This window comes from Cataglyphis hispanica, chromosome 23 (genome assembly GCF_021464435.1).
Source record: "Cataglyphis hispanica isolate Lineage 1 chromosome 23, ULB_Chis1_1.0, whole genome shotgun sequence".
NCBI classification, from domain to species: Eukaryota; Metazoa; Arthropoda; class Insecta; order Hymenoptera; family Formicidae; genus Cataglyphis; species Cataglyphis hispanica.
The window spans coordinates 4,511,313-4,583,401 of NC_065976.1; the positions used below are offsets into that span (position 1 = coordinate 4,511,313).

The 72,089-nt window shown below is 32.3% G+C and overlaps 2 protein-coding genes and 1 pseudogene across 24 annotated transcripts in view; 2 read left to right on the plus strand and 1 right to left on the minus strand.

Annotated features, from left to right (window-relative positions):
* Positions 1-1,068: 1,068 nt before the first annotated feature.
* Positions 1,069-5,771, minus strand: LOC126858042 (uncharacterized; annotated as a pseudogene).
* Positions 5,698-44,696, plus strand: LOC126857894 (phosphatidylinositol 4-phosphate 5-kinase type-1 alpha-like). 7 transcript variants are annotated; one of them, XM_050607749.1, is made up of 18 exons: positions 5,698-6,256; positions 11,654-11,691; positions 13,353-13,484; positions 13,927-14,175; positions 14,268-14,420; positions 14,532-14,696; positions 14,795-15,010; positions 15,099-15,322; positions 15,403-15,535; positions 15,696-15,783; positions 18,978-19,040; positions 21,054-21,131; positions 23,651-23,704; positions 24,499-24,879; positions 29,040-29,244; positions 29,781-29,992; positions 32,352-32,452; positions 41,858-44,696. In XM_050607749.1, the coding sequence occupies exons 1-18, from the start codon at positions 6,136-6,138 to the stop codon at positions 41,867-41,869; spliced, it is 2,625 nt and encodes an 874-aa protein (XP_050463706.1). In that variant the 5' UTR covers positions 5,698-6,135; the 3' UTR covers positions 41,870-44,696. The 7 variants fall into 7 exon arrangements, with proteins under 7 accessions (XP_050463706.1, XP_050463702.1, XP_050463705.1 ...); XM_050607745.1 differs by lacking the exon at positions 41,858-44,696 and adding an exon at positions 39,570-41,747; XM_050607748.1 differs by lacking the exon at positions 41,858-44,696 and adding an exon at positions 33,863-39,121.
* Positions 44,697-48,656: 3,960 nt separating this feature from the next.
* LOC126857895 (tropomyosin Per a 7.0102) overlaps positions 48,657-72,089 on the plus strand; it is a 42,750-nt gene continuing 19,317 nt past the window's right edge. For 5 of the 17 annotated variants that reach the window (XM_050607762.1, XM_050607767.1, XM_050607766.1 and 2 more), the window contains exons 1-3: positions 48,657-48,824; positions 53,170-53,324; positions 53,467-53,592. In XM_050607762.1, the coding sequence (XP_050463719.1) occupies positions 53,211-53,324; positions 53,467-53,592 (240 nt within the window). In that variant the 5' untranslated portion in view covers positions 48,657-48,824; positions 53,170-53,210. Of the gene's footprint in view, positions 48,825-53,169; positions 53,325-53,466; positions 53,593-54,178; positions 55,755-63,679; positions 64,868-72,089 lie in introns of those variants that run through there. The other 12 variants (XM_050607768.1, XM_050607758.1, XM_050607759.1 and 9 more) reach the window with 12 other exon arrangements.

A 72,089-nucleotide genomic window follows, 5' to 3' on the forward strand; every position in this document is an offset into this window, starting at 1 on the left:
TATTTTGCAAATAAACTATAACAAGTAGTCAAGCAAATGTGTAATTCATTTGATAAGAAACTGTAAAAGAAATTATATGTCCTCCCAAAAAATTCTCTCAATCTTTAACCAAGCAATGTTTCTTAGTATATATTTATAGTTCTTATACATATATTATATATTCTAATAGTTCTTATATATTATATATTTTTTTTAATTTTTCTATTTACTCATTATTTCTTATTTACTCATTATTTTTGTAATAATCAATCTGTATAAATATTATCGTATTAAATTTTTTTTTCTAAAGCAACTAATCATTTATGTATATTTAAAATAAATACATATTTAAAATATTATTCAGTAATATTTTATTCTGGTTAAGATATATTAAACATATATAACACAAAAAGAAAGATAATGAGAAATATATTATAATCAATATACCTTAGCAAAATTCGCGAAGATTTGATGAAATGTTTTAATTATAATAATTTATAAATCATATTTGATAAATTCGCATGCTGTTTGTGAATGATTCATTGTTTGTCCAAAAAATTCTTTTCAGTGTTTTGACGATGGATTTAGGAGAATTGATGTGGGCTGTAATTTTCCTCGAGAATCATACACACATAAATCGCATATTAAATGCTGTTTGTCGATAGCTTTGTTCCTTTGTTGCATTCGATACAGGAAATATTATATCCTCTTTACGCTTAAGATATCTGCGTTTATCAAGAAAACTTGGATGTATGTTACACACAATTTCCAAGCATGCATATTAATCACGCGCCAAAATGGTCATGTGACATAGTTACATGTAGATATTCCGCGTGATTAATACTGCGATACATAGATAACGTCAGGAAAATTGTTTTTAGGATTGCATTGCAAATATAATGTTCAGCTATATTTAGTATATGTACATAATTGCATCACTTAATGCAATCTATTTGATCTTCTTGATCTGTTTTCAATATTTGACATATTTGATAATTGCATATTTGTAGAAAATAATGTAACATTAAAATTTTGCTGCTGCACAAAATCGTGAAGATACACAATATATATTTTCTTAAAATACATTTAACATATTAAATATTTTTTAAATATAAAAATACATATATATAATAAAAAGTAATTTAAAATTTTTGTTTAAAATAAGTTTCTTGCCGATTTATATTAATAATTTATTAATTTAAGCGCGTTTCATTGCAGAATCGTGAAAAAAATCTATTCATCCGCGGTGCTCTTCTGTGTCACAGTTGCATCTTGATTCCTTGGAGATGACTCAGCTTCATCGTAAGAGTGACGCTGATTACTCTTCATCTTGCTAGATTCTCGAGCTTTGGCTTGATTCTCGAGTCGGTATGGCATTGACTGCATGTATTCGATCACCTTTGAAGAAAGAAAGAAAGAGAAAAGGAACACAAGGTTAGCGTATCGCAAAGTTCGTTTCACCGGAGTAATTAAAGTTTCCTGCATTTCAGCCGCGAAATCCACGTTGCGTAGCAGGCGGCCTGCTTTTGGATCAATGATACTTTTATCGAACAAAGAGAAATAAAAATCGGCGTTTTTTTATTAAATGAATTAAGGTCAGCGTCGAACAGAGCATATCCTAATGCTTACTATATTTTTAAGATTTTATTAAAGATGCTTAGAGCAGATAAAAATCTTTAATAATGGAGGCGCGTATTATCTAAATAGATAAAAGGTCGATTATGATATTATAAATAAAATAGTTGGTCCAAATATATAGCATGGTTTTCAAATACTTCAAAATATTTCTAGTGACAATCTACATTGACCAACCAGATATCTTAAATAAACAAAATAAATTTATAGTTGTTTGACTAAGGATAATTTTAATAAAAAATAATTATATTTTTCAAATGTAATTATTTTTTATTAAAAACAAATAGTAATCTAATAGAATTATTAATTTCTAATAAAAAAAACTAAGTTTAACAACTTAACAAAAATTTAAAAACAAAAGATATAAATTGTAACATAATTTTGGACGATAGTTGCTGTCAAATATGAACCGTGCATAGACGAAATAAGATCAATATAAAAAATTTATTAAAGCAATCAATTGTGCGTCGAAATGTGAGAGATGAGGAACAAGCTCCATGATAGAGCCGCGAAGGTTTTATGAAACAGTTTGATAATTAATTACACGCTCGACGGCATAAATCTCTTCTGTCTAGATATGCATTAATCGTTTTATATCGAGTGTTTTGCACGATCAATGTACTCCGTAATGAATGTGGTCGACATAATGAATTAATGATGCACAACACTCGTGACTGATCATTGAACGTGCATCGTTTTCTGGTAAATGCAATAGGCACTGATTTAATTCGATGTACATATTGCTGCAATTCAAATAATTAAATACAGAAAGATTATTTCGACTTTTTAAAAAAATCTTTATATTGATTTTTTATATGAATGTCTACTTTGGAAGAAGATTTATACCAGAAGCGGTCTATTTCTGATAAAAAGATTCATATTTATAATAATGTTATATTATAATGTTCATTATTATATACGTTAAACTAATAACATAATATTTTAAACATTTACTTAATTAAATTTTGAAAGATTTTAAAAATGTATAACCTGTTTATTGTAATCGAAGTAGCCTTTTAAAATCTCATACGCAATCATGCCACTAATGCTTAGAAGAAATATTCGTTGTAGTAATATCTTGTTCAGAAACCATTTAAATTTAACCATGATGTAACTGAAATTTAATTATATAATTATACAAAATATTATGTTGATCGAGAGCAAGAGGGACAGAAAGTTTAATAGATATCTTACTTCAATTTTTTACTAAATGGTCTGTATATCCGTCTAAATATTATTTGTTAAACGAATACATTTTGTAAAAAGATAAGCATTAAATATTTTTCGTTATTGTAAGCGAATGTAAAGATTGAAATTTCTCGAAATTGCATTCTGCTATGAAGTTTGATTCATAGTATATACAGGGTGTCCCAAAAATTTTGACACACCCGAAGTATGAAGGTAGATTGGGCCAAACTGAGTCGAAAAGTCCTGTACCATTTTCCTCTATAACGCTTCAGAAAGAAGTTATTATTGAGTAAAGTCTGGCCAATCATCGCCGATCTTTAGTCAAGCGCACGTTGGTGAGCCACGCGCCTGATAGTGTGCGTGAGCGTTCAGCTGTTACAATGACGCACCACTACCAGGCGCGCGGCTCACTGATGTGTATCCGGCTAAAGATTGGCGCTGATTAGCCAGACTTTACTCAATAATAACTTCTTTCTGAAGCGTTATTAAGAAAAATGATACAGGACTTTCCGACTCAATTTGGCCCAATCTACCTTCACACTTCGGGTGTGTCAAAATTTTTGGGACACCCTGTATATGTTATGTAAAATAACGTAATGATTTGATTAGTCAGAATCAGATGACAAATTTCATATTCAACAAAAAGAAAAGAGAGAGTTAATTATTTGATAAATAAATAACAAATATAAGAAAATTCAGGAATATTAAAATTATTAATTTCTGATTTAATTTGTTTGTAAAATACAAAGTTTATATTTATTGTATTATAAATATCAATATATACATATATGAATTTTTATTAATAATTATAATAATAGTGACCTATATGTATCTCTTAAAATAATAATGCTATTTTAAATTGATAAAAAAGAAACTTGTTTCTTCCTCTTTAATTAATATTATGAAAAAAAGAGAGAGATTATTTTATGTTTTATATGTATATCAAGTTGTTTCAAAAATAAATAATATACACATACAAAACACATATACAGCATATATGTATGTATATATGTATAAGTATATGTATAAATTTTACATCTATTTCTCGAATGCATTATTTTTAATAAAACTTTGTATATAATTTCTATGTAATTCTATACATATCATTCTTAATTTTTATATAATTGCAGAAAAGTTGCAAAAAGTTTAAAGTACATCATAATATATACAAGTGTAATGAAATAATGTTTATAAAACATTACTTTTTCAATTCTTAACAAGCTTCGATGCATACATCTCATCATACATATTTGTATTTATTTGATAAATAGATAAAGAAGATAAGAAAGTAATATATATAAGATGAAATAATCTTCTCCATAATATTAATTAAGGATGCTTTGGTTATACAATAGCAGCAAAAAGTTTTCGAAACTTGAATAAAAAAACATATTTTTTATGTATTTATTACTCTTTGGAAAATAAAATAAATCTGAATCATAAAAAAAATTAAAGTATCAAAAAATAATATGCTTTTTAAGATTTCATAAAAAAAAGTTATTAATATTTTATTTCTTATAAAAAAAAATAATTAATATTTTTTTAATTTATGACAAAAACTTTTGATTGTGAATATCTCCTGAAATCAACTGCAAGATAAAATTTAAAAAACGAGTAATTTACGGGAAAATTTTGGATTATTATAAACATATACAGGGTGTCCTAAAAATTTTGACACACCCGAAGTGTGAAGGTAGATTGGGCCAAACTGAGTCGAAAAGTCCTATATCATTTTTCTTTGCAAAATTTGCAATAGTTTTTGCGTTATTAATTAAAATATGTGAGCTAATGAGCGTTGGAAAACGATAGGCCGGTAGCGGCAGGCATGTAGGATTACTTGTATACATTTCTTAGCAACAAAGCTATCATCTAAGCAAGAGGTGACAGCGTGATTCCACCTCTTCCACCAACGCGCTCATTAGCTCACATATTTTAATTAATAACGCAAACTATTGCGAATTTTGCAAAATGGTATAGGACTTTTCAACTCAGTTTGGCCCAATCTACCTTCACACTTCGGGTGTGTCAAAATTTTTAGGACACCTTGTATATTGCTATAATTTTTATATAATTTTTATAATTTTTATTTAATTTTTATATAATTTTTATAATAACTTTTAAACCAATAAGTGGATTGAAATCAAGTTTCGCACAAATGTTTAGTAGAGTTTTATAACAGAGTTAATACACGCTAAAATTTTTATTTTGCTGGCAATGTTTTTTCCTTGTCAAATTTGTCAATATATAAATGCTCTAATACGCGATTTTCCACACAAATCAATACAATTTAAACTTAAATAATTTTCAAACCATAAAAAGAAATATTCTCAGATTTTGCATGGATACTTAGAAGAAATAGTAGAGAGCAATCTAGGAAATTTTCATTTTCGTTGTTGTCAATGTTTCGATATATGTCCTCATACATCATTAAAGAAAAAAGAAATGGATTTCTTTTTCAGGAATATTAAAATTATTGATTATTGATTTCTGATTTAATTTATTCATAAAATAAAAAATTTATATTGCGTTATGATTTAATAATATCTCACGCCATCATATAGATAAAGGAAAGTATCCTCGCGACCGGAATCGAGTCATATTCAAGACTTACATACCGCAATACCTACAACCAATGAATGAATATATTCTCAATCGATAATTCCTTTTAAAAGGCAAATTCTCCATATGACCACAATTTCTTCTGTCATTGTGTGAGAGCGGACTTTTGCCCGTCGCAGTTGTCACTTCCGTAATCGCGGTATCGAAGCGCGCACGCGAAAATACAAGAGTGATACCGCGACGGCGGCGATTCAGGATTCAGATTTTCCTCGCGATCGCCAGGTGTCGCCGATGGTAATGGCGTCCGGTCGATAATACGACAGACGGTAGGGGGAGCCACTCTCGACTCTCGCGAAGGTCGGAGTGTCGGGGCAGTGGAAGTATACGATACCGGGGGGGCCACGACTCATCGAGGAACGAGCTGGCAGTTTTTCCTTCACGCAGCGTGACGGGAAAAATCGAATCCGGTGATCGGGGAACGTCAGCGCTGCCGAGAGAGACGCGAGCGAGCGATAATAATGTCGCGCTGCATCGCGCGACGACGACGACGACGGGCCGCGTAATCAATCGCGGTGAGATTTTCCCGCGACAGCAGCGTCGTCCGAACATGCAACGTGCGGTGCGGGACGGCGGGCACCGAGCGACAACCGAGGAGGCTCCTTCGAGGAACTGTCAGGGGGATCGTCGCCACCACCATCGCCGCCGACGCCGCCACCACCGCCGTTACGCCGCGTGAGTCAGTGCGAGATCGGACGGAGGCGACGCGCACGCAAAATGGCTTCGGGCGACAATGTGGATGTGATCGAAGTGGTCGAGACGACGAACTTGCCCGGGTCGGCGACGCGGCCCGCGGTCGATCATCTCAGGCCGGACCAGTCCACCGCCGAGGAGGATTGTGAGTGTGCTCTCATGCCCCGACTTCTCATGCTCCCCTTCCCCCCTTTTTCCTTCCCTCTTTCTGTGCGTGTCTCTCGTTCCAGCGCGCCGTGACCCTAACCTATAACGCGACCACGAATGCCCCGCGTCGGATATATCATTGTCGTTGCCTTGCCCGGGAACGATTTTGTTCGCGATAATCGGAAGGAATACTCTCGTGTCGTGTCTTATCGATCCGCGGAATATCGGATTTTTCGCGCACGAGCGTGACCGATCGCGGAAGATCGCGGAAAAATCCATTGTCTCGCGATCTGACAGTTCCCTAATGGGTGTCACCCGACCTAGAAAGCGCAAACACGTTGGAATTCGTGTGGCGAGGAACGCCGTCGCCGCCGGTTAAAATGCAGATCGCGGATTTTGATTGCGAGTCGAAATAAATTCTCCCTGCGCTCTGATATGCGGAGCGATCGATCGACTTTTGACAGTTTTTCCTATTATCTCGATATGATCTGTAAAATTTTCAGCAGAGGATGCTTTCGTTGCATTTTAGTTTGCGAGGTGGAAAATGCATCGTAGATAAATAGACAGGTTGCAATTTTTTTGTAGATTGATTGGTTCGCGATTTTGACAGCTGATAATAGTTATCGATAATGTCGACTCTCGCTCCGTGGCTTCCGAGAGATTTTAAACGCTACCTAATTCAACATATATATTGCGTTAAAGTTATCGCGTCACCGTTAAAAAAGCCTGATGACACAAAAACGGATAATGTAGCCGAGAAACTCGTGTCATAACGATGATTCGTCACGAAGATAAAAATTTGTTTTTAACATGTGTGTGTGTGTGTGTAAAATTAAAAAAAATTTAGCACTCTATATATCTTTGTATGTATGTGTAATATGTGTACACACACACACAACACACACACACACACACACACATACACATACATATATATATATATATATATATATATATATATATATATATATATATATACAGAGTGCTAAATTTCAAACGTAACAGGCCGAATATCTCGATAATTAAATGAAATATTGAGAGCCGGTTTTTTTTTATCTGGTGTCCATCCAAAGTCAAATTCTTTTTAACCTAAATTTGTTCGAAATAATACAACCTAAATTAAAAAAAAGGATCTCGATATTTCATTTAGTTTATTTTAATAGAGAAAGAGAATTTTAATTTAAGACTTATGTTAGTTACAAAGATATATGATGGAAAGAAAATTGGAAACTTGCAAGAAATAATGACCTCTCCCGACATTTTTGCCGAGGAAAAATCATCTTAAAATGATCTCAAGAATCTGCTATTAGCAGATGGTGTATATATACAGGATATATATATATATATATATATATATATATATATATATATATATATACATGGTGTCCTGCAAAGATTGTGCCAACGCTCGTGAGCGGGTAGAGCACAGTAAACTGAACAGAAAAATCCTTTACCATTTTGTCCTGTAACGCTCGCGAGCGTTCGCACAATCTTTGCAGGACACCCTGTATACACACACACGCACAATTATTATTACTATTCAGCATATATATATATATATATATATATATATATATATATATATTTTTTTTTACTATTCTGCATACATACAATGTGTAATTAAAAAAGTCTATATATCATCATATTTCACATTGAAAAAGAGTTATAGAATTTCCTGAAAATAAAACCCAATTCTCTTTTATAGAAATATGTAAGCATATATAAAGAAATCCCTTCCTCTAGAGATTCTGCTTTATCAGAATTGTATTTAAATATTAAATGCTTAGTTATTGAAGTAGAAAATATTTAAGACTGTTTCTCGAAAAAATTTTTCCCCGAAACAAAATCTCAACTTCCCGATTATTTAGAGAACGCGCTATCAAAGTTTTATGCAAAACCCACAGAATTCTCACATGTTCATGAAATTTTAATATGAGTCAGAAGAGAGCAAGAGGACAAGGACAAGTTTGATGACAAGGTTGAATTTCGCAGTCATTGGCTGAACAGTGGCGCGTGTTCATTTCGTCTCGCGTTTCATCTCCCATCGTAAATTTCGTACGAACGTTTGATTTTATTGCGTTTAATCCACACATGACAACGCAACAAACGTAATGATGGTGTTTGCGTTTGTGTGAGACTCGACGCATTGCGATTTGTTTGCCGCGAGTCCAACTTGACAACTCGCGCCATTTGACAGCTGGTGTCAGGTGATGGGAGGAGGGAAGGGGGAAGGAGGGAGCAGAACAGCACGTGGAAACGGTTTTTGAAATTCACGTGGGCTTCGCCGTGATCGTGATATCGAGATAACGTCGTCGTTATCAGATCCGTGTCGCGAGTTGACGTGTTTCTTTCTCGTAGCAATTGACTTTTTTCTATTATAGAAAATAATGATATAGAGGAAAGTAGAACGCGTGTTGGAACGCGACTCTATGCATCTGAACTGTTTCTTTTGTTCGAAAGATAGCGGCTTCCGTCTCTTGTCGAGCGAAAGTCTCTTTTACCGTTTAGAGAATCTTTTCGCGCTATTATTCCGCATTTATTATTATTGCATTTGTGTACGTCATATTTATGTGAATAGGGAATTATAATATAATACAATATATAGTTTAGATTACATTTATTTACTACGTTCTTTCTACTTGGATGAAGGAAATTATCAGTCAGTCTTGTATTTTAATCTCGAACTTGTTTAAATTATAAAACATCGTATTACATATTCAGTAAATGCAGTAGTTTTTTTTTAGTAAGTTTTTTTCTCCACACTTCCGTCTAGATATTTTAATTCGAATAAATATAATTGTAAAAAGCATAAATATGTTCAAATTTCTTTGTTTTTCATATTCTTGAATGTTGTATAATACTTGCATGACGTATAATATTATTCGAAACATCTTATTTTTCTTTTTAATTAAATTAAAGCGATGCTAAACTGTGAGAGATTATGAAAAAAGAATATTTATTACTTTACTTCAAAGAATGTTTTAATTGACTGAAGGATACAAGTCTGAGTAAATGGTATTTACGTAACGCAGTTTATTTTGCTTAGCTGGAGGAAAAATAGTTTCACACGTTTCTTTTTTTTTCAGTTATATGCACAAAACAAATTTATAATATAGATTCTTTTATATTGATGTATACAATTTACATATTACTTTTATTATGCATAACTTTTTAATAATTCATTAACGATGTTTCATTAATGATGCTTTCATTGGCATCGTGTTTTCGGTTTTTTAATGTTGAAAAAACATTCTTCAACCGAACAGAGAGCGCCGCATGCGTTAGAGTCAAGTAATGGATGATGAGAGTTAAAAATAGAAGGCTAAGTAAGGACATCTTGACTAGCCTTGCTCCCTCATTCTACAGGTCATCCTAGGGACCCTTTTTCACTCGATATTGCGAATCGCGCTCCTTACACGTGTCATTTTTTTTCTGCAATATCGGACTAGATTACTCACGAAAATCCGACTCGTAGTTCTCTATTCGAAAATTCATTCAAATAATAAGTTTATTTGCGATAACTCTTTCGTGACGCATAGACTCGAAACCGCAGTTTGGATTTTTGGTTTTAAATTTAACTAACATGGTACGTGTCATGCATAACTTGTTGTGTTATGATGAAATATTAGTATTAAATACTCTTTCTCTCTATGCATATATTTCTTGTTTACAAATTGTATAATAAAAATCAATAATGCCTTCCACTTTCACACCGAAAAATTTTGACAGATATCACATGTTCACACAAATTTTTGTGTTAATTTAACATGGATATGTTAAATGGTGATATCAATATTATGTTAATATTTTAACACAAAATAAATGCCTCAAAGTAATTTGAAATAAATTTTGTGTGAAATCAACATATTTTTAATGATAAAATTAAAAATATTGGAAAAATGTTATTGGCGGTGTGTAATCATTCTTATTCTAGAATAAAATCAACATTTTTTTCTGTAAATTTTAACTGACCAATCTTGTCACTAATACGGAACATATTTACTGTGTAAAATTAAAAATATGTGCACATTGTGTTATTTTTATACTTTTTTTTCAGTTGTTTTAATAATTTAACATTTTAGTTCAATTAATACAACAGCAATATGTTAAATTAATATATGAATGTGTTAAATATTTAACATAATTACCGGCATATTTTTTAATAAGTAAATACAAATTTTCCAACAGTGAGAATATTTTTAAATCAAACGCATCGTGTATCTATAGATATTTCCGCATTATATTTATCGGCTTTGAGAAGAATTTTTGTAACGAACGATTGTCTAAGCCATTAAGATTAAACACAAGGTTAACGGAAATATGTATATATAATTTTTCCATTTTTGTTCCGCGATAACATTTTTCTCAGAAGCAACAGTTACGATGCGTTCGAGTCAATTCAAAACTGAAAAGCATTATTGACATTTTCTATAGATTAAATTATGTAACATAGAGATAATGCGTAATCACGTAATGCAGACAGATAATAATGCTACTTTCAATAGAATTGCAATAAAACTGTAGAATTGCAATGAATTAAAAAAAAATTAATTATAGTTAGTTATATTATCAAATGTGTAATACACTAAAGAATTGATCGTTGAAATTTTCTGCTGTCGAAAGTTTAGTCATTATCGAAATTTACATATATTCTACTATGAAAAGAGCAATCTCAATCTGATAAATCGATCGTAGAAAAAAAAAACCGTTGAATCTCGTGCAGAGGTAACATACATATAATCTTTAGTATCTAACATTCGTATTCCAGAAGCACGTCTTAAAAACTGCTGATTTGATCAATCGTATGGCCCTTCAAATTTATTATATATATAAAAAAATCTATGTATGATATATGTATACACGTTATATTTTTATTTAAAAAATAATTTTTATTCTGTTGAAAAATTATCATACGACAACGAATTTGTTTGTTATATTATACTGAGATATTTATATAGCTTATTATTCAATGGATTTTATACAATATAATTAATTTATATTATTTATTTTATATTTATTATATAAAATTTATTATATAAAATTTCAATATTTGTAAGTATCCGAACTATCTAATTTTATCAATGCGCGAAATTGACATTTGATAATGCTTATATATTTATGTAAATTATTTTTTATGTATTTAATTATTAATTATTATATATTATATATATATATATATATATATATATATTATTATATATAATAACATATTTTATTATTTATAGTTCTGTTGAGATAAATAGTACTTGATTATTCTATAAAGAACTTAGCATTTCATGTCACTTTATTTTCCTGGTAGTGCGCACCACATTATCTAGTACATACATTGTTAGTTATCAAAATATTATACTTACATTATACACTATATGACATAATTAAAATATCTCTTTTACAGATAACAAATCGATTGGAGAAAAAACAACAGCGTTTGATGTAAGTATTAATCTTTCTATACTACATATAAACAATCACTATTATCACAATACTTTTCAAAAAGATATATGAATTAAAGAGCATTTTATTAAAGGGCAAAATTCTTTTGAATTGAATATTTAATTAAAAAATAAAATAAAAAATAAAAATAAAATTAAAAAAATAAAAAAAATAAAATAAAACACTTGTTTAAATAATTATTAGCTTATTACTTAATGCAGTTATATAAAGAATAAAGAATGCTGATATTAATAATTCAAAAAGTAGAGCGTAATTTGCCTGAATTTTTTTACATAAATATTCTTTTATGCTATTATATCGATTTTAATTTTATACCACATATGCTTGCATATTCATTATGTTCTTTATAAGTAATCTATATATACCGGTCTATATGTTACTGCATAATATTTGTATATATCCTCTTGTCTAGTTTTCACTATACATAATTCCAGAAAGAAAGCACTAATAAAAGAAGTTGGTGATTTATAATGTGCTGCATCTCATTATCTTTTACTTCTGTCTTATTAATTTGTTCTACTTTTGCACAAACCTAGGTTCATACAGTACTTATCGTAAATCGCGATCGCTTATATCCATCGCTGCAATCCATTTGATTATTGTTCTATAAGTACATTTTGTACAAGCGCGAGCATTATATTGCAATATATTAGATTAAATCAGATTTTTTTAAATAAAACTCATAATTTAAGCATTCAAATCTAAATTAGGATAGGCATTTATAAAGGATAAAGAGAAATACGAACAATAATCTAGAGAAAGTAAAGATTTAGAAATCTATGTAAATTACTTAAAGAGAGAGAGAGAGAGAATATTATCTCTTAAATTATTGAGGAATAAATCAATACGGATTATCGTCTGTTTTTTATTCTTCTCTTTAGAACCAGTCGTACCAAATATAGCTCACGTTTATCCACGAAATTGTTTCTATTTTTGAGCAGATCTTCTCGTCATCGACAATTTATACACAAGCGTCCAGGATTGATTCTTGCACACTTGCAAAGTTCATAAAGATTCAAATTGCGCAAAAGATAGGTTCTCGAATTTGCCACTTGTTCTTGTTATTGTGGTGAACGAAACAGGCTTATAGAATCAATAAAAACGAGAAGTCATTACATATTACTGTTACGTGAGAATAATAATCACGGATGTTATGATGATTGTATGTTTTTACGAAATATATGGTCGAACACCATAGTACCTATCACAATGAAAAGCAGCGTCTAAAGAATCTTTTTTCATTTTTAGTTGCGTAATCATTCATTTCTTTCAATTCCTTTTCCTTCTTATTGTTAGTTTTATAATCATTTATTTCGAATAAAGCATAACCAGAGAGCTTTGCATATGTTCTTTTTATATACGTACTGACACTAAATGTAAAAAAAAAAATAATAATTTTGTAATATGTATTGCAATATTCCACGTAACGTGATTAAGCTAACTAGTGTGGCTAATTAAATCTTTTCTCTAATTACGTTTAATATAACTATGTAATTGTAACACAAAGTAACTTTTCTTGAATATACATTCAGTGTTAGCAGGAATGTTACTGATAACAATGTAACCGATAATCACAGTTTTCCTTGAATACGTTCAGTGTTAACAAGAATGTGCTAATATACTGTCACTGATTTTTGCAGAGTTTACAAGTGGTACAACATGGTATCACTAGCGGCAAGAACCCCGCGGGGGTGTCGAGAATCAAATCGGAACGAGAGAGAAAGATTGGGCATCGAAGAGTTGGAGTGGGTGGTGAAATCACATATAAAAAGGTAAGTAAAAAATGTACCAGTGTAGCGTACTCTTAATAGATGGTTTCTTTAGATTAGATTTTCCGCTTTGTAATCAAAATTAAAAGATATTATTAAGCGAAACAAGCTTATACTACTTCCTTTTATTATCCCGAATAGTACGAGTTTTTTGACATTGATAAACATCATGCTTACAAAAAAGAGAAATATGCTACTTTATCTAGCTATCGATGAGAAAGTGCTTATTATCCGTATGCATATTTAATAATTTAATCAGAGAAGATAGTTTATTACGTGAGAGATCATACTTTCTTCATTAAATAGTTTGAGATATCACTGTGTTATAGTCACTACTATATTGCAAATATGATAGTTTTATGGACTTATTTTTAAGGATAATAATAGCTATAATGTATATATCGTTAAATACTTTTTTTAAATACGTTTTATTTATATTATATAGATTCAAACCACACAAATTATGGGATCTATTCAGTTGGGTATACAGCATGCTGTCGGTGGTCTTGCAAGTAAACCGGAACGCGATCTATTAATGCAGGACTTTATGACGGTGGAGACAACGAATTTTCCCAGCGAAGGATCAAATCATACTCCGGCCCATCATTTCTCGGAGTTTAAATTTAAAAATTATGCACCCATTGCATTTCGTTATTTTAGAGATCTCTTTGGCATACAACCGGACGACTTTTTGGTGAGATAAATCAATTTCTGCGATATAATAAAATATAATGAAGTGCTCGCAAATATATACTAACAAAAAAAAATATATATATATTTATTTAGATGTCAATGTGTAGTGCTCCATTGCGCGAATTATCAAATCCTGGCGCTAGTGGGAGTATCTTTTATCTAACGGATGATGATGAATTTATCATAAAGACTGTGCAGCATAAGGAAGGAGAATTTTTACAAACTCTTCTTCCAGGATATTATATGGTACGTTGCAAAAGGGAACGAATTTTTTTTAAATTAGAATACAATTAGAATATATTTTTAATAAAATTTTTAATAAAATTTTTTTGATAACTACAATGCTGTTTCTTGTAGAATCTAAATCAGAATCCGAGAACACTATTGCCAAAGTTTTTTGGGTTGTATTGCTATCGGTGTAATAGTAAAAATGTTAGATTAGTGGCTATGAATAATCTTTTACCTTCGTTTGTAAAATTGCATCAGAAATATGATTTGAAAGGATCTACATACAAGAGAAAGGTTTGTAATATTACATTAATATATTTATAGGAATATTGTATTATTAATATATTTATAACTTTATATGTGTGATATTATATACATATATTGTATTGTAGGCATCGAAATTAGAACGCTCAAAGTCTTCACCGACATATAAAGATCTAGATTTTATGGAGCATCATCCAGAAGGCATCTTTTTAGAGGCTGATACATATGGTGCGTTAGTAAAAACTATTCAACGGGATTGTCGTGTATTAGAAAGTTTCAAAATTATGGATTATTCTTTACTTGTTGGTATCCATAATCTTGACCAGGCTGCAAAAGAAAAAGCTGTAAGTATTATATGACTTTTTATATATATATCACATAAACATATTATACAATATATATTTATCAATACACGTTACATTTATATTATAGCAAGAGCAAAGATTATCGGCAAGCGCCGATGAAGAAGCTGGGGAAGTAGGTGAAACTGATGGATTCATTCAATCTGAGAAGGAAAAAGATAGAGAAGATAGAATAGGCGCTGCCGCTTTGAACCGATCACGCAGTATAAATCGTCAAAGATTGGTTGCTCATAGTACGGCAATGGAAAGTATCCAAGCTGAGAGCGAACCGATAGATGAAGAAGATGACGTACCGTAAATATCATATTTGTACCATTTCATGAATGTATCGAGATATGTTAGTTGATAATAAATTTTATGTTTATTCCCAATAGCTCAGGCGGCATTCCTGCCAGGAACGCGCGTGGTGAACGTCTTTTGTTATTCCTTGGTATTATCGATATTTTGCAAAGCTACAGATTGAAAAAGAAATTAGAACATACGTGGAAATCGATGATACATGATGGGGTAAGTCACATGTATATAATATACGTGCGTGCGTGCATATATATGTATTAACATATAAATTTCTCACTTATAATCTAATTTTCTCACAATTCAGCTTTCTTATATTTGTCTCAACATCTTACTGATATTAATATAGAAAGAATATTTCTCGCTTTCTCAGGATACAGTATCGGTTCATCGACCAGGGTTTTATGCGCAACGCTTTCAGGATTTCATGGCCAAGACAGTATTTAAGAAAATACCATCACGTAAGTACCATCCGAATCAGCCTGTCCTAACAAGTCTGACTACAAGATTACACTCAGCAAAACTCACTAATATGTGAGCAAATTCACGCTTACTTACCTATTTACCGATAGCCATTGTCTTCTGATTATGTTAACTTGTCGCGTATTATACCTTATATACAAGTTGTATAATTGATAATCAATTTTTCTTATTGAAAGTATAAGGTAAAAAAGAATAATATTAATAGTATCAGTATTGTGATTCAATCATATCACAATGCTATCAAATTGTACCTTTTATTGATGCTTTTGGGACATATTTTAAATATTTACTGCAAGAGAAATGGGAGGGGATAGAACAAAGATAGTTTATTATAAGTGAAGCTCAAAACTGGCACTTAGAATATATACACATAGTATGTTATCATTATATAAATAGTAAGATACTTATATTGTTACTTAAGAAGAGCATAATCCAATTTTCATAGAGCAGTAAGCCGTAAGCTAGAGACATATATTTTTCTTCTCATTATAATTCACTAAAAAAATCGTCCATTTAATTCATTTATATAATTTTACAATTTTTTGGCTGGCACGTAATAAACTCGCGTTTCTGCCGGAAGAGCAGAGGAGAATCTAACAAAATATTAGGCTTCCACGAATATCTTAATTATTATCAGGATTAATATAAGCGATTCTGGTTTTAATAACTCTTTATCTGATTATTTATATTTTAAGAATGTTAAAAGCGGATATCAGCGACTCAATTTCGGTTGTATAGATTTTATCACAGACAGATTTAGCCGTCCAGAGAAATATTTTAACGATTATAACAGCGTTATAAAATATTTGAGTGACTGCAGAGAATGCGACAAATACTAGCGGATATCCGAAAATTATCTAGACATGTTTCGCATCAATATCATGGTTATATTTAAATTTTATTGATCTGCCCAGTGCCTTGCGTAGATTAACGAACTATCGTGCAAATCAGAACTATTATAAAATAAGAGATGACGTGCTTTATCTATTTAATGATATTTATCAATGGCATACAATCCGATCCAGAAGAGAATTTTTCGGATATCTGCGTTCGTTTAAAATCAATGCTGTGAATAAGATATATTTTGGGTTTAACGAGTGTCAATTGATCATTTTTGGGTTTTGTTTCGGTGTAACTAATTGCTAACACAATACACACGTATGTATATTTTATAATTTTTTTCCTTTTTTTTTGATAACTTTGTTTTTTTTACAAGTTTTACTTCATTGTGCATATATTATCATATTTTCCTTCGATGCACAATTTTATTTTGATATATTTATTAAAAAGAAACCAAAAAAATTTACCGATCACTGGTGTCCACAAGTATAGCTGAGTATTTTTCACATATATATATCGATATTGTTAATCTATCTTGTGACTTCCATCGGCATATTTTTTTACTTATATATTAGACTGCGAACCATGTTAGAAAAGATCGATCGTTTTAACAAGATTTTTAGTAAGTAAGCAAAAAAAGGAAGCTGATTTAGCTATTTAAAAATCCTTTTTATTGCCAATAACTTCTTCTTGATCTAGGTCATAGTTTACTATATGTGCTCTTGTTAGTGAGACGAATAATCACAATCTAATTTTTATCTTTTTTTTTTATTAATAATATCATGTGCCAAATTTTTATTCCTATATTTTTAAAATTCCTTCTTTAATGTACAAGAATAAATCTTAATGATAAAAATTTCTGTTTTATCGATGCGCCAAAGCGCATATTGATCTTTTCGTCAGAGCATACTTGTGAAAAGAATAGTATACTAGAACGCACGAAATACATTTGCGTATTCAATTAGCTTGGACAACAATTAAAAAACAAATAAATATTAAATTAATTATTTAATGAATCAACTTTTAAAAAAATCAAAATAAGAATACCAAATATATATATATATATATATATATATATATATATATATATATATATAATTCTCTCTATGAAGGCTCTCTTTAGAAGCTTTTTATCAAGAGGTAGAGAGACGCTAATCGATTTTGTGCGATCTATATATTTATAAAAGAATCTCTGCGAAATATAATAATGTTGAACGCGCGCGTATATATTTTTGGCAATAATAGCAAATGTTAGGACCGCGTGAGTGTACAATTAATTCGAGAAAGAGAGTGCAAGAGTGTGAGAGCGAGAATAATCGGTAGAAGTAGATGTTTTTCTTTTTTTTTAATTGCGAAAATATTCAGCTATCGACTGAACGTGGGCACCATTGTACATATTTATATATTTTGCAATAAACATTTTCGCTGTTTACAACTTCATTTCATTTATAAGCCCACCCGTACACAACTTGTAACCTGTTGCCGTACTACTACTACTACTACTACTACTACTCTACTACTATTACTACTACTACTACTACTACTCTACTACTACTACTACTATTACTACTAATACTGTCACTATCATTATTATTATTACTATCAATTGCTATTATTACTAATACCACTGGTCCAATGTACTATCATCATCATTATTGACATTATTCCACTTACTACGACATACATTCCCTCGTAGTCGTTATTTATTTTAAGTTTTTTGCACCATCAGCGCGTTACACATTGTATATTGTCTTAATATTGTATCGTGCGATATGTGTTTGTTGTTTGTGTTACGTACGTTTGCGTTTTGTTAATCACCCATCACTTATATTTTATCTCATGCGAATAGAAACAGATTACAATTGACAGCCCAAAAACGCTCTAGGAAAAGTTATATAATTCTTTTGTTTTGGTTCTCTTACAATTTATCATGTTAAATGCAACGTTGAAACAGCATCAACTTGTGTCGCATAAATCCTTGAATGCAACAGAGCTCGATTAAAAAAAATCTGCTGAGATAATAATGTGTGACAAAATCCACAATGATCCCCTGTTTGTACAGGGAAGAGAAGAAGGAGCTTAAAGTCGCTTTGTATTTCAACTTGATACGTTTGGAAACTAGGTGTACCCTGACTTTCTTTAATGTTTCTATCTATTCTCGGCAGTCCTTAATAATTTTATTTATTCAATAATCCGGTATATATAATCATATTATATACGGAGTTAGCTAAATGTTGATGTTTCTGTGTCCCGTGCACTTCTTTTCGTGTCAACCCCCAATGACCTGATCTGACCTGCTACTGATCGAAACTCGAAAATCGAATACCAAAAGTGGACCTGCCTGAGATTAAGGGGAATCACCGCAAATTCCGTAACCTCGTCACCAGCTATATAGGTAACTCTGTCTATGTGTGCGTCCATCTGTCCATTTTTGTACGAATGTATGTACATTTGTTTTCATATAATTTTTCTGCCTGTATGCATCTTCTTAATGATCCCTTTTTTCTTACTCTGTTCCGTACTCTAGCTGATTTATCTTGCCTCTCAATCTGATTGATGCAATTTTGCATTCTGCTGAAAAAAAAAACTAGACTATAAAATGTCTATCAAGATTTTGTTGAAAGAATTTAACATTTGAATAATTGGTTATGACTTTAAAAAAATTTGTGTGAAAATAATGTGCGAGAGTTTTTGCATGCGCAACTCGAAGACAAATTGTTAAATAAATATATCAATATAATATATGTATTTTTACTTTTTTTTATTTGTATTTGTACTTAATTGCAAGATTAAAACGACTAGATTATATTTAGACAGATTATATTTGAACATAATATTCTGTGTTTGGTTCACTACATGTTTGTGCATACAATTTTTCTTAAAATTTGGAATTTATTTTTATTAAAAAAGAATTTTTTAAACGAATTTCAACGTAGTGGAATTATATATACGAATACATTTTTCTAATATTTTTGTATGTATGTGTAAGTGTGCCACTCTTGTTTCTATTTCTGTCGCTTCTGCAATCGATGCCTATGAGAATTGTGCGCCTGATACGTGTACTTTATCACTCTATTTATCACTCTTCACATTTTACTATTCCCTACTTTTCCACACACATTTCGCAACACACAGTCCAAGAATCGAATCTTTTTATAAGATCATTTTTTTCAATACCCAAGCGACGATATTCACTATTAATCATGGATAATGAATTCTTCACCTTTCACTGCACTATATTTTGATATAGCATTTTGCAAAAAAAAAAAAATTTCTTAATTAAAAAAATTTCTGTGTTCACATCTATTTAGGATATTTTCACTGAGTTTCTATATATATCTACAACTCATCTACAATTCCGAATCTTTCCTATTACATTCGATATCAAGCAGCAATTAGTTTAGCCTAGGCATACCCTATATTTCACGGCACGGATGATAGATTGATAGATGAACGTTTATATAACGAGATATTTATTTATTACATATGCATAAAATATATTTCTACAAACTCCAGCACAAATCTCATGTACGTATATACTTTTTTATGTGACTAACTACTTAGGCATGTGGATTAAGACGTAGTATACAGGTGACAATTGTAAAAATAGCTCTCGCTCGAAAGCGAGACCCATAAATGTGCTTGATTATATTTTCACACATGTTTATACGTATAATATATGTTAGACATTTATATTTGCGATTAGTATAATTAATTAAAATATAAGAATATTCACACACATATATGATAATTTAATTCGTTCGTTAATAGTAGAATAGTAATAGCAGCCCAAAGAAAGAACACAATTTATATACAATGTAATTATGACAAGTAGTGCTGTAGCGAGATTTACGTTTTATTTGGAGAGAAAATTTAGATATACTATCTAGGAATAAGATGATAGATGAAAGAAACTGTTGTAATACAAGTTGATTTCTTTATTAGAATTAACGATTAGATTTAGCTATAATGTAAACGCTTATTTTAAATATGCATATTTAAAAGAGACTGCAATATTTCAAATCTGCAAAAAAGAAGACAACTTTTATAACTATTTTTAGAACTTATATATATTAAATTATTTTCTCTAGTGAAAAAGATAAAAAAAGCATTTACTATATACAATTATCATGTTAAAATTGAATAATCAATAGGATGATCTATTAACAATTAGGTTCATTCTGTAAATTGAAACAGTGCTAATAAAGCTTATAACGAGGCTAATATATCCTTCGATCCTTGCTACGGTACTGATGTCAGCTTTTGTAGCATAATACGTTTGTGCCCTTTTAATAGGTATATACTTAACACGTGCAAATTTTAAAGCAGTTTTTAAAAATAACTTGATGTGTTACTTTACACGCAGCTTTGTACAAGAAATTATGGCATCTCATATTTTATGTTACAGCCTTGAAGCATTCCCCATCGAAGAGGAAAAGTATAAGCAGACCACTGAGGCCACTGGAGGGTGATTTCGATTCGACCGGTGAGTTAGATGCGTTTCAATTCAAATCATTTTCCAATATTCTGTCATTCCAAAGTTCTTTGCGCTTGTTTATGATATCACGCGAGAAAGATTTTCGGAACGTCATTAATAATGGATCACGTATGATTATTTTTGCATCTCTAAATATTTTCCTGTAATATTCAACAACTCCAAAACGCCGACACCAAAATAGCGAATCACGCGATAAAAGGATTAATTATATTTGAAGATTGTCTGATTCTCTTACCAAGAATACGGCAAAATATATTAGCAGCGCAATTTAAAACTTAGAAATCTGAATTCCGAAAATCGTGCTGAAGGCCTTCGATAAAACGTTTCTTCACGATTCTGTTATTGGCTTTGCGCTGAATTTCACTGTAGCCAGGCACAGCGATCAGTGCAATAAACTTAGTTGCGGCATTCCCACGTTACCCGCTTCTAAAGCATTCACGACACTACCGACATGCGAAGACGTCAAGAAGTCTAGATGAAGTCCCATCTAATCTTATCTACTCCCTCATCCTTCATCCTTCATTAAGTTGTCTTCCTACGGTATTCCCTTATTCGAATACAAAACGTATGTACATTTAAAATTTCTAATACTATAATTATTTAGTAGATTTTAATACATAGCATAAAGATGCACGTTTTGCAATAAAAATATCTTTATTTTTTACATTAGTAGTCAGAGAAAGTTTAAATAATTTTACCATCAATAAATAAACGCAAATTTATACATACATCTCAGTACTGAAGTTACAATTAATAATGAACGATGGTAAAATTAATGTAAATAATAAATACAGAATTATATATTGTACAGAACCAATATATATACAACTGCAATTTATATTTTATTAAAGTTATATATTTTATCTGACAAAAAGATTATATTTCACCTAGATTAAATTCCACTATTCACGAGTTTCTGCACTTCGTACCTCGTTACTTTATCTATTCTCGTATCCTTATAATTAATCCCTTTACCAATGCATTTGTCCTAAGCAGCTTTATATCGTGAATGTCAGTAAAATGTTTAATTTCTTCCTGTTACACCTACATCCCTTGCTCGAATCCTGGTTCTGCCTCGGAACTCCTTCGGTCAACGAGATGACAGAGAAACTGCGACCGCGCGATTTCGGCAGAGTGCGCTTTTATCATGCTTCGCTCATGTTGCGAATGAAAAAAATGCTTGAAAGAACGCAGCGAACACCAAATTTTACAATAAAGCAGGGTTTGAATTATTATCACCGATGAAATTCTGATTTTGATGCTACAGATAAGCGAAAATAATTCGAGGTAAATGTCCGGATTAACTTACGCCTCACGGATCGTTTTCATTTTTATATATATTGTAGAGGATACATTCTTAAGTAACACGTACTTTGAATTTTGTGACGTTCTCTTCTGGTTCCAGAGATATGCGATTTTAAAGTTTCACAGTTTTAATGTTTTTTTTTTTATATAAAATAAGGAAAAATAAAGTTTGTTTACGTTGTATGCGTAAAGCAGACGTGGAAAAAATTTGTACTATGTACAAATGTATTTACATTTCCAGGGACGAAGCTCCTTGGATTTTTTCGCTTTCCACGCAAAGCGAGATTCAACGCGAACCTAAGTATTTCTTTTTTTATAGTGGAGCCCTCCCACGGCGGGGGGCGGAACATACTGCCTCACTCATATACTTTTTAATGCGAAGAGAGACTCCATATGGGTTTACAACTTTCTACTTTATGCATATTTACCAGAAAATTATATAAGACAGCATTTATCAATACAAAGATTTGAGTTGAACCTCGATTTGTGTGGAAAATTGTGATATGGAATTTTGCATTAAAAAATAACCCCCTCCCCCCACCTTGCGAGAGGGCTCCACTATCAAAAAACTAGACACATAAGTTTGCGTTGAACCTCGTTTTGCGTGGAATAGCAATTATGATTCTGAAGCGTACTAACAGTACGCTAATACAAAGATAATTAAATGTAAACAAAAAAAATCTTAGGGGAAGTATATTGAAAGTGATGCAAATGTAAACAAAAAAATTAAAACATACAAGTAAGATATAATGAAAAGATGATACAAGTAAATGCGAAAATGATACTTCATTATGATACTTCAAAATCGCATATCTCTGGAACCAGAAGAGAGCGCCACAAAATTCAAAGTGCGTGTTACTTAGCAAAGTACCCTCTACAATATATGTAAAAATGAAAACGATCCGTAAAGTGTTAGTTAATCCGAACATTAACCTAATTCTATACTTATCCTGGAGAAAAGATAAATACTTTTGTGCATCTGCAGCATCAATATCTCTCTTTCTGACATAACGATTTCGAACTCTACGGTAAAGAGATTTCGTGACACCGAAGACGAGATCTCGTGCTTGGAAAGCGCTTTTGGCATTGAATGGCTTTCGCGTTTAGATTCTTTCGAAATCCGTGGTGAGTTTCTCTGTCCAATTAAGAGCCGGACACGTGACAAGTACGGTAATGGTACATGGTGTTATATGGTGGTTTAGCGGTGGCGGCAACTGGAGGTTCGGCAATGCATGCTACATCACCTACGAAGGCCGGTGAGTCTCATTTACTTTAATGTATAGTTGTTCATTGCTATGCGAAACTATTCTCAAAATTGCACAATATCGCGAAAATATATCCTGTTATCTTTTGGAACAGACGCTCAAAGAATATGACGACATGAGCGCGTTTTTTACTCAAAGAGTAAAAACAAAAGATTATGATAAATTTTTAATCTTAAAGAGCCTGTGTAAATTTGTTTGCTATATTACGATGAATCTGAAACTATTAGTTATAATATACAAGTATATTAATATATTAATTAAAGTTTTAATAAATTAAATAATTATTAATTTCTTTATTAATCAGCTTATTATAACAAATTGTCAATCATGTATCATTTATCGCAAATGAATAATTTTTCGAGTGAACTGTGCAACGTAAATTCGAAAGAATTATAAGATGGTGTGTGTTTTATATAATTATACATTATTATACATACACATATAATTATTGTAACAAAAATATGCTTCACATATTGCACTTGGTCACACTTGGTACTTTTCCCTGTTTAATTATGAACATTTATATATATCCATATATTATAGTAAATTGTATCATAGTATTTACAAAATTGCACTATGAATATTCTCATAAAAAGCTCGATCAGAAAAGAATCAACGTTGCACGATTCTCCGAATCATCGACTTCTCTCATCCGGCTTCTCTGTTTTTCTCTGTTTGCCTGCCTCTGTCTCTATATATTCCCATTCCGATGCTGCACACCGCGACTCCCTCGACCGTTGAACTCCCTCGGACGGCCACGAACGACCTCGAACGACCCCGAGTAGCAGTTAGCTTGCCCGATTCTGCGATCAGCGCGGCGAACGCGGCGGTCACGAGCGGCTCGGTGCCGATCGCCACCTCGACCCCGGTTAATCCCGCTGCCGGTCCGCTGAGTCCGCCACCGTTGACCTTAGCCGGTCAGATTCCGCATCCGCACGAGCATCCGCCGGGGGCCGCTCCCACGGTCAAGGTCACGACTTACCCAGCCGTGCTGAAGGGTAGAAGTGCGGCAAGTCCACCGAATCCGAACCTGGTACCGTCCGGCAAGGTCCCACCGCCGGTGCCACCGCGGGGCACGGGTCCCTCGAGGACCGGCAGGTCCTCCGAGGAACACCGGACGGCTGGCGCTATCGTCTCAACGACGTCATCGGTGACTTCCAGCCGAGGTGATGAAGCAGCCATAATCACGAGATATCGCTTGCATGACAGTTCGTGCGACCTGCACCGCCCGCTCCCATCCGACCATTCCTCTACTTCTGCTACCACCGCTAAAACTGTGACCTCTACTATCACTGCTGCTACCTCTACTAAAACTACCGCGATCTCGAATGCGTTGCATGCTCATACATCGACACTCAACACGTATCACGTCATGCATCGCGGCAATTTCGACCGAGAAACCGGAAGCGATGATCGACCGATGGATTGGTATATCCAGGGTCTGGACGAAGAGTTTGTCAGCGTGGAGAAGATTGAGGACGTTTACATTATCAAGACCAGTCCGTATCCCTTCAGGCCAGATAGAGGGATTTACCGATCCGACCGCTGGAAAGAATTTGACGGAGCTGAAAATCGTGCTATTTTAAGGAAAGATAAAGAGGAGAAAGATAGCACTAAGACGGATCATCTAGCGAAGTTTACATATTTTCTCAATCCAAGTTCTCGAAGTGATCTGATGAATTATAAGATGTCGCGAAAAGACAAGAAGCATTCCGAGACATATTACGAGAGGATGAAAAGAAAGCAGAGGGATCTCGAGGCCTCTATCACGACTATCACGACGATGTCGTATAGTCATAAGTCAATGGAAGATGCGAAAACGATGGATGCATCATTTTACGCGAAGAATAAGTCTATAGAAGAATCGGTTAAGCAAAAACTTTCAAAATCCGCTAAGAAGGATAGCATATTGCTGCAAAAGATCCGAGAGAAATCTAGAAAAAAGAAACGACTTGCACCGAAACCGAAGAAACAAATATCTACAACTTTTAATAGAAGTTTGGATGAAATTGAGAAAACAAAGGAAAGAAAAGAGGATAAAAGATTGTTTTCAAAAATCGATTTTCAGATGAATAAAAATGATCAGATTCAGGAGAAAAGTGACAAGAATGCCAGAAATTTTAAAGATGAAAGACCATCAGCAATCGGAAGCGATAAATCTTCTGAAATGAAGAATTGTTCTTCTAAAAACAGTTATCTTGATGACAAAAATATCTCTAAAACTATAAACGATGAACAAGGAAATAGGAGAAATGGATTTAAAGAAATCTTCCCGAAAGGCAATCACATTGAAAATCACATTGAAAATGAAAACGAGAAGAAGATGGTCCGCGAAAGAATTGGTAACTTTGATCGACAAACTAATGAGAGATTAAGAAAATATGAGGACTCTTCTACATTCGCAGCACTCAGTTCGAATAAAAATTATGATGAAAGTTCTTTATTTCGTGAAAAACAATCTTCATATAAACACGTAAGGAAGAATAATCCAAAAAATATGAACCGAGATGAATTGCAGAGCGTAACCAAGACCGAAATGCTTATATCTTCTAATTTCGACAACTTTAGAAGTAGAAATAGCAATGTCAAAAAATCTTCCGTTTCTGAGAAAGTAAAAAGTTTCGAGAAGATCAAAGTGAAAAAGGAAATGAGGAATACTCAGCAAGAAAAGCTATATTTGTATAATTTAAAGGAAGATGGAGTCAACCCTATTAAACAAAAAGTTCTACCGACTAGTAAAACCCAATTAAGTCAGGAAGAAGAAAAAATTGAGTTGAAAGAAAAAGTTGGGTTGAAAGCCAAAATACTAAATACCAAACATGAAAGATTTAAGTCGCTTTCGAATGGCAACGATCTATTATTTAATTGCCAAGAATTTGGAATGTTAAGACCGAATATCTCCTTTCTACATACTTATCGAAAAACACGATCGTTTACATAAAAATCTATTTCTGGCTATTAATTTTAAATTATTATAAAACTCTTGGCAATGTAGATAAGAAAAAGGCTACATTTTAAAAACGATAACAGATGATATAAAAGAGTTTTGATAATATTGATCAAGATGACAAATTCCGATTCGCGATAAATGATAATATATCAGATTTGTTTGGAACTTGCAACTTTATAAGGAAGAATTGTAGCTTTATAAGGAAAAACAACAGCTTCCATTTTCCTCCACTGGCTTATTAGACATAAAATGTTTTTTCCTTTACTATCACTGCAGCATGATAACGCAAATATTATTATTTCCCGCATATCATTATGATTCCGCGATCTCATATATTAGATTGCGATAACAATATTTTGATAGTCGACAGTTATCGAAGAAAATTATGAGTTATGTTAATTATTAATTGTTCTATTATGTTATTTATATTAGACATCGAGAAGAAAATAATCTGCGTTGATTAAAAGACATTTTTCTTCATCTCTTTTCCACATCTGCGACATTTCAATGTCAGTCAGATTTTAAGACATCGGTGAGGTATCGTTTATAAACAATCTAAATCATTCTCTGTCCATAGTGCAAAACTATTATTGCGTAATAATCTATGATTGATTAATGTTTCTAGCAATTTTTTAAAACTAGAAATTGCATGCATAGAATTTTTCATTACCATCAATAAATGAATAATGTGTTATGAAAAGTGAAATTTTGCTTACATTGTTACATTTTCATAATTATATACCTTTTTTTATCATTTTTACCATTTCTAGTTTTTGTGTGATTTAGCATTTATTTATTTAACTAATTGTATTTATTTACTTGTAATTGTATCATATATGTCAGCTCGAAGAATTTCGAAAGATTTACCTTTTGATTATAAATTGTATTAATAATTTCTCCATTCTTTATGTCGATGTGATATATGTCTATATCGATAAGAGGATGTTTATATGAGTATCTTTGTGATAACGTATCAGAGATGTATCATGTAAAACTCAATCTGTCCTGCCTACCCTATCTGAATATTTTATTTGCTATTGCACTTGCATAGTATACACACATGGCTGGATATGTACTGACACACGTAAATAGTATTACTTAATGAAAGTTTGAGATTGTTTCTTCTAATTTCGAATATAGATGCTTTATATTTTGATTGCATCTTTATTATTAGACTTTTTTTTACATTTTCAGCATTTTTAAGAATGCAATACTCTCATGTACTGTCGCAAAGTTATATAATAAATAATACAATTTTATCGTAATATAAAACTTGATTTACAAAATTAATGACTTGCTAGCTTGTTTGTTGCCTCTAAAAGTGTTGAAAATGTAATTTTTTGCTCTGAATAATTTCCTTGTTGTATAAAACGGCTTACAAACTTTGTATAGTTATTTTTTTTTCTTGCAAATATTTATAGTTGTTTTTATCTTAAGCTTCATCAACCATGTATTATACGCGTAGATAGGTAGAAGGGTTAATTTTTCGCGTAGATTTTTAGAGCAGATATCATTACTATTTTAAACCGGAACGATTGAATCACCTTAAATTGATGAAAATGATTCAATTTTTTCTGTTAATTCAACTTTTAAATCTTTACAAATGTATAATAAAAATTGATGATCTTTAAATTATTCCAGGGTTGGCAAAAAACTTATTTTTTTCATTTTAAACAAAAAACATTTGTTTTTTTGTTTAAAACAATGTTTTTTATTTTATTTGTGTTTTTAAATAAAGTAACTAAAAAACATGTTTTAAACTAAAAAAGCATGTTTTAAACAAACAAAAAAAACCACTTGATTGCTTTGATCTGTGTAAATATTTAAATTTTTTGCTAGCGTTAAAATGTAAATGTAAATAACATTGCCAAAATACAAGAAAAGTAGTTTAAAACTGTTTAAAACAGAAATGTTTAAAACGATATCCACTGTTTTAAACAAGTTTTAATCGGACAGTTTTAAACACATTGTTCAAAACATGCCAACCCTGAATTATTCTATATTTCAACAGCGTAACAATTTTCTTATCATGATGATCAATTTTGTTAATAGATAAGAAAATTGATACGGTGGTAAAAAATGTTGTAAAAAATATTTCTAAATTTTTCAACATTTTACTTTTTTAACAAATACAAAAAGATGCATCAATGTCTGAAGGAGGATAAAAAATATGTTTTTCCAAAACTGTTATTCGAAGTAAACCGTACTTTTTACGCTAAACATGTGTTTTAGTAATAGAATACATGTGAGTGTGATTCTGCGCTAAACGAATTCTTTATCCAACTTATTCTCTCATGCCATTCCATCCTTGCTACTATTTTATTCGAAATGATAGACGCGTGTCAATTAGGGCTAATTGTAGTACGCTTCTTGTAGGTGGCACCCTTCCTTCCACCTGTTCCACCCCGCCCCCGCCTTTTGACGACGCAGTCCGCTCAAACGATCAAACTCTGGCTTCCGGTGGTCATCTTCAACAAGGCGGTGCAACCATTCTCGCGAGCAGCCTGAGCTCCGCTCATTCCAAGCACAATAAAGTTGTTCATCATGTTACGCTCACCAAGACGTATCACGACACTGTAAGGTGAGTACAATCTTTTGTAATGTTAATGTTTATAATTTTAAACTATCTTCGTTATCAATCAGTAATATGAAATCAAGAGCAAAAAATTAATTGTTACGTTTTATGTGTAACAACATTTACCTGAATTACAATAAAATTAGTAAAGTTAACAGAAGTAATGCATAATGATAATTGCAAAATCTTTAGTAGTCATAATGTGAAACTAGTAACTTTTAAGAATATATGTTACTGATTGATAATCAGATATGTAATTGATAAAATATATATGTATCATCTTTACACTTTGTTTTGAACTTTTTTTTGATATTAATGATATATTATTGATATTACTAATTACTAAAATATACATATACATATGTTTTATGCTTATCTTTGCACTTTGCACGCATCTAAACAAAGATTTTCTTTTGCTTTATCACGGCAACTTCAGGAAAAGGAAAATGTTAGTATTATTTGATTTTAATTTAATCACACACATTATTATACTCGTTCCTCGATTACTAGGTATTAAATCTCGAATAAATTTATTCCGATAGCATATCGGATGTGCATTTGGAGAGCAGCGGTAGCGGTAGCGGCAGCGGCGGCAGGGAAACCAAGTCATCGCTGAGCGTCGAGAGCGGGGGTAGCAGTCGCGGTGGTGGTTGTCTCACATGGACTCCACCAGCTGGAAGCGCAGAGGGTTCGACGCCCACATGGACCGAGGGGACGCCGTCCTTCACCGAGAGCTCCAGCAGCGGCGACATAGGTAAGTTGCTGTGCGCGCTCAACATCTACTACGGCTCCTGAAGAGTACTGCCACGAGGATCACAGCTACATCTTCTTCTGCCGCTAGCTTCCTCTTCTCTTCTGTCTACTCGAAGCCTCTGACAAAGAAATTTGCGAGTTGATTCTCAGTCTGCTTCTCGATTGTTGACATAGATTTTTGGTTTTTTTTTATATGTTGATTTTTTGCGAGGAGTATTCGATTTTTTTTTTTAGAATATATATATATATATATATATATATATATATATATATATATATGTATTCTGTCGATTTTGTACATTTAAAGTTTTCTTTTTATAGAATTTTTTTATGCTTTACATCGATTAACTGATGCAAAAACATTAATGATCATATTGATGGTGGATTTCTTTATATAACATTGATATAACAATTATGCAGAATATTAATATAATTGAATTATTGAATACGAATACATGGAGTATATTTAACAAACTATCATGAGAAGTTTTATTCCCTCAGAATATTAAAATTATTTTTTAATTATACTATGAAATGTGTACAGCGTATACATTACTATCGTTAACTTTACAAATTCATGTGTCATAACGCAAACAATTATCACATTCCAGTGCCAAACTAGCGAAAGATTTTTTTTTTATTAAAGTAACAGGATCTTTGTTTAAAAGCGAAGCAAACAAAGAAAATATAACATTTATGTTAATTAATACATACATATCAAAGATTAGAATAATATATATATTACATATATCAGAATAATATTTATATATAAACCAGTTTTACCGACTTATTCTATATATTTTTATTAACTTTTACTACGATTTTTACTACAAATTTTATTCATTGTTATTATATTTTATTATTGTTACAATTTTTCATTCACTGTTACACTATTTTTCAAAAGTAATAATTTTTTGAAATCACGGCGACATTATATATTCAATTATATCGAAATTATATACATATATAAAACATATGGAATGCGATAATCAAAAAGCAAAAACTTAGTGCATAATTATCGTTTAAATATTGTATTTCGAGGAAAAATTTCCACCTTATTTGATTTTATATGAATAATACAATATATATGTGTGTGTGGGTATTACTATATGACACAGAAATGATTGCCATGAAGGCGATGAGGTGCATTTTTCACAATTGCAGTTCTTTGACAATCATTTAACTAATTATCGATTATATCGATAAAAATGATATCGGTTAAGTGGAAAGAACAATAGCAATTTTATTCTTCATAGCTCAATATTATTTTATCTAGTTTTATCTATAACTAACGATAAGTCAAAGGAAGCCTTGTTGAGATGCCTAAGATAATAAGATAATAACAAATGAGAGAAAGAGATAATAAAGGAGAAAATATGAAAAAAAGAAATACGAAACTTCACTCTCTCGTCACTCTTCATCAACTCCTATCTATACACTGATTTTATTTTTCTATTTTTATCTGTACGTATATGTATGTTTTCCGAGCTTCGACGATTACTTCGGATCGCTGAGCTATGAGATAAGTTTCGATCTTTCTTTTATCTATATCTTCTTCCACTATATTGGATCACGCAAGCAATTAATTCACATGCTTTTCATTATGCCTAATTAACATAATTTATAGAACGCACGATATTCTCTACGTTTCGTGATTCGATCTGAAGATTGCGAAATCTTGAGAAAGATACAGAAGTCCTAAAAATCAACTTACATAAAATTAATTGAATAAAACATTTTTATATAGATGCTATCACATTTTTATATAGATGCTATATTTTTATATATATGCTTTTATGATTTCGAGGGGAGCAGAAGTTAATTATATGAGTTTAATTGTAGATGGCGGCCATTTTATCAAATGGCCAATTGTAAAATGATTTGAATTGAAAATCTGAAAAACCGTTGTATTTGTCTCAATAGCCAGCTAACATTCACTGGAATAAAAAATCGATTGCCATTTGAAAAAATGACCGCCATGCAGAAAAATGTCGAAAGTGGCGCCATCTATATAATTAAACTGACTGATGACCAACTTCTGCCTTCTTGGAATTATAAAACTATTGTCTGAAGAATTTTTTCCAATCTCTTTTACTTCAAGAGATATTCAGCTGCATCACTTAAAATGATACACCCAGTATATAGTGTACGTTCTCATATAACATTTCACGCTGCGATAAAACAAATATCTCAAGATTTCACAATCTCGCAGTTGCCATCATTTTTCCGCTTTTTTCCAAATATAGAATCAATTTGGAAATCACACTATCGCTCGGAATACCTTTATGCCTTTCGTTACCAGCAATCTCTGAAAGGTTCAATATTATTTTTTGCACGATGACGATTAAGGATAATTTTAGGTTGCCCGACGACACCAATCAAGGGTAATCAGCGTCAGGATGACGGCGGAAGGATCGCGGCCACCGTGGAAGAGGCATTAGCAAGTCTCACGACCGAAATGGTGAGTCTTTATTTATTTTACCGACCGATCGGACACAGAAGATGCAGCTTAAGCAACAGAGGATCATGTTAATATTGTTATAAAAAATTAAGCGCACATTTTATATTTTATTTTTATTTATTTATTTATTAATAATGATTGAGAAAATTCCTTTGGTGTACAGTATATGTGCGTACAAAAGTAATGTAAAGGACAGAGAAGAAAAAAGCATAAACAAAAATAAAGAAAAACAAAAAAAAAACATTTGATGTACATTCATAAAATAAATCACATAAAATTACAAAATCAACTCTTGGAGTAAGAAATGTTTATTTTTTAATTGCCATTTTTTTCGTATCTTTGTTGTTTCAATAAGTTCATAGCTCTATCGATGTAACCGCTAACATTAATTGGAGCATAACTTGTTATTTATAAAAAAATACTGCTATTTTTATCGCTATAGACAAAATGAATGCTTTGTAAGCATAGTCGTAGTAATATTATCATGATTTGATCTGTTGTCGCCGCTGTATATTTCTGCGAACAGACGATATACATATATGAGATGGTAAGTTCGCTATCGTCAGTGGCCGATTGATCGAATTATTGAAACGTGTTCTTGTCGAGTGTGACCAAAGGGATTATCATAACCGAAAGAAGATGGTGACAAAAACCTAACGAACGGTAATCGCGCTGTCAGCGTCTTTAAACCTGTTTAACGTTCCCTCGAATAACTATCCTGGATTTTCCAGGACTACCTGTGAACTGACTAATCCTCGATCCGCATTGGAGCGTCCCAAAGGAAGCCAAATATTATTATAAAATTTAAATAGTAGCACGTTTTTGAAAAATGATGACATGGTTGATACATTCTCGAGACGTTCATCGCTGAGACCGTTGGCGTGACAAACGCGTCGACGGTATTCTTCATTATGCTGCGACACGCACTTTATTGAAAAGTAAACAAACGTTTTATCGCAAGGCACCGCCGTCTGACGAAACACAAAAATATGCGCGCAAAAAAACATGTATATGTCAGCATGATTTACGTTACACGAAACGTTCTTCGCTTCTCGAATAAAGGGTACCGATTCAAACCGTGTTGATTCAATTTAAAAACGTGCAATTCTAATATAATTATTCTGATATAATATATTTTTAACAAAAGAAAGCATCGCAGAATTGCTTACGGATCGCGAAGAAAACAAACTATAACTCTCATAATTATTTATAATTAATCGATAGCCAGAAAATATTTATCTATTCCGATGGAGAGAGAGAGGGAAAAATAATTATGAGCTACTTCCTTGTTGAAAAACAGATCTTTCTTAGTTTATGAAAATCATTCTGATAGAAACGAACGGCCGCTTTGGAACGCTCCATGCGAGAAAATCAGACTGTTTGAACGCTTTGTCTATTTTCCTGAATCAGGAGATACTGCAGCGCGAGTGAGAATGCACGACTATCGTCCTTCTCCACTAATCTTCGTCACTTCGTGTGCAACGTGCTGTGGGTGATCTGCACCGTCATAGCGACGAATCTTCTGGAGTGAAAGTGAGAAAGAGAGAAAGAGAGAATGCGCGAGTGAGCGTATGCGAAGGAGACATAGAATGATTATAGACAGCAAAGAGTTTAACCCTTGATTGGTCGCGTTAGAATAAGTTGCTGTGGCCGGTGTAATTTGCTTTTCAGGCTAATTTGACAATAGTAAATTTGTTTAAGTTTCGCTATTGGTATTGGGTACTTTGTACTATTCCCTTCACAGAAAATTATGCTTTATATGTTAAAATTTTTGTCTTTCTTTATCATTCTTCTCTTACCCTCATCCTTTGTCATCATTATTATTGCCATTGATTTTCTTTTTTCTATTCTTGCCAAGAAAATTTCTTGTTTTTTAGTTATTCTTACTTTATATATATATACATACATTATATAAGGATGATTCAAAAATACTTGTACATTTGGGATAAGTTGTTCACACATAAACAAGAATAAAATTATATGAAATCGAACTTACTTCAAGTGAAGTTTGATCATAATTATATGACAAACTTGTTTGAAGGGATTAATAAACGTAATAATGCTAGTTCCTGCCAGGAGTCGCCACAATCTTCAGAGTTTAGGATTCAGGATGGCTGGGTTCTCCATTCATCCTCATACATGCTTCATATTTTTAGAGCTTATTTTTTAAAAGAAATTATTGCCAAAGACTGGCAGATTTTTGAAGAGTAGGGAAATACATAAAGGGCGGGAGTGTAATCCCTTCTAAAAAATTTATATGATAGGATCTTTCCGATTCTTTCCAAAAACCATGAATATTCTCGTCTTCACAATGGGCTCCCCAGACTATAATGGAGGTATCGGAAAATATTTCTTTTTCAATAGAGAAAGTTTTTATGGGGTTACGTGCTACCAGAATTTTATTTGATCACTAAGTTAAATTCTCTTGCAGATATTCTGGCAAGATCATGTTTCGATCATAATCTCCGTCCGTGATTAGAAGAGCAAGGAATTTAACTCTTTCAAGTCTCTTTGTATATATCCAAGGATATTTGACTACCCGACAACTCTTTACAAGATGATCAATAAGTTGAGCAAATTCTCGAATTATGCATTTTGTTTTGTTTCTGAAGGATAAAACTAAGTTTTGATTATTTCGTTTTTCTTGTGTTAGTTTAAGAGTCATAGTTTTTGAATTTAACAAGAAACATTTACACAAATTACTTGGAGAAGTTTTGCATTTTTAATAGTTAAAAAAAAGACCCAACGATTCACAAGAGCAATTGTTTCCTTAATATTTTTCTTGGTATGATTGGTAAGAATCTCCGACAAGGAGGAAATCATCTAAATAAACCGCCAATAAGAAGTTCTTCCTTTTAGTTCATTCATTATCGGCTTTAAAACTTTTGTAAAAATGTAAGGACTGATATTTAACCTAAAAGGTTATATTCAATGGCAAAAACTGACAGAATATATGTACAATAATATATGATCAATGTAATATATCTTCAATTTAATTGTTTACCTACTCATAATTCACAACAAATGGACACATCATGGATTGTCACATCTTTTCAAAGATTCCATGATGATTGCGTATGGTTCCGCAAGCTAGGATTGGTGAAGCGTCTCTTCATTTGCAACTTCAGATGCATAAACTAGGGCTTTTAAGTGTCCCCATAGATGAAAATCTAATAAATTTAGAACAGGCCAGGGTAATGAATTGAATGTAATCATTCGATTATAACTCACAAACCAGGCATATGTATATATGACATCTGCTTATATGTAGAAAGATCACCTTCAAAGTTTGTACAAGTATTTCTGAATCTCATCTTGTATGTACACGCGCTCTCTATTAATACCTTAGATATTAAGGTATTAAGGACTTGCTATAAGTATCCGTATTATTCTTCATGGTAATTTGTACACTTAATCCTAAGAAACACTTAATCGCACGACTACTTGAGGGTTGAAACGGAAGGTAGCACGAATAGCTTCATTGAGGATCGAGGCGAATATTTGTTCTGGATTATCTCAAGTATTATTTGATTTAAATGACGCGTTTATAATTCGCTATGTAATGATTGTACTTAACGTAATTTTCAATCATTAAGGTGCATTTCTGATATGAAGACGTTCGTCTCGGTCCGCAACTTCTATTATTAATCCGATATCGATATGTATATCTGTATACATAAACAAGGGCGATTATCTCACTAGAGTGTGTTTCCCGCTATGATAAGGGAACACTTTCGATATCCTTATATGGGCATCTTGAATCTTCCTGGGTATAAAGAAAGAGTCAATATCATTGTGGTTACATATATACTTAACAAGAACGTGATAATCGTCGGCCTACAATACTCGATAACGCTTTTGACATTGCTGAAATCGACTTGGGAAGTGATTGAAATACCATTTTTGCAATTTGTAGAGTTTCATTGCGAAATATCACTTGTCCTTAAACTTTCAAAAAAGACTGAGAATAATGTAACTTCAAATATTTTATTATATCGGCATATAAATCTTTAATTAATATACGTCTAGTTCATTTTACTCTTTTGTTTATCAAGAAAACTATCAATATATGCCGAAAAATAATTAAATATTCTATGAACTTTTAAAATTAGAAATTTATTTTGAAATATAGGAAAGTAAGAAGTCAAAAAAGTACCAAAAGATCTATCTAGAGTAGGACATATAAAATAAATGAAAAAAATAATCGCGTGTAAAATTCATGTGTCAAAAAGTAGAAAATAAGCGATTATACATTCCTAAGGAATCAAGAATTACGAAAAATGGCATTTTATTCACTTCGAGACATTTTCACGCGCATCTATTATCCGCATATAATTCATGGGTCTTTTTCCTAATCGAGTGGTCGCCGTCGATGAATTGATATCGTAAGTTTCACTAACACGTGAGAGAGATCAACGCAATAAATATTGCCAATATTGAATTGATGCACGACGAGAAACGGAGCGATTGTAAATAAATAAAATATGCTTGCGCATAGTGTTTGGCTAGCAGGAGGCCCGCGCGATTCCTTTTTATTGCGTTATGTAGTTAGTGTTATGTACATGTGTCTATATGTGTCTCACACGTTCTATCTATCTCTGTATGTATCTATACATACACATATATACACACACACACACAAAGAAATGTGTACCGTGTATACATATTATAAATACAATGTGCGTGTGTACTTGCAAAGGAATCGTCTCGGGTTGTTTTTCCCAAATTCTGATGAGCTTCGGATATAGAGCCGTTTATATAAAATAGTTTGAAAAAAAATAGGGAGAGAGAGAGAGAAGTATTTTTTATATTCACGAATCCTGTCATGAATCTTTGATAAAGAATAGAAAAATTTTGTAATAAATCTGTACATTTTGATCGTAGCAATTGCAACGATATATTATCTCCTAATAGAGGAATTTAAAATAACATTTAACATTTTAAAATAGCATAGTTTCTCTGTTTTTTTTTCTCAAATTTATTTTTATATGATAATTTTAATTTCTTGTAGCGCGATAATATTATATATATATGTATTTTTTTCTCTAAGCGAAATTTTTTCTAATGCATAAAAGATAAAACTATCAGTAGATTATTACCGAGAATAAAAGTCGAAGCTATTGAAGAAGTTACTACAATGTAATAACGAAAATGTAATCTTATACATATATTATAGATGATGATATATTCTGCTAAGAGAGAAAAAAACGAAAAGGAGAAATTCAATATAGAGAAAATTTCCAATGTTCCAGAAATGTCAATAGAGATGTAGCGAATTCGTGATGTATGAAAGATTAAATCTGCAATAAAATATAAAGTTGATTAAAATTTATTCGATATATATCCGACGTTCATCAGAATCGGGTCTTACATTCGGAAATATTGCCTTGCCGGTGCTGTATTATATATAATAATACGACACGATGTGTGAGGACAATTGGCGAGGAAAGGAAGATAAATTTATAGTGCCGTGTACGTACAATACTTCGTAGTAGCAGAGCATTCAGATGTGTAATCGCGTTGCTGTAATAGTACGTGAGAGTTATCGCGAACGTTTTGAAAGGCCAAAATGTTGTTCAATTATACGTATTATTATTATATAAAACGCTTCTGAACAGTCGATGTAACATATATGATTGGCGGTAAAATCTCACCGCATCTCGGTAAGAGAATCTGAATTTGAAGAGAATCAAGCTTCGTCTCGATATCTTATTAACATTGCTTTCATTTTGCACATTCCGTCGAGTATTTTCATAAATACGGGATCGTATATTTTATCAATTGAAGAAGCATTTGAGCGACTTTTGTTGACGCATTCCAATGAGAAATTTGATTTCTATCTTTTAGCAGAGACACCACGTGTACAACGATAAATGAGAGTAATAATTAATGTTACAAATGATATTTTATGGATTAGATCGACTTGCTTTATCGGGCAGAGTCGATGAAAAATCCACGACGATTATTAAAGTTTTACCGTGGATGCAGATTTTACTGCCGAGATAGCTTCATGACACACACAGTAGCTTTGTTAACTCGATACCCTTCTGATGGGTATTACTGTCATCGTAATTGTTAGGATCCCGATCCTATAAACGTATTACTAACAACGTTAGCAACTTTGAGAGTGTGATATTTTTTTAACATATCCCCGGGAGTTAAATATTTTGGAATCTGAATTGACGCATGAATAATTCTTATTGATTCGCGCGAAAAATTCAGAAAGAATTAGAAGATCATCATGAATGCGTGCGCGAGAAAGATGCTGCGTTGCTTAAAAAAAATATATTGAGATTGTTCTAATAATAATATTCAATCATTTTATTTTTTTCGCCAAAATGATAAGAGATATTGTTTTGAAAGTTTCTTTTTAATGTAATTTTCAGCGATTGTCGTGAAATTATCGAAATTATCGTGCATGTTCCTTCTCGATTAATATAAATCTTTCCTGCTTGCAAGCGCCAAGTGGCATGTTATACGCAGATGTTTCTGTGTGCGTTTCGTGTGTGCTTATACAGAGCTGACGTTGATGCCATTCGTGAAATAACATTTATTTTGTAACTTCTCGATCATATCGTCGAACAAATCAATGTGCTTTGTCATGTTATAAATATAGCAGTCTCTCTTTTATTGTTACATAATTATCTGTCAAATATATTATTAATATTATATATCACATTTTAATTAACACCATATATATATATATATATATATATATATATATATATATAACTATGTTTTTTTTTTATTTTTGATGTGATCTTGTTACATTTATATATATATATATATATATATATATATATATATATATATATATATATATGTACAGTAAGGATATGACAGATGATCAATTTGAAAACTTTAATTTTTATAGATGACATATAATTTATAATAGATTATAGCTGATTTCTTAATTCTTGATACATATACATACTTTTTATCTTTAAAAATTGAAACAATTGATTTTAATAGGACTATAATTCTTAATAATGCATCGAAAATATTTGATTTTTAATAAAATTCTTGAAAAAAACTTGAAATGTACGCGTGCATTGAAACATGCGCCCGAGTAAATAAACATAAATATAGCGTATCTTTCTGTACTCGAATCATTCAGAGGCGAACCAGCCAAGACGGACAGCATCAATTGGAGCAAAGCACATCCTTTTCGTTTTATCGTCAAATCAGGACGAGTCTGAAGCGTGGTAACTCGAACCACGTTGCGTTTACGAGGAACATGCAAAGAGTATTAAACGGTCGACGTCGAGCATCATGACATATCCATGGATTAATATAAATTAATTTTTTTTTATAGAGATCCGCGAAATTTTTAAATTAATAAAATCATAACATGTGCATAAAATCGAGCACGTGCGTAGCTTCAGATCTGAAATGTTATCGAATTATATCAAAGCACATGATGTGTTATAAAAGAGATTATTAATAATCTTATCGTGAAGCTGATTGTATAGAAAGAGAATTTTAAATGTATATTGTTTGATATTTAAATTAATAATAATTTTAATAATGTGTGATATCAAGATAAAATAATATTACAGAGACTTATAATGTATTAATTGAGAAATCTGCAATTATTCTTTAACCATTTATAGATGCAACAACAATCGAAATGCATTCATAATATCAACAAAATAAGATTGGAAACAAAAAACAAATTAAAGATAAATGTACTTAAGGAATTGTCGTGATTTTATCTACTCCTTTACTCATTTAATATTGACACATTTTATCTAATTATTTATTAATGTTATCAGAGAAATATGAAGAAAAAGTATTTAGGTTTATAAAAAAAATTAAGCTTACATACAGAGTATGTAATTATTTGCATAATTCTATGCGCGCTGCATTTATTATATCGGTATAGAAACGATAATCGCTGAGAATCAAAATCAAATGAAAAATTATGTCGCAGATATTTATGATGATTATTTAATCGTGCAAATGTGCCAAGGATTCACAGAAGGCAAGTGATTCAACGGAGACATGTATTTATCGTGATCTGTTAATCCATGCGCCTCTTCCATTTCCGCATTTGCTCGTTTTATTCTATCATTTCAAAATGAATAAATTTTTTTTAGCACTTTCTATCCTCCGACAAACAATATAATTCACAAATTTAATTAATATATTAGTAAAATTTTTAATCATTAAGAACTATCACTTTTTTCTAAATCACTAACATTAGGATAAGTCTATGGGTATGCTTGAATTAAATTTGTGATAGTATTTAATGATTAATGATGAGATGTGAAATATAGTTTTCAATGATTTAGCTCATATTTCTATTGGCTCAGATTATTTCCGACAGTCGGTGGGTCTTCATCAATTTACGTGTTATTGTAAAACGCGAATAATATATTATTTTGTAATATAACTATTATTTCTGAGTCTCCAATGTCTGCAAGGGATATCTCATATATATATATATATATATATATATATATATATATATATATGTGTGTATGAAAGCTATATTTTCTTAGTTCTTGCATTTTCTATTATTTTTTTTGTATTATTTGTCCTCGGATATCAGACAACATGCGACCGAAATGATTCCTGGATATTAAGATGGATTTATAAATACAATATATATATATATATATATATATATATATATATATATATATATATATATATATTTGAAGAATGGGGGATGGAGAAACTGGGTTGGAGAAATCATATGTATACGGCAATCGATAATGATGGACTAGTTGTATCGATTTTAAAGCTTGATATTTTATGCATTAGATTAAAGGAAATATTCGAGCGTTTTTTTCTCTTAATTGTTAATTAATTACAAACTTTGACGTTAGTGAGTTAGTAGAAAAAATATATTTGCTAGCTAAATTCATGACACCTAGTCCATTGCTATCTGTCCGAAAAACTATCGCATAATAATGTTAATTAATTTCAGTAACGAAGCGATCCTTCAATTATGTCACGAATGAATTGTCATTTAATCACAAGAATGTTTGGCAATATATGAATATACATATATATTATTTAAATAAAGTAATTAGAATTATTTTTATGATTATCGTCGTCGAGCAGTGTACAATATTGATTCTCGTATACATCGCAAATTATTATATTCTTTATTGACATTCATCCTTTACTACAATCGCATATTTTTTGTCATTAAAAAGAGAGATTTAATATTATTATTATCTGAAATATGACGCTCTCTGCTAAGTATATCGAAATTTCAATCATTGAACTTTGAACTGTTGAAACATTTTATCATTATAAACCATTAAATCAACCGTCAAAAGAAGATTATTATCTGTAGTACTTTATATACAACCCTCTTTACCCTCGATCACTTTATTTTTGCTTTATTTTAACGAGTTTCTTATCCTGCTTTCTTTATTTGCTCCCTTTCAGACTCATCTGTAAACAAGTGAACGGAGATAGTTGTAGAAAAAGAGCGAAAAGAGAGCGAGAAAAAATGATTGCGGGACACAAATATGACTGGCCTGACGGGCAGTTGGTGCATTTATAGAAAATCTCTGGAATTAGTGTATGAAAAAAAGCATTAGTATTAAGTTCGTTGTAAGTAAACACGTAGCAAATAAGTAAAGTGTGCACGGAACTGACAGAGTGCTATTGATATACCCCTTTTTACACCGAGAGAAAAATTAGTTTGACTTTATATTCCATTTAGAATTTTTGCAAAATAAAAATGGACATTGTAAGAAAATTGAAATTAAGGAGACTTACTTGTTTAAATTTGGGCAATTCTGAATTATAATAACAATTATATGTGCCGAAGAAGAAATATTTTCCTCTCGGTGTCTTGTTTTTAAAGATCTGTTATCTGTAAAAATATCCCCTTTCCCCGCAAGGAACGTCTTATTTATATATATTTAAAACTATTATAATTTAATATAATTGTTCTCAGAGTTAACAATTATATTATAAATTATAAATATTGAATGTAGTACGAATCTCAAAATTTTCAGAAATATTTTAGAAAATATTTCTTCGAGATACATATCGCGCTTATATAATTTCGTAATAACAATTGAGACAATTACACTTGTTCATAAAAACTTTTCTCAGATTTTTGTCAGGGAGAATTGAAAACATATTTTAAACTCGATTGCTTCGCTGCTGCTTTCGGCAGCACGAGTGCATTGCGATTAAGTTATTTATTTTTTTCTGCTACCCGTTACTGCCTCGTACATCAATTAAGATATTATTTCGTGACTATCAAGTACATGAAACGGGTATTTCACATATACTGTCAGCACATGTAGACCCTAAAGATTTCTCATTTAAATTCCTTTCTTTATTCTCATAGTTTCGAAATAATAATAATAATTATAAAATTGTGAGTATAAACGGCCGAACAGCGATGTTTCAGATTATTTAATTAAAGTGCATGTGGGTCTTGATTGCGGAAGACAGTTTGTCATTCGATAGCGTGCGCGTTTACATGTGTTTAACACATAATGGATGTGTCTTCCGGGAAATACATCCGCGAAACGTGAATGAGCAGAGATCGTAAGTGCTGAGATATAAATTGCAGTGGAAGGTATTAGCGGTAACTAGCAATTACCTCAATTGATCTTGGCATAGATATTTTAATACGAGACTTGCTTCAATTGCCACGAGTTAATTGTCGTAACAAGGCTCAAGTTTCTGTCATGTGTGCGTATCTCTGCCATTGAAACTATCGAATTCGTTATAAATCGTTCGCGATAATTGCATTATCATTCCATATGCGTAAATACGCTGTCTCGAAATTCTTGCATAATTCTTGTATAAATCTGAGCATTCTCGATCTTAAATCACCCGCAATTTAGCAAGTTGTCGTGTACGATAATGAAGTGTTAATGTTAATAAGAATTCTGTGTATATATAATTGCTGTAAAAAAAGAAAAAAAAATTAGTTTGAGAAACATTCCTTTTACAATCTCTATAATCTCTCAATGTTCCCAATTTCTAGTTCGAGTTTCATTCTTTCCATCATTGTGAGTCAATATTATTCTTTCGTGTTTCTCGTTCACGCAGTATTAAAACCAAATTCTCTTTCGAAAAATAAAAAGCGACGTGTATGTAACACAACACGCGACTCAGCGTAGTAGAGGACGCTCATAGTCAACAAATAATTTGGGAATCTAAAATCTAAATCGAATAAAAAAATTGAATATACTAGGACATAATTATAATTATGCAATAATTGAGAAAGATAAAGAAAATAATATGGTTATTGACCTTTCATAATGTGACATAAATTTCCTTTATCTTTCCTTAATACTAGAATTTTTTAATATTACAATTATCAGAGTGATTAATATCGTAAATTAAAGGTAAATGAAATTAAATTGCAAACGAGTAAAAGAATTGGCACATGACCAAGAACATGTATTATTTTCAAGAATAAATTATATTAATTAATAATAGCGTTCTACATTCTTTTTCCATATATGTATAAATTCGAGAAAAATATAGGATTTTTGTTGAAAAAAGATACTATTACTTTAATGATTTAATTAATTAGCACAACATGCGAATGTAGAATGAGGGGCCAATAACCATACATTTTATACATATTATGAAGCTAATAATATATAAAATTCAATAATATATATAATATCACACAAGAAAGAATCTCATTACGATTTCACGTAACAAATGAAATGTAATTTGCGATACGAGTGATATTTATGAGATATTTGTGAGAACTCGGTGCGCTTGAAACCGTATTCAAGTGTCGCTCTCCGATGTTCCATCTGTACATATTTAAGAATGATATTATTTGCATGTATAAAAAATAGATATATTTATATATGTATATGTATACATATAAAAAAATGGCGCATCTATTTAAATATAGATTGCAGAATACTCGGCAACAAGCGTATTTCGTGAATAAATTAAAATTTTTCGTCGAAAAGTAAAATAAGATATTTATTATGTATTTAAAAAAAAAAAAGATATGTATCGATATATTAATCCCCTTTTTCATTGCAAGCTACTGAAAGTCAAAAGAAGTTTAAGTTTTCGACAAAATAGCATTCTTTTATTACAAATACGCTTGTTATCGAACATCGCTTATCGAATAACGTTATAAGCGCGCGATTGTGCATGATGTCTTGCATTTTCTTATTTTTATTGCGATATTATCGCGATATCTTCATACCTCGTTAGGCGAATAGTTTATTCCAGCCCACTGATGTACGATAACGAAGAATAAATTATTGTTGCGCCCTATTTATTTATAACGGAAATGATTTCATTTTTTTTTGTATTCGCCCGTCAGAAAGAGTCCCAAATCTGCCTGATCACGTAATGTAACGCTGCACAATTTATCGTATCGACGGCTATCAACTTCAATCAGATTAGTCTTGAATCGTAACGCTCTGAAGTTGTCTCTGAAATTGTAACGCGAAAATATTACTGCAGAAAAGAAGGTGAGTATCCGAAGCAAGATAAGAATTAAAGCATGAACACGAAAAAAATTTAATTATAATTCACATTATAATGCACTTTAGCACAAACTTACTGTTAAAATTTATCTATTAGAGAAGATAATAATGTAATTAGTATCTGGATCATTAAATATTCCATGTTAAGCCGGCGCATTTCATTTCGATGTCATTGCAGCTATTACTTTAATTAGAGAGATCCTACATAAACATCGAAGAAGAAGCTATCTATGAAATTAACAAAGTACAACAAAGCAGAAGTTAATGAGATGATTAAGATGACTCAGCTTACCTATAAAGGTTCACATCGATGAAGCAGAATTAGGACAGAGCTTCAACTTGGCTGCAATATATTCTGCATAAGGTAAGTATTATTTCACAACGTATACGCAATATATTGCATACTGGTCGAACGAATAAAACGTCAATGAGACTGTTAATTTACGCAGAGATAATCGGAGTCATTAAAGTGCATAAATATTTTTACGCAGTAATTTAACTTTCACCCCGAATATTTCGGACACACAAAAAGTAGCGCATTATTATATAACGCGCGATTTCGTTTTAGATCTATTTTCTTAATCTTTGCGAGATCCACTTTTTTCGAGTTTTTACATGTAAATATTAAGGATGTTCTGGATGTACAATAGTAGCAAAAAATTGTCAAAATTAAAAAGAAAACATGTTTTTTACGTTTATACTGTTTGAAAAATTAAAAAAATAAATTCGGGTTATGAAAAAGATTAAAGTATCGCAAAATAATATGGATTTTGATGCCTTCGTAAAAGAAAATAGTTTTAATTAATATTTTTCTTAATTTATGGCAAAAACTTTTGATCGTGAATATCCTCTGAAATCAACTGCAAAAAACAATGGAAAACGAGTAATTTGCAGAAAGAGAAAAAGAGACAGATAATATTTTTCTACAATTTTTAGTAAATAACTTTTAAAAGAATTAGTGGATCTAAATCAAGTTTTGCACAAATATTTATTAGAATTTCCTTAATATATGAGAAAATTTTTATTTCATTAGTAATATTTTTTCTTTGTCAAATTTGTTAATAAGTATTACAATAAGCAATTTTCCATAAGAATCAATAGTAACTTTAAATTTAAATAACTTCCAAACCGTTAAGAGAATTGTGTTTAGTTTTTGCACAAATATTCAGAAGAAATAGTAGAACAATCTATGAAATTTTAATACTTTTGTTAATATTTCGATATATGTCACATACATCTTTAGGCGAGGCATCTCTAGGAAATAAACAAGCACAACTTTAATCTTAGAATAATTCTTCCATTAGAACTATAATTATCATAATCTCGATAAGTAAGTAGATTAGTCCTTTTGCCAAGCGAGACGATGATCGCGTTTTCCTAATTTGTAACGGCCCGTAAACGCGTACTTTCTCAAACTGCATGCGCTAGTTTCGTTCGTATCTAGATCCATATTCTTTTATGTAGTAATAAACTATAAATGGACAATAAAATTATCTGGAAATAATAATGGGGGGATTCTTTATTTTAAAAACAATTGTATAAAATTAAGATATATCATACTTTATTTTTATAATTTTCATATAAATTTTTCATTTTTGTATTAATTTCTAAGTTTTAATTTTTTATTAATTTTTATTTTATATTTTTGTATTTTGTATTATTGGATATATTTTTTCTTTTGATATTAGAAATAAATAAATTTTATATATAGCATAAATTATTATTTAATTAGCGCAATTTTTTAATATCATTATTTTTGTAAGAAATTAAAATAACTATTTTATACAACTGTTTTTGATCAAAATATTTGTATAATTTTTTATTTTTAGTTGGCGCAATTTTTTGATATTATTTTGTAGGATATATGTAAAAAATTAAAACAATTATTTGGCATATAACTTTTTTTGATTAAAATGATTTAAGAATTTTTATTTTAAATAATGTAAAATAATACTATTTTTTGTGTAGATTAAATTAAAATATAAAATTTTGCATAACATTTATATAATAGTTTTTTATAACTGGCGCTTGTACTTTTGGCGCCTTTTCTTTTTTTCAAAAAGGTAAGTTTTTAGGGATTAAGATATACCATATATTATTTTTATTTTAGAAAATATTTTTAAAGAAATTTGAATTATATTGAAGAATTGCGTTTTATTATTGCATATGTTTTACTTTCATAATTGTCTTAATAAATAATGAAATTGAGAGAAAATAAATATTATACGGCACTATCTTTTTTGAAATACGAAAGACGTTTTTATAACACACAATAAGTTTAAAAATATAGTTTATATTTTAAAATATATATTCTAGTGCGCCGTATTTTTAGATTGCTTCGACGAGCACGACAAGCAAATGCCTGCACGCGTCGTATTTATCGATCTTTTCGTATGATCGGTGTTTAAAAAGAGTATACAGGCAAGCATACTTGAGCAAGTGCTTCGAGAGACCCGGCCGTACATGAGTCAAGGCTGTGGGGGGACCCTTACCTACTTTTTCCTTATATGGTATTGGATCGGACCGATGAGTGTGTAACTGATGAGATATAACGGCCAATCTTACGCAAAGTACGCTATGCGTGGCGGTTTTGCGCAAAAAATTCGCGCAAATTAAACGCAGATATTCGATTTTTATTGCGAATTTTCTGTTGTGCAATTTGTAAAAATGCTTATTGTAGAAAATTCGTCAGATGCAAAAAAAAAAAAATGCAATTTGATATCGCTCGATTTCGAGGAGAGTTGAATTAGCAATTGATCCTAGTCAATTTGAATTGTTGTTACGCGTTTTTAAAGGAAGATAAAAAGCTGAGAGAGTCATAACGGCTTGACCATGACATGAGTTGACTCAAGGAGATCGGGTGAGGTACCTATAAATTGACCCCAATGCCAAAATCAGCGTGGCCGATTCCTAGCTTTCCGATCGAAAACAGAGGTGTCATTTTTGAAAGTTTACGTCAACCTTCTCTTGCTATTATACTCTCACTCCGTTTATAGACAAATAAATGGATCGTTTTGAACGTCACTCGAGACCGTGATGATCTTCAAGCAGATGATTAAGATCAAAGAGTAAGAAATCATATGAGATAATTTATTATGTATTATAAATTGAGGATTAAATAAAATGAATAAATCAAAATATGTTAATAAAATTGGTGTGTTGATAATAAATGAAAAAAAAAAAACCATCCAAAAATTGTATGTTTTGTTTTATATTGTTTTATTAATTGTTATTTTTTTAATTTTACACTATTTTAACAGAAAGTAATTATTTTTTTTTTACACGTATAACAAAAGACTTAAAAACTAAAAGCATTGGACGCGTGATAAATTTCTGATTAATAAATGGAAATTCCAAAATTATCATAGAATATTATATGTATACAGTTACAAAGATATTTGGAGCCAGCTGAAAAATATAGTTCGCGGTCTCCATTAAAAGATATGTGTTGGGTTACTTTCCGACACCTTGTAAGTCTTCGTAAACATCGTTTCAGGAATTCGTTGCGACTTTGACTTTGCTCGAGTTTCGGCGCAACGTTTCGGTCGATCGAGATTTTTCCGTTCACCATGTTCGTTTCTTTTGCAACAGCTGAAATTGTCATCCTCTCTGTCATCGGAACTTGGCACGCACGCACATCCGTCATTCGCGCGTTCGCGATCTAAAGATAAATCCGCGGGCGGTGGCCGGTGTACGTTTTCAGAGATCCGTACGTAGAAGATCCGAACGGAGGGGTATATACGACAGTGGTAGGGATCGCAGACGGCCCCTACGTCGTCTTCGACAATCTCGAGGAAGATCGCGAAGGAAAGAAGGTGGGAGCCACCAACGAAGCGAGCTTACCGAGCGCCACTCTGTTGCCCAGTCGTGACTTAGCCCGCAGGTCGAACGCATCCCGGACGACGACAAATACGAACGTGAGTACCTGAGTAACATGTGGTACGTGTTCTGGAGCACGTCCTCGAGGAAACCGTAAGATGCAAAGTAAAGAAAAGACGCGTCTCTCCCCGCGTCCCCTGCGTATGGAAAGAAGTGTGGCAATACGCGTGCAAATACTGTGCTAAGTGATATTTTCGTCAGGGACCTGGTTTGCCATGGTAACAGACAGAATTTGGTTCTTACGTAAATGTCACTTATCATCGTTTATATTCGTGTTCCACACTTCAATGGAATTCCAATAAATTTGAGTAAATACGCTTCGTGAAGGTTGAATCGCGAGAATCCGCGAAGATATATCAGTCGGATCTGGTATGTATAAAATGGGGTTTTTCATGAGAGGAATTTTCACAAGATACAACAAGATTGGATATCTGCGAAGAAACCTGTGAATCTTCAACTCAGCGGGGATTCGATTTTAGTAGCCACTTCGATTCAATGTGGAATGCGTGACTGTCTTCACTTTTAAACACAAAGACTAATATTTTACATTCATATTTTGAAAGAAGAAAGTTGGATACTGAATTGGCAGAGATCGATATTTAAGGCATTAAACGATCGAATAAGTTTCTAAAATTATTTGATGCAAAAATAGTATTGCTAGGCAAATCTAAAATTAACGATGCCTGATGTTAAATTATAATTTTTAACTCAAAATTAAGTTACAAATTCTAGAGAACAGATAAGATCTAAAGTAATAAGAAAAAATATACTGTAAATCTGATTAAAATCTTGTAAATTGCATACTTTATTTATTTTACAACTAAAGATATTGTACTCAAAAAAAATTTAAGAATCATTTATAAATATTCTTTTAGCAAAATTTGTTTCTGGAATAAAAGATCTTTAATGTATAAAGACAATGTTATTTAAAGAATTGGTATTGCTTAACTTGACTGCACATCCGATGTAGGTATAGCGTGGAAGATAGACTATTACGTCTCATTTAGGAGTTAATCATCACGGAACAATAAGTGACATGTGTCTATGGACAATAAAAAGTGAAGTAACTCAATTATTTCATCGGCGTCGAACAGGATTACCTTTGTTCTTATTTTGGAACTTTCAATAGAATGAGATCATTAGCGATTGTCAGATGTGTAAACGAAGCATATAAAATTTTATATACGAAAATTTGAAAGAGTTATAAAAAATACAATATTCATATTTTCAATGAATTATTATTGAATTATATTATTTAAATACCTATAAAAAGCATTATAAAAACACGATTGATTTAAATCTCCTATTTATATACACATGATTTATTTTAACTGAATGACATTATAATCCTATATTCGTGACGAAATTGCGAAAAGAGAGGAAAAGAATTCCGCAAAAATATACTGCGATAACGGGTTGCCATAGGTTGAGGGGCGCTACCGGAATGCAGTGACTCATAAGAATTTTTTTTTTTTAACGCAACGATAAAATATTGTTCTGGAACCATATTTGTGAAAACTATTGTATATTTATATTTACTGGATATTTTTCGAGAATATGACTACAGAGTTTCAATCTCATTTTTTCGTAATATATAGATAAATTTTTCTAACCTATTTTATTAAATCGTCGAGCTAAGTTTTACCCAGAAAATAAACAAGCGTTACTAACGAGTTACATGCTATCTTATAGAATAAAAGAAACAGTATCGTGGCATCACAAATTATATATACTTAAAATTATGTTTTATTTTATTAATGATGCCACAAGTGTCGCTAAAGATATTTAAAAATTTCATGTGACAATTTTCAGTTGACTTTCTATATTACATGCAATCTGGTAAAAAGTTATATAATTTAGGATAGTTAAAATTAAAGTTAATAATTAAAATTAAAATTAATAGTTAAAATTAAAGATTACAAAATATTCTTTTAATATATGTAATAGTAATCATATATATCAAATATAATCAAATATATATAATAAACTATTCTATGGAAAAAATTAAGATATAACTATATATATATATATATATATATATATATATATATATATATAATATTGAAAGATTATCTGAAAAACATTAACAGACAGAATATTTTTACCTCTTCTTTTGCATATTTTTTTTTTACCATCGAAAAATTAAACGTTCTGTATTATAGCAATAAAAAAAATAGTCGATGATTCGGCACGCACGCGATCATTTTTTTTTTTCATGCGTAACAGGATACCGCCAAGTTAAGTCACTCGGTCGGTGCGTTTAGGAGCCAGCGATGTTCGCTATGCGTAACCCGAAATGGCTTGGCCGTCAGCAGGCGGCAACGATTCTTGCCGTCCTCCTCTCGCTCTTGATACGTAAAAATAACCCTCGCTCGCGATACGCAAGATTTTGGATCAGAAAAACACGCGTTACGACAAATCGAATTTTGCTGGTCTTTCTCGATCCAACTTTCGACTTATAGCAAATTCTTTATTATCTTCTATTAATTATTATAATGAGAGAGAAAGAGAGAGAAAGAAATTTCTCATAACTGTTATTTGTAAAATATTTTACCGACGAGAAAACGACAAGCTCAAAGAAAATGGTTATCTCCTTTCGTATTTGTTTTGTCAACCACCCGTAAATATTTATAAAATCGATATATAATCATTATATGACGTGGCACGTCTCATTTAACTTCGCAGAATCTTTCGGTTAATATTTCCGCTGCCTTAAACATTGCGCAAACTCCATTTCTCTTTCGTTGCTTGCTTACCCAGCATCTCTGATTACCAGCTAGCTTGGAATCCTGCGCGTATATTCACTTGGATAGAAGATAGCAAGGATGCACAGATGCAGTTCGACCATGCAATTGCATTGGCGCAGGCGCATAGGATTCCTGTAGTTCTTTGACAGATATTTTAACACGCATATATATATAAAATAACACAATATAATATAAAATAATGATATAAAATAACACAATTTTTCATTACTCATTTTATTTATATTATTTGTTACATTTTGTATATTTTTATACTTAGCAAAATTGAGAAATAAATAACGGTTCTATAAAAAAATGAAAAAAATAAAAAATATATATAGATATAGAATTTGTGCAAAATAATAACGACAACAATATAATAATAGGAATAATGTAGAAATAACTTTCAGCGGAAGGTAAATAAAATTGTATTAAATAAAATTAAATTATTGTAACAGGTGTTTCGAGCGATTAGTAACATTAGCATCAAAATCTCATATCACTATCAATGTTCGCTAGGTTTATAGTTTTGACATTTCTTCTTTATGAGCTACATCGCAAAGAATTGTTCCGTCATTGAATTTCAAACCACGTGGCGATACTGCCTCAAGACGGAGTCTCTTCAGTTATTCGTGGCTACTCGTAAAATGATTTCATCGAGGGAGGTAAATGGCGCGTGCGTCCCTGGCGCGTCTTCGTCCTCTTGTCGCGCCATAAAAAAACGTCCCGCCGCTCAGGAACGGCCGTATAAACTACGGATGCAGTCACGTCGGATTTTTGTTCCTGCATACCGGCAACCGCATACCTGACCAACGTCACATTATGAGACAGCGGAGCGAGGATGTTTGATATCGCGCGCGCAAACGCGCGTCTTCCTTCACCAGCCCGGGCCTTCCTCGAGCGAGAAGCCGACTCTATAAATAGGATATCCGGTCGCTCGCTAATTATACACGCGCCTATGAGCGCCCGTTCGCCGAATGGCGAATCCGCGCGAAAGGCACCCAGAATTTTCTTAATCCACGCGAGAGATTCTTATTTCCGCGCGTTTCCTCTCTCTTATCCTTGAAACGTCGTCATAACAAAAGGATAACAGCTCGGTCGTATGAGAGAACGATAAATCCTACAATGTTGCGAAGCGACACCAGGTTGTATTCCTCTCTTCGAATCAAGAAAATTATTATCCGCAAAAAACCGAACATAGTTAATCGCTCTTAGGATTCGGTTAATATGATAAAAAAGAAATGAAAAAAAAAAAAAAATCTTAATGCTAATTGGATGCCCGTGGCTAATTCTCGTGGTAAAATAATCAATGATAATTTTTTAATCACTAAATCACTATCGAGTATAATTAATAAAAAGTTATCTATAATAAAAAATTATTATGTTGTCGAACTTAAGAATTCGCCTATATATAATGTAATAATTTTCGTCGATGTGTGTAAGAGACATATTTTTCGAATCGATATAATATTTTAGTTTAATTAAATTTTAGTATATATTTTTTTATACATAATTTTTTACAACCATATAAACAATCATTAAAAGATGATATCTATATTTTAGCGTATAAATATCTGCATGTAAATATAGATTCCATTTATTAATTCATTTGTAATTGTATTTCTATTTGATGTTACAGATTTACTTCTAGTGAACAAGTGAAGAAACACAAATATCACCATGGACGCGATCAAGAAGAAGATGCAGGGCATGAAGCTGGAGAAGGACAACGCGATGGATCGCGCGTTGCTCTGCGAACAGCAAGCTCGCGACGCTAATGCACGAGCTGAAAAGGTACAAATAATGTTTAGAAAAATAATTTCATTTAACTTTTATTCATTTATATGCAAGCAAACGTGCATTAAATTAAACAAATGCCTTCCCAAAGTAATTGATAGTGTCAAAAAAGATATTAAGATGATTTTTATTTACATAGGCTGAGGAAGAGGCCCGTGCTCTCCAGAAGAAGATCCAGACCATCGAGAACGAGCTTGATCAAACTCAAGAAGCCCTTATGCAGGTCAACGCAAAATTGGAAGAGAAAGACAAGGCTCTGCAAAATGTAAGTCAAGCAAACATTGTTATGTTATTCGGCAAACGAAAAATTGTTCGTCATTGCTGCCCAATTTATTCAACGCTCAAGCGAGAAATAAATTTCATCTGCAAATTTATTTTAGTTTAGCCATGAAGATCAAATATTTGTATGACATTTCATGTTGAACGATCGTTACTTTCTGGTGTGTTCGCAAATCTTCTGTATACGAGATCTCAGTCGCCTGCATCAAAATTATTTATATACAACGTTTTATTAATATGAAATTCAGAGGACGTATAAAGAATCACAAGTGTTGGAAAATGCGAAGAAAAATATTTGATTTTCGCGCGAAAAAAGAAGAAATACGAATCAACCTTTTTTTACCAAAAGATTCACAATCGAAGCTAAACCATCTAGCTTAATTTAATTTTGTACTAGATAAGTAAGATAATATTACAAACAAATCTGAATTCGTTAAATGTTGAGAAACTTCATAGAAACGAACAGATGACCTCTTGACCGAAACCTTTCCAAAGTTAGCCTCCTCCCCCTCTCCCCCCATTTTGACTGTTGGAAATTTTTTTTTTTACCAATTTGGTTTGGTGATTGATTGGTAAATTTGGTAAACCGCATTTAAAATGTTTAATAGTTTCTCGCTTTATTAAGAAATTGCCAACAAATTTTTAATCATTTCTTAACATCTTTTTTTTAAACAAAATTTCCAACAGTTAGCGGAGGGCAGGGGAGGGGGGAGAACTAACTTTGAAAAGATTTAACCGAGTCACAAGGGAACGCAGCACAGCATCCGCTGCGGTCCAAATTACCGACAACTTCACAGCGTCAGCGCGCGCGCTGACAGATGGCGCCATTAAGCTCGCGCAAGCGCACTCCTTGCCGAAAGAGCAGCGCGCGTCCACTTGTCCTTTACCAACAAACAGCAGTTCGTTAATGATACGCGTAACTTCCGCGTCGTTCGCTCGGAAATCTTCGGATCTCCCTACCCGCACCCGCGCCGCTCAACCACGGCGGTGGGGGCTTTGCTCTCGCTCGCTGTACGCGCGAGCGAGACAGACACACACGGTGCGCCCAGTGCACGGCGTGGTTCGGCGCGTTACGTTTCTCCTGTGTCGTGCGTGTGGGTGAGACGATATTCACACCGGCACACTGTACGACGTGACGCGGGGAAAAACGTGCGCCGCGATCAGTGACAGACAAAATGGCGGAGCGCCTGGTGCAGTGGTAGTAGAGCGGTGCGTATCGCGCGGATTACGTCAACGTGTGCGACGTAAGGGGGTGGGAGGGGGTGGGAAGGGAGGTCGGGCGATTAGATGTAACGAGAGCCCGACAACAGCTGGTCGGTAACCATGGAACGGGCGCTCTCGACGACAACGAGACGTCGCGGTCACCAGCACCATCCGCGACACACCACGCGACGACGTCTCGACGCCTCCAGCAGAGGACCCGCGCAGTGTGGCCCTGCTGGTGCTGTCAAAGACACCACCGATGACGAGACGTCGCTCGCCGGGGTGATCGTCGACTGTCGCCTCGGTGCGACGGAGCTGCCCGTGTCACGTGTCACGCTCGACACTAGGTGGCCAACGAGGATCAGCGAAACCGAGACGAAGGACACGAGAATCCAGATCGACGAGAACGATCGTAGAGTCGATGACGTCCGACAAAGGCTCGCGCAGTGTAGCCTGGACGTTCCCGCGCTCGGCGAGAGCAAGAATGCCTGCGAGAGACGCGACGAGACGACGAGCAAGAAGAAAGAGTGCTCTCGATCTGGTCCAGAAGAGGAAAAGGCTCCCGACGATCGCGAGAGCGATCCGCGGAGCAAGAGCAACTTGCCCGAGCCCGAGCACGCGGTCGCGAGGGCTCGCGGCGATGGGAACTCCGACGACGAGTCGGCGAACGTCGAGGAGGATCCGGAATTAGCGGAGCTGGCTAAATTACGTTGTCCCAGCGAGCGAGCGGAGGTCCAGGCCGAAAGGGAGGCCCGCAGACGGAAGAGATGCGCCGATTATCCCGGCCTCGCCTTCGGCTGCTCCATATTCTCCAGCGACACGATGATGAAGTTCAGTTTGATAAAGAACGAACTGCAGAATATCATGGGCAATCAGCTGAAGCGGGTCAGTATCGCGCGCGTCGTAAGACGATGAATGACAATAGTGCCGATAAATGGCCGTTAGGTAGGTAGGTAAACGCGATCAAGGTCGTCACGTGGCAAAACCTTGATAGCACCGGTCAAGAGGTTCTCAGGGTCGCGTGCGATAACGCGGATTCAGCGAAAACGTTCTGAAATCGAAAAGAACTTTATTTTCTTTCCTCGAATATTTTCGTCCAAATTGATTCTTCAAGGTTTGATAAAATGCGACGATTTATTCTCTTGAGAAAAAATCGTCGCATTTTATCAATTATCAAAAGGTCGACGCCAATGAAGCATGCATGAAAAGGCAGTAAATAATATAAAATATATTATAATTTATCCAATTTTACCCATTCGACGCTCCATTAAATTACAATTATTTATTACAGTTTCTTTTATCTCGAGTATTTACATTATCTCATCTGAAATAGAGATAATCTATTCGGACAATACGCGAAATATTTAAATCTCGGACTTTATTTGAGATAAATATTCGAGAAGAGATAAAAAATGCAATAAATAATTATAATCTAACGGGATAGCGAACAACTGTTTAAAAAAAACGAAATCAAAATTCGAATGACAGATGAATACTTGGATATTGAGATATAAAAAAATTACCTCTCTCCCTTTTCTAAACAAAATTTAATTAAAGTGTTAAAAAACGTAATGATATAAATTTCTCAATCCCGAAAAAAAGAGTTAATTTCTTAAATTATAAATAAAATACTTAACTTAGTTTCTGATTAACTTATATCACTCTTTGCTCATTCAATTCTTTAATTATAATTCGATCGATACCAAGTTGGTGTAAATAAAATATCAATTTGATTTCAGATCATTAATTAATATTCACGTTTTTCGCTTTTCGTCAATAGTCTAGAGATATAGGCTGATTCATACACAATGTGTATTGATAATATTAAAAATAATAATTAAAATTCCGTAGAAGAACGCCTCGGGCGATAGACAAGAGAGTTCCTAGAAAGGTTAACGATGCGTTAGTTGGTACATACAAGATCCTCTTGGCGACGAGCAGCATTTATTATTAGGGTTACTGAACGGGGACAATGGGTTATGCGCACACGATTCTCGTGCTCAATACACCGGTAGAAAGCTGTCGTAAATTAGATAATGCATCATGCACTGTGTCTGTTCTAACTCGACTTGTCAGATTATTTGTTTCGATACTTTTGCGAAATTTTTTTCCAAGTGGGGTTTAATACGTCATATATAAGCTTTCTCAAAAGTCAAATTGATCAATTTCTTTTTTTATAAATTTTATATAATTAATGCTCTGATATTAAAATTAAGAAATTTATAAAAAATGCGTTGTTTCCGAGTTATCGCCATTTTTATGTTGAAATTTCAAATTGCCTTTTCTAGATTTTTTTTTTTTCTGTAAAAATTAAGAGAAGAAATGGTTTTTATGAGTTTTATAATATAATTAAAGCTAAATAAAAGTTGCAAACTGTTTTAGCACTGTCAAAGATAAAAGAAAAAAAAATATAAATAAAATAAAAAATAAATAAATAAATACAAAAAATAAATAAAATAAATAAATACGAAACCATCTGGTCTTTTAATTTTGACAAACAAATTTGAGAGCTAAATAATTTGAAATTAAAATATTAAACTCAAAAACAATGCATTTTCGAACCTATATTCATATCAATATTTTTCTTGTTTTTGGGTCCCCAATCTTGGAGCGATTAACTTTTACTTTTAAAACACTCTGTATATGTCGTACTTTTGTTTTAAGTTTTGTTTTCTGCTGGATAATACATCGCATATTGAATCCTAATTTAAAAAGGCTAGTTCGCTTTCTCTGCATTTCTTCTTGGAGTAGAAATCGATACGTCATGAAGTCTCATATTGTCAATTATCATTCAAGCATAAACGTTTTATTCAGTTCCACCGTCGTACAAATCACGCGTTGTAAATTTTGATTCGAACAGGATCAGTCAATTTGCTCGTTGCAATTGTTTTTGTAGCTCTCTTTGTGCAATCAAAATTCGTATGTAATGTCACTCTACGAACCATATTTTATTAGTTATTATTTATGAAAAATTTATTATATTTATTTAAAATTTATATATTATGTTTATTAAAAATTTATATATTATATTTGTCAAAAATATATCATATTTGTTAAAAATTTATACATTATATTTATTAAACATTATTAACAATTATCAAAGAATATATTATACATGTATATGAATAATTAATTGAGGCAAATTTCATTCGATCCATTTTCTTAGAAATGTCTTTTTGGAAATTGTACTTGATATCAGGAAAACTCTCTTGAATTTTATCAACTTTTCTCTAATCATATAAGTTTCTCTCAAAAAGAGGACAGATCATCATCTATCTTTGATTCTAGAAGAATATAAAGTATCTAATAATAACTGAAATTGAAAAAAGCCAGAACAAAAATATCTCTCGCTTGCGTCAATAACTGCATTAAAGCATATCAACCGCATATAATGGGCTACACCGCATTACGGTATATCGAATCATAGGATACTGACAGGTATCATATGATGCTTCGATGCCATCCGGGATCGCGACACTAATCTTACTTATAGTGCATAAAACCAGTCAAGAAAAAAAAATAACGGTAAAGAGGAGAGAAAAAGAAGATCTTTTTATTTATAATGTTTACGTGAGTCTTTATCGAGAGATATTTTGCGTCTTGACTATAAGGTTCATCAACGAGCTTTGTATTTTTTCTCGCGAGGATTTAAACAACAAACAAATTTATTCTAATAATCTGTCTTTATTCTCTTGCCGAAAATATCCTGTTAAATAAAGTCTCGACGATGATTGACGCTTCTTACTGATCGCCGTCATCGGATAATGGGAACCCACGATCCCCTACGGGATGTTCCTCTCGACTATGCTTCCGTTGCTCCTTTTTTTTGGGGGGGCCCCGCCCTTTTACATACAAGCTCGGCGCGCCTGTACAATCCAACACGCAATTCGTCAACATTCTAAAAATACATTACGGCCGTGATCCAGCGAGACTTTTATTCGGAACTACGAGATCGGATTGCGTAAGCTCTCGCGGAGTCTGTGTCTGTGAATAAATCCGGCACGTTATATGCGAGCCTCGAAAACGCACCGTTGAAAATCAGCTCTAGTGCAAAACGCCCACGCGATCTCAAGAATATCGAACATACGGCGACTCTCTTTCACATTCCGCGAGCAAAAATCAGTATTTGTATCTGCTCATATATTTCTTTTTTTCAAATTAGTTAAAATTGGCTGCTAAGATTATTGTTTTATTATTTTTTATTATTTTTTATTATTTTTATTATTTTTTTTTATTTTAGGATACCGAGATTATTATTATATTTTATTTCTTGAGAATGTAAATATATATACATATATATATATATATATATATATATATATATATATATATATATATCATTGAATGCTAACCGCGTTTTATTTGGATATAAAAGCGTGAAAAATGCAAAAATTTATTCTAACTATATCTTCTGTATTCGTGTTCAAGTTTGTAAGCCAATTTCATGCATCATTTTTCACATCTTCATCACTGACAAAATTTTTTAAGAGCGTCGAACTTCTCTGCATGATAATGCAATTTCTCTCACTGTTGGAAAAATACGTAGTCATTTAGAAGATAAATTAGGACATTTTTGGACACATCACGCACTTCGACTTTGTACCCTCAGATTTCTACCTGTTTGGAAAGTTTTTTGTATAATAGAGTTCTTTAAAAAAAAAAAAAAAAAAAAAAACTTTTCAAACAGATAGAAATCTCCTTGTATTTCAATCCCATTTTCTTTCTTCTCAGTTAATATACTTTTAGCATAGCTTCACGTATTTTTTCAACAGAATAACTGAATAAAAATTCTGACACGTTTCAACCGAATATCTTCTGCCAATTTCCACAGAGAAAATCATGCAACTATCAACATAATCGAATTCTACACGCGTTTGTATACTTGACGGATCTACTTTTCAATCAATAGGCATTTTCAAAAATAAAAGTAATAATCTCAAAATATACAGTAACAATAAAACGTTTAAGATTTGCTACTGAGATGTGAGTTGGTTGAGGATGCGCCTTTCAGTTTATTAGCGGCAACGTTAGTATACTCTATTTTTGAAACTTCCCTCGTATATCTTTCAAGGAATCCCTCTGACGATGCGGCCCGTTATTCGAGGAGTCATGCCTTAGAACATCGCATTAAAGGATAAAAAAATAGTCAAAGTCAGTATTCAAAGATACATCAGTGAATCGAAAACATCCGTTTATCCCCATGCTTGACGTGGAAATTTGGAACGCGCGCTAATTTCACTTGACTTTGTCCCGCGATAATCTTTGCAGCTCTTTTTCATTGCTATTCCTGGTTCTCTTATCGGCTTTGATCGCCGCATTCCGCGATTTCTCGCTATTTCGACACGCTACCATCTACGATCGATGTGCACGGTTCACAATAAATGAATTCTTTCTTCGTCAGGTGAAAGCCAAGATGACGTGCGCGATCATGCAATGTTTTGCGAATTGCTGTACAGGTCTGTTCCTTTCAGCTGCATATTTATAAATTGTTTGCTTTACAAGTTAAAAGAAGGAGGAGGAAAGCAACTGGAAAGAACAGACTATAATTTTTTCGCACGCAACATAATTGGATCAATGCCAAGTGGAATACTCAAGAAACAGATGTGAACACACATTCCTTGTTGGATTCTTGCATTAATAGTTTACAACCGGAATTAACACAATGCGTCGAATAAAATATTTGTTTATGTGAAATTATATGAAATGAATATTAATTAAATATTATTGGATTAATTCGATTTCGCGGATATCCTCGCAAAATGATAACAAAAAATGTTATGTAGAGACGCAATTCAATTTCAATTAAAACGAAAAAGATCGTATAAAGGTAATAATCTCCATTAATTAGTAAGAATTATGAAAGTAATTACATGTATGGTAATATGTGGAATTATTTAACATGAAAGCAACAAATTGAAAATCTTCAAGAAAAGCAACTTCGTAAATCGTACAGAAAGATAAAAATTATTTTATACATTATAATTATACAGAATTCTTATATATTTTTTTTTTTAAGAGAAGATTTAATTTTTTTATCAAAATATGTAAGATATTGTAGGAATTATATAAAATTGAAAAATTAATTGGAATTAATCTAAGCTAAATTAAGCGAAATTTATCGAAAATATAATTCGCGATAACAAATATTAATTATTAATTACGATCGCGTGCATGTTGCGACTTCAATTAAAGATCAACGATACATCACAAATTGAGCTTTATATAGAATTACGCAGAATTAGAACGGTACAATAAGGTTTCGACATAATATACGTTATTCGTTACATTGATACCGCATATTGTGGAAACTGGCAATTATGTATAATAAATACAATAGCAAAAGTTGCAATTGGAATTCTAGTAATACGGTCATCCTTGTACATTCCATTTCAATGTATTATGTGGACATCAGTAACGCTTATCGTTAAATAGCTGAAAAAAATTTAAATCGTTAAATATGCATTTCGCATATTTCTACAATGACGTAATTCTACAGTGACGTTTGCATCACATTCAGTTTAACCAAAATACATGAGATACGTCGTAGTGCCGAGTGCATAAATTAGAATTGATATGAATTAAGGACATATATATAGGACATTAATTTTGAGATACAAGTATATTTTTGCAACATATGCTTTGCGACTTGCCTTATATATTGCCTTTATATTTTGATCATTTTTAAAAATCAGTGCGAACATTCTTTAATAAATATTTTTTAAAATTTTTTTTAAATTTTTTTAAATTTTTATATTTTTAATTTATAATTTAATTTATATTTTTTATATTTTTTAATTTTTTTAAATTTTAATAATAATTATTAAGTGTTTATTTTTAGTTAGCATTCAAAAATAACAATGACAATTCAAATTAGTTCTTATGCAAAAATTTAAAAAGAAAGGTTATTAAAAGATCAGTCGTGTTCTATCTAAATTTTATCCATTTAAATCCTATTTTTGAAATGAATTTGTGTAGCAATTATATTATCATTTATTTATATTTTGTTTCGTAATTTTGTAACACGTGATTCAAAAGTACGAAAATAACCTTTGGAATTATCTAGTAGTAACTTTCCTACGACGTTAGTTTTATTCATCTGTCATTTCTTTATCATTATATTAAACTATAGTAAAGAAATCATACTATACACATAAATACATGTGTATGAGTAAATATATGTATATGTATGTATGTATGTATGTATGTATATATATATATATATATATATATATATATATATATATGTATATATATTATAAATTGCATCTAATGTGTAGACATGAAAGTGTTTTAATAACGCCGTTATGTGAAGGAATGCGTATAATTTACATGTCATCACGCAAAGTGTCATGTACTGAATACATGAAGCGTTTTTACGCGAGGTGGTAACGCAACCTATGAACTACAATTGTGTGTTACTGGAAGGATGGAATGATCGTGTTATAATTTCTAAAGACTTATAAATAGTCCTGTGAAAACCGCTTTATAAAAGGCATTCATTGTAGAATGTGTTACACGTGTCAATATGTTATACGCGAGTGACGCGCGATATATTGGACCATGCAATCTGATTAGAGACTGTCTCTTTATACTGGGAAGCTTGCAATACTTAAAGTACAAATATTTGAATTTTTCGTTTCAAGCATGAAGCGATACATTTCTCCACTGAGAAAAAAGAAGTTTAACTTGACTAAATCCGTTCAACTGATTACCATTTTTTAAATTGAAATATTTAAATCAAATATACATATTAAATCTAACATAATGTATATTGGATTTAAATACTTAAATATTTAAAAAATGTTAATTAGTTGAACTTAGTCAAGAATTTAGTCAAGTTAACATTTTTTTTTTCAGTGTCAAATTGATCGAAAAATATATTGAAATCTAATCTATAAGAGGATTCGACGTAAAGTAAAGATATAATTGGATTATTTAGCCAACTAAATTATTTCAAAATATATTTGCACTGAATTTATATTTTTACTTTTCCAAAATAAAATAATTTTTTTTTTTTAGAATACTACGCGTAAACCGTGAATAATAATCGTGCATAAGTACCTATATAAGAAATTACAAATTTTATCTTATATAATATTTAATAGAATATATCTCTAATTATTTAATTATAGTGTGAGTAAAAGAAAAGCAGTTACTACAATTATTAATGGCAGGATTATTTAATCCTTACAAATCAACAGAGAAACATTTGTTGAAGTTAATCGCATAGTTATAAAAAATTTATTATCGAAACCAACATTTTTTTCTAATATCTTACATTGTAATTTTATTACAGTGTAAAAGAAAGCTAAAATATTTTAAGGGGATTTAGTATGCTTGAAAACAAGTCGAAAAATTTTAATAAATATGGGTCCGCAAATGAGTCGTTTTTTTATATTTTAATTTTTTTTTATTTTATTTTTAATTTTATTTTTGATATTATTTTATTTTTTTATTTTTAATTTAATTTTTTTAATATTTGTATTTTTTTATATTTTTATAATTTTTGTTTTTTGTTTTAAATTTTCCTTTTTATTATAATGTATGTAAAGAAATAACAGCTGGTGTTAATCTTATCTTATTAAAAATGATGCTCGAAATGACTATCATTTAGACCTTGTATTTCCGCAAAAAAGAATGTCGTGCTTTTTCAAACACATTTCAATTCATTCTGATTGTGGCGCTTCTTGTACATACACGATATTTTATTGCAAATGTAAGTAACTTAAGTTAAATTATGAATAAATAAATTAAATTATGAGATATTGCAAATATCTCAAAAACGATTTATTTGCGGACCCATGTTTAAGACTTTTTAATTTATTTTGGCATGTTAAATCCCCTTAAAATACTTTATTCTTTTTTTAAAGAGACAACACACATATACATACACATACCATCATAGCGAGGACAATGACCAACGTATCGGAGATTCTATTTAAAAAGCCGATTCGACCGCGCAACAATTACTTTCCATAATTATCGATCCCAGTGTGACAAGGCTGCTCTCACCTCTCGGTCGTTGAAAAAACGTTGGTCACGAAATAAGCACTCCCTTCGAGAAGGAGAGAGAAAGAGAGAGGGAGGTATTAAGACGGGAGGGGAGAGGATGCTTCGAGACAGCGTACGAATTGTTGTCAGGTCCGAGGCGATTCGAACGGCTGGGCGCGCTCGCCACGGGCGCGGTATTTCCGGGGCTCTGCGCGCGGCGACACGTCGATCGGCGTAGCGATACCCGGGCACTCGCGTGCGCGTGCGCCCCGCGATCTGCGGCTCGTCGCGCGGTCGCGCGGGGGACCACGCGACGACGCTCCATCTCGCGGCGGCCGCGATGCCACCTGCCACCGTCATCGGTGTCTGCTCTGCGGGCTTCATCGTCGCGCGTACGCGGAACTCGCGTTCGAAAGAGCAGAGGGAAAAAAATGATGTACCACCGTACCGCGCAGCGATCTCCGCCCTTATTAAGGCCCGCCGGAGGGACTACTTGGCGCACGAAAGGACGCGACGCGACGCGCGTGCGCGCCTCGACCGGTCGCGGCCATCTTGCGCTCCAGTCAACAACGGCGGCCGCAGCAGCAGTCAGTGGTTGTCGTCGTTGTCAGTGCACGACAGCTCCGGTGCCCCTACACGTAACATTCTACCTGTATCGCACGCGCGGCCGGTCATCTCGCACATTCGCGACACACACGACATATCCGTTCTCGTCCACGCCGGGCATTAGTTCTCTTCTTTCCTGCCGAATTCGTGTGGGAACGAGCGGTGGAATTCCAACGGGAGGACCGGCTCGCTGTCGCCCGAGTATTCGTGTGTGCGGTGTTCTATCTCTCTCTCTCTCTCTCTCTGTCTCTCTTTCTCTCGCGAAATTTGATTTCGCGACGTTTTAACGTGATATCGCGCGGGATCCTCTACTGGTCAGCATGTCGGCGCAAGTGCAGGGCACTCTCCTCGACGTGCTCAAGAAGAAGATGAGACAAACGAAGGAAGAAATGGAGAAGTACAAGGACGAGTGCGAGGAGTACCAGAGGCGGCTGCAGGTGGAAGTGATGCGTCGCGAGGAAGTGAGTGAATGAAGAGAAATCATGTTCTTTTCGGTGTCCTCTTGTCCGCGAGCACCGACCCTCGGAAAGCATCCAACGCTCCCTTCGCGATCGTTCTCTCTCTCTCTCTCTCTCTCTCTCTCTCTGTATCTCCTCTCTGCCGTTCTTTCCCTCTCCCTTTCTCCCCGCCTCCTAGTCTCTTGATAATATCTCGGCACTTCGCGCGAGATATCAATATAGATTTCGGCAATATCGACATGGCGATACGAAGGCCACCGTTGCGACAGGTTGTGGATGATAACAGAGGCAATAATTTTCGAAGCAGGAGCTCGTTAAAAGAGAAATTTTTATTATTTTTTTTATTTATACGAAAATATATTAAAATAAATGAATCCTCCGCACGCACATGATCCTCGCGAATTTCCAATTATTCTCTTACGATCCTCGCGATTCGCTCCCGTTTCCGAGTCCTCGTTCATCGATCACGCAAAGAATCCGTGCGAAAGGCCGAAAGCCGGCGTTCGCGGCGGCTATAGAATCGATCGCGAGTGTCAGGCACGTCGTTGTCAGGCAGGGGCGAATGCGGGAGGCAAACGGGAGGGAGAGAAGTCGAGAGCGCACGCCGACTCCCGCTCGAGACATTCTTCATACATCGACTCGAGGACCGGCTTGTGGAAGCCAACGCGCGCGCCCTTCGCGATACGCGGACGGAGAGAATCCCCCTGCGATTTCTGCAAAATATTGTCAAGCAAGGAGAGCCTGATTGCGACCGGGATCGATCACTGTCGAGCTGCTCGCGCTCGTCGACGCGGTTCATTTAATCGAGCAAACTCAGACTGTCTATTTCCTGGGAAAAGCCTGGAATTGTCGGGGAATTTTATTGAGACCCAAGCAATTAAAAGAAAATTCTTTCTTTTATAATTTTGCTCTTATTATAAGCAGTAGACAATCTGTCAAATTATGAATTGTGTTTAAAATATATTATAAGTATATATCTATCTCTGTTTATATATATTCAGAGTCTTAATAAAATATTGAATATGCAGTACATATTCTTTATCTTAATTTTTAGTTATAAAAAATGAAAATGTTATACAAATTAAAAATTTTTATTTTAACAATAGTTATTCACTTTTTTTTTCAGTACATTTAATCTAGCACTGGAAACTTAAATGTTTTGTGTTTTTCTTACATGTGAATGGAAAAACAATAGGAAATGCGGACAATAAAAAAACTTATTTTAGGATAATGCACCAAAAAATCTTTAAAATATTTTCTTAACCTGGAATTTTAAACAAAAATATTTAGAAGATCGGGTAATGTTTTTACAAGATTTGAGTAAACATCCTGAAACTGATATCCGCGTGCGAACAATTTTTGGGCTTTTTCTAGATATCTGATGATTGATTTAGGCAGAACTTCATCGAAATTTTCTCTCGTCGCGAAACTATGATTTATTCATTTGATAAATGATCTTTCTCTCATGAAAGCTACGTCGAATATTTTCAATTATGGTAAACATCTCTCGAATTAAAATAATTATTAATTATACCTGAATGAGATATTATCCTTTCATTAAAATGGAAAATTTTTTCTTCACTTATTAAAGTATGCATATAAATAGCTGAATGCAATTCTTTAAATCTGTAATGAGATATTAAATATTTATAGCCAAAGAGAAATCTGGTAATAATTTATTTCTCTAGAATTTACTATAGCAAATTTTTTATTTCATTAGATCTGAAGAAATGTATATCCAAAATTTATTTAATTGTATAATTGAATTAGTTTTAGAATTAGCTTGATTTTATTAACATAATATTTAAAATCACGCCAAGGCGTAAATGATGAAATTATTTGGTGGTAGGATATTATTTTTACAAGCGAAATGCGAAAAGCGTCTTCTATATTAATGGTATATTATTAATAATTTTAGATAATATTTTTCTGCAAATTTTCACTTTTACATATAATATTGATTATTACACATTATACGGAGGAAAATTACGCGATAATGCAGATAAGCGCCGACGATATCGGGTCGTAAACAAACTTGCGAGATATCTCAAAGAAACTTTGAACATATCTTTAATGAATTCTATTTGCAATATTCTATCATGAATAGATTAATATAGAATAATTGATCGTTAAACCTCAGATTCCATTAGATATAATGACCGGTATTAAACCTTCGGTATTTTACATAAATGTGAGCCATAGCTTTCTAAAGCAACGTATGTTGTAATTTAGATATTAATTAACCGCACGAGAAAATATAATATGTAGCGTTTTAAATCCATATTTAAATATTATCACATTTTCTAAGTGTGAAATATTTATTTTTTTCTGAAGCTCTTGTTTATTTGCGATACACCCGCAAATATAAATTTAATGATATACGCACATATACACACGCACACATATGCGGTTTATATTTGTAAACATTATAAAATTATATCAACTCGATTTAAAATTTTTCAGATGATCTTGCTAGGCACTAATTCGTTAGATTATATTTTAATGCAACATATCTATCATATATTTAGATAATTGTCTGTTGTGAAGTTTCCAGGAAGCTTCTTTTTTTTTTGAACGCTGAACTCGTACGCGTGAAGAGATATATTTTTGTTCATACTTTTTCTCTCATTCGATAAGTATATTATAAAAAATGCTTTATTGCATTATTACTTAATTATTCATGTGAAAAATTGAAAAGCATTGCTCTCTCAACAAGTGAATGTATAGGAAAATTACATCTAACAATTGCAAGAAAAATATGTAATAAAGTTTTCAATCCACGTGAGAAACATTAAAACATTAAGTATATTTTGCAATATATTTACAATGATTGCATCATCGATATAATCGTCGCTCACATCGTCGAGAATTTTTCGTGGCGAGAAGATGAGATCATTACAGGGAAGGGCTTGGAAGTTACAGCGGATTAAGTCACTTTGCTCATTCGCGGCTACGCCAACATGCGTAAAACACACGCTACGTGGCAAAGTGTGCCCAAGTGAGGCGAGCCGAAGCCTCCCGGTGAGCGTCTATCAGCCTCGATTTAACGGATTTACACTATAATCTTGACCGGTGTGAAGTTAGCACCGCATTTTCAAAATATCAAACAATCTTGGTCGTTTCTCGTATCTTTTTCACTGGCAAGTAGCGATTTTATGCGCGTACTTTGCTAAAATACGCGAACACGGTCAACATTATGATTGGTTGATCTGCAAAAACGCGCTTAACAACAAGTATAAATGCGATATGTTTAGTCGACATTGCAAAGTGTTAAGATATATGCTGAAGTAGCTATTTAAGAAAGCGTTTGGCTTATGCTTTTTTTGCAATACTTTCAGGCTTTTTTATAATTGAAGAATGTGTGTATATATATGTATATGAAGAAAGTGTTAAACAAAATTCTGAGATATTTTGATTTATATAAGGTTTTAAAATTGTTAATTTATATTTAAATTGATTTATATAAGGTAAAGCTGATAGTTCATACAAGAGAATTTTTTTTTATATTAAATATTTAAACATTGTTTAATATGCGGTGAGAAACAGATTTTTTCATATCATAATAAAGTATTTCCTAGAACTATTATGGATCGGACGATTCAAAGGCTAGACGGTAATTTGGTACAATGATACACAGTTATATGTAAATTCAGTGAAATGTACAGTGAGTCATAAAAGTAGAATTTGCTCTTTGTTTGTAAAATTGATGTGTCACGCGTTCTCACGCCACAAATCAATTCATTTCAAAATATTTTTAAAATTAATTTAGGTGATGTTATATGATTTTTTTCAAAATCATGTACTACTGGATACATTTTACATTTTTCTAATAATATCACATATTAATTATTATATAGTATATAATTTTTTTTTCAAAATTATGTACTACTAAACACATTTTACATTTTTCTAATAATATCACATATCCTGTCTGAAAGAATATTGTTTACCACTAAATATTGATATTCCGCAGACTCTAATGTCAATTTAAAATAGAGATATTGTGAATATAATTATATTTTTTTTTTCAACACGAATTGCATCAATTATATATTGCTTCACATTTCTTTACTTTAAATTAAAATATTATTTTGTTTTAAAACAAATTTCACAAGTACTTACATAGAATGCAAATATTGTATATCAAGTCTACCATTCAGAATGTACATTTTTATTCTGACATCAGAGCATATCAAAGAAGCTTTATATATATATATATATATATATATATATATATATATATATATATATATCGATCGTTTCAATATCCTGTCATGTAGAATAACCATCTATCGTATTCTAATTGAAAGTTTGAATCAAGCTCATGGAAACTGCGTGCATTCGTTATGTCATTAATTACGGAAGATTATAAGTCACTCGTACATATCAATTCATGCTATATATATTGTGCTTGCCAATAAGTTGACCATTGTATCTTTTACTAGATTTCACACACACACGCACAATCTTTTTAATTATTTTGACTTTACGAACAAATATTTACAATCTCATATTAAATTTATCATATAAGTGTCATATGAGCTCCATTAAGATAATTAAGATAATATATTTGACGTAAATATTTAGATAATTAAATGAAAATAATTAAAATTCTTTTCCGCGATATATATATATATATATATATATATATATATATATATATATATATATTTATATATGTATAAAGACTGCAGCAAAGCTATATTTCTTGAAAAATGCAATACATATAACGCATGCGCGGAAATGATAATGCATTTTATTTTCCAGCGTAGAAGCGAAAATGCATCGCAAAATTCCAACGTGCATTCACGACAGAGTGCACTTCAATAATGCGGCGTTTTAAAGGCCAATGGAGATAGAGGTTCGCTCAAGCCGTACTAATAAGCTTTTGTTATTGAGCGATGAAGTGTACTGTTGCAACACATCGCGATTTTTTTTCGCGATTCCAACAAAATACAATGATAACTCGAGCGATGCATCGTATATCGCCAGTTGACTTAATTTACGGATTTATACATGCTTATAGAGACTAGATAATATAAAGACGCGATAAGGGAAGACTTATTGGTCTTACTGCTCGCACATTGACAAACAGATGATCCGATGTATAGGGGATTCGGAGTGACAGTATGTGTGTGTGTGTGTGTGTGTGTGTGCATGTGTGTGTGTGTGCATGTGCGTGTATCGGATCTTTATCTGAAACTCAAGAAGTTTACATAACAGAGTGTCGACAGAGTTTCTCTCCCCACTCTCACCCCTCTATTTTTCTCGACACTTCTGGCGACGCCTTGAATCATAAACATAGAAATATTTATATGTCTATGCCTTGAGCGAATTTATTTACAAATGAATGTCAATCATGTATACTTAATAGATATCTCTCATGCGGGCGATACAAAATATTATACTATCGATTTTTTTTTTTAAACTTAGATTATTTTCATGATACTTGTACGCAGAAAAAACAAAGTCAGAAAATTGTAGTGAAATTTTTATCTGGAGCTTCCAATGTTTAGTTGCTAAAAATGATTTTGGATAAATCACTCTTCACTTCAAGAGAAATAAAAAGAGGTTTTCTTTTATTCTTTTATTCTTTAGCTTATACATTTTAATAAATTTGTTTATGTGATGATTCATATTTATGGAGCCTATTTTTCTTTGCCACTTTGATTTCATCATTTTTTTTTTTAAACATCCTATCTTTTATTTCTTCGCGAAATTGTATCTTTATATCGATGAAGTATCAATATAGATATAATATCAATATAAATATAATCCGAACTTTCTCAGATCTGACAAAAATACATTTCATAAAATTCTTATCAATATCGATCGAACTGTAGGACGAATTTAATGACTACAGGGAACCTCATGAGAAAGGGTCGGACAAAGCGGAAGTTTGGCATACTTACCAACATTGCCACCGATGTTGATGACCTGTTCGTTCGGTACAAGTGCGAGTAGGCGTGTCGGTTTCCTTCGAATACAAAATTCGCGTCGCATCAGTAAAGGAACGTCACACAAAAGCGTACGCAACGTTGCGTGCACGTACGATCGATCGTAAAATAATATGGTGGTAAGAGCGCTGCCGGCCAGATTTTACAATTGTTGAGCTCAATTGAATTCAAGTTCAACGATAACGAGCAAAATGCCCCTTGAATAATAATCTATATTATTGAAAAATTATTGAATAATAATCTATATTATTGAAAAATTATTGAATAATAATCTATATTATTGAAAAATTATTGAATAATAATCTATATTAATGAATAAATAATCTATATAAATGTTATATAGATACATTTCGTGATATGATGCAATTTCACAAAAAAAAAAAAAATAGCGAAATTGAGAGAACAATTTTCATATTGCACACTTATATTTTATTTTATTTTATGATTGTCTATTATGTTTGTTAACATATTCTGCCTATATGTGCTGGAAATATCTTTTGCTGGCAAGCAGGATTATTTTTTTGTTCTACGATTTATAATGTCAGCCGGTGTGAAGTTAGCACCGCATTTTCAAAAATCGAAAGTTTTATAGAGAGTTCTATTTGCACCCCAAATAGTTCTATAGTTCCTGATATTGTCGCGGTTACAATTAATTGGTTACGTTACACACAATCGTTGTTATCTCAATTTGCTGACATTATCCCCATAAAAACATACATAGGTGCGCCAAAATCCATGAATACAAAGTTCATGCCTAATAAAAGTTACGTTGTAAACGGACGCATGTTCCCTGCGTGCGGGATGAATTAGGGCCATTTACTGAACGCACAATCGTAAACAGGTGCAGCTAATGAGGACAAGGGTCTCGAATTGTGTACGCGGATACACGTGTAATCGACCGTTAAGTAATTTACATCCGTGACAATCGTACGCTTCGCTTAATCTCATACAATTCTGCCAATAAATTATCGATTAATTTTTCTGCAAATAATTACGACTAAAATTAGCTCTTCCCAGAATTCTAACATTTTAATAAATTTATGTTCATATTTTAGTACACATATGCGTAAGAATTTACAATTGAAAACGTATAGAGATCAGCTAATTAATAATTGATGTCTACTTTTTTTTTACGAACAATAATATATTTGAATTAGCGTTTAATTATATATAGCGTTTAATAACTAACAATAAAAATTTTATTTTACTTTTATTTTATTATTTTTATTTATTATTATTTTATTATTATTAATTTATTTATTATGTAA

What these genes read in the sequence shown, in the direction of transcription:
- LOC126857894 (XM_050607745.1), top strand. Translation starts at nt 6,136, where the DNA reads ATGGCTTCGGGCGACAATGTGGATGTGATCGAAGTGGTCGAGACGACG. An exon ending in GTGAAATCACATATAAAAAG is followed by an intron (nt 13,485 to 13,926) that starts GTAAGTAAAAAA and finishes TATATTATATAG; the next exon opens with ATTCAAACCACACAAATTAT. An exon ending in ATCGGTGACTTCCAGCCGAG is followed by an intron (nt 24,880 to 29,039) that starts GTGATGAAGCAG and finishes CGCTTCTTGTAG; the next exon opens with GTGGCACCCTTCCTTCCACC.